Source organism: Arachis hypogaea, chromosome 15 (genome assembly GCF_003086295.3).
Source record: "Arachis hypogaea cultivar Tifrunner chromosome 15, arahy.Tifrunner.gnm2.J5K5, whole genome shotgun sequence".
In the NCBI taxonomy this organism is placed as follows: Eukaryota; Viridiplantae; Streptophyta; class Magnoliopsida; order Fabales; family Fabaceae; genus Arachis; species Arachis hypogaea.
In genome coordinates this window covers 19524140-19595443 of record NC_092050.1, presented here as the reverse complement: position 1 = coordinate 19595443, position 71304 = coordinate 19524140, and the positions used below count along the sequence as shown (strand labels likewise).

The following is a 71304-nucleotide window of genomic DNA, read 5'->3' as shown; positions in this document are numbered from 1 at the left end:
CATGAGTTCTTGATTTTATCATTCTCTGTATAAACTAATTGGTAGTTAAGTTTGTTACAATCAAAATATATTAGGTAGAAGAATTACTTTCTATTTCAAAATATTTTATATAACATCATCTTACATCTCTTTGATTGTTATCATTTTTAGTTTGATGATATTTTTTTATAAATTATCATTGAAACAAACAGATATGTTGTTCTATATCATTGCAAGACATTGACTAAGCATGATGTCAAGGCTGATCGAGTTGTAAGTTTGCATAATGATAGTTTTATATTTATTGGTTACTTTAATTTTTTTGTGAAATTAATTTTTTTACACAGTATATCCCGTATCAATTTGCTAAGTTACTACTTGAGTCAGGAGGATCAGAAAATTGGAAGTTTGTTGTTGAGGAATCAAAGATTACTACAAGCTTTGAAATGAATGTTTTGAAAAGTAAAGGCAAAGAACGAGAATACAAAATTGGTCCTAAATGGAAAGATTTTGTGAAAATACACAAACTTAAAACCAGAGATTCATGTGTGTTTGAGATGGTTTCGAAAGATTTGAGTTTCTGTAACTAGGAAGTAGTACTTTAGTTGGTTTGAAACTTTTTTATGTTACTTTGGATATGTATTACATTTTGAAACTTAGCCTTTTCATGCTCTAAAATTTAAAATATGCGTAGTGGGTAAATTTGTTACTTAATTTATGTAATCTTTTGTTATACGGTGTGAATAGTTGCTCTAAACAAATGTGAAGTATTTGACTTTGTTTTTTCTTCTCTTGTAATGACAATCAAATTATTATGTTTTTTTTTTAAACTATAATATTGAGGTCAGGTATGATTCTTTGTCTAAAATATTTTAGATATATTGAATAGTTTCATTTTTCAATATGTTCATAAAACTGTAATCCCGTGCAACTGCACGGGTCTTCACGCTAGTAGTCTGTATAATACTACTATTTCACTTACTTATTAATGAAGCACTATTGTAACGTTTGTTTTTGGAGGCAAGACACAGAGATATGGACAACACATGTTTAAAAAGTATTTGGAAGTAGAGATATGGACACTGAATACATTGTCTCCAAGACAATTTTTTATATTTTTGTGTCCATTCTTTTACGAAGGACAACAAGGTAGCGTTTGTTTTTGGGGGCAGGACACGGAGACATGGACAACACTTGTTTAAAAAGTGTTTGGAAGCAGAGACATGGACAGTGGACATATTGTCTCCGAGACAGTTTTTTATACTTTTGTGTCCACTCTTTCACGAAGGACAATTTTGGACACGGAATTTGGAAGAGTGGACACGGACAATTTTATAAATTTTGTTTTCCTTTTTTTTCACTATTACCCCTTCTTATTTTTTCCTATTGTGTTGTTCAGAGATACTTTTTTTTCTTCCTATTCTTCCTCTATCTCTTTCTTTTCCAAGTACTCTCTCCTTTCTGTAGAATTTTTTATTGGAGGTAGATAATTCTTTTCTTTTTATCGTTTTACTTCAATATCATTTTAACTTTATATTATATTATTTGATTTGTAATAAAAATAATAACAAAAATAATTAATCTTAAAACTTTTGAAAGATAAATATTAGCAAAAATAAAATTAATCTTTTAAAATGTTAAAAAATAATTTATAAATTGTAATTGATTTTATATAATTTAAAGAAAAATCAGTTTTTTATAAAGAAAAATCAGTTTTTAGATAAAAAAAAATTAGTTTTTTTTTAAATAAAAATAGATTTTTATATGCAAAAACTAATTGTTTTTTCATGTAAAAATGAATTTTTTTTAAAATTAGTTTTTTATTTAAAATTAATTTGGCTTATTAACTTAAACAAAATTTTTTATTAATCAAACTTAAATTTATTTTTTTTGTTAATCTTAACCATATGTATTCCTATATATTAATAATAAATTTTAAAATAAAATAATTATATTTATAAATTTTATTTTAATATAAATATTAATATATTTTTTTATTAAAATTTTTTGCCTCTTCAAATATTTTTTTCAAGTTCCGTCTGTACTCCTACGTATTCTTATTTTTTATTAAATTAATTTGTATTGATGTAGAAAATTTGGAATCACAGAGCTATTTTAGTCATTTCATATAATATTTTAGTCTTGTTTATGTGTATTCAAACATAATACTAGACATTATATTAGTGTCTTGTCCATCATATCCAAACACAATAAACAAAAGATAATTTTTAGTGTCTCTGTCTTATTGTCTCCGTTTTAGTGTCATGTTCTGTCCTGTCTTTAAAAACAAACGCAGCCCAATAGACACGTGATTTGGAAGAGTGGACACGGACTTTTTTATAAATTTTGTTTTCCTTTTTGTGCATAGATATTTTTTATTATTTCACTATTACCCCTTCTTATTATTTCTATTGCGTTGTTCTCAGAGAGGTACTTTCTTCTTCATGCTCTTTCTCTATCTCTTTCTTTTTTAGGTACTCTCTTTTTTTTTGTAGAATTTTTTATTGGGGTTGATAATTCTTTCCTTCTTATTGTTTTTACTTCAATACCATTTTAACCTTGTATTATATTATTTGATTTGTAATAAAAATAATAATAAAAATAATTAGTCTTGAAACTTTTGAAAGATAAATATTATCAAAAAGTAAAATTTATCTTTTAAAATACTAAAAAATAATTTATAAGTTATAATTGATTTTATATAATTTAAAAAAAAATCAGTTTTTAGATAAAAAAAAATTGGTTTTCTAAATAAAAATAGATTTTTATGTGCAAAAACTAATTTTTTTCATGTAAAAATGGATTCTTTTTTAAAATTGATTTTTATTTAAAATTAATTTGACTTATTAACCTAAACAAAAATTTTTATTAATCAAACTTAGATTTATTTTTTTTGTTAATCTTAACCATATGTATTCCTACATATTAATAATAAATTTAAAAATAAAATAATTAAATTTATAAATTTTATTTTAATTTAAATACTATTATATATTTCTTTATTAAAATTTTTTGCCTCTTCAAATATTTTTTCAAGTTTCGTTTGTACTCCTATGTACTCTCATTCTTTATTAAATTAGTTTGTATTTGATGTAGAAAATTTGGAATCACATGACTATTTTAGTCATTTCATATAATATTTTAGTTTTGTCTATGTGTATCCAAACATAATACTGAACAATACATTAGTGTCTTGTATATCGTATCCAAATACAATACACAAAGAATAATTTTTAGTGTTTCCGTCCTATTGTCTCTGGTCTCCGTATCATGTTCTCTCCTGTCTCTATAAACAAATGCAGCCTATGAGAAAATAGAAGGACATGACATTGTATAATCGAAAATCTTTGAAAGCTAATAAAAACTAGTTCAAATCGATCTAAAGTTTTTTTTATTTTATATTTATTAATTATTTTTGAAACAAATGTATTATATTAAATATAATAAGTATGTAATTTTGAATTTTATATACGTAAAATTATAAATGTCAAATTAAATAAGATAACTTTAGATTATTGTTTCTCTGTTATTATTCTATGATAGATTATTGTTTTCCTATTATTATTCTACAATAATATTATATGATCAAGTTATTATAGTAATTAAATTGATTCAATAACTTAAGAACCGATAACTAGAAAATTTAGTTAAAAAAATATCAAAAGAAAAAAGATTTAGTTAGATTTAATTACAAGAATAACTTGTTCGATCACTTAACATTTTTTATTATATATAATAATACCACGAATATAATTTAGACTTATTAAATGTAGTTATAGCATACAAGATAATGGAGAGATTGAACAACATGTAAATCATAGGATTTAAGCAAGTTGGTCAAAATGGTGGAATGCGTCTGATTTTATATGTGACAAAAATGTGCATTTAAAAGTTAAAGGTAAATTCTATCGTACTACTATCAGACCGGCTATGATTTATAGTATAGAGTGTTGGGTGACCAAAAGGGAGTACAAACATAAGCTAAGTGTGGCAGAGATGAAGATGTTGAGTGTAAACCCCAAGTAATTCGTGAATAATTAGTTAATAAATTAATTATTAATCAAATAAATTAGAAAATAAAATTTTATAATTTAGTGAGATAGAACTAATTAAAACAAGAATTTTGACACTAATTTTAAAGAATTTGACTCAAGATTGGATCGAACGAACCGAACCGATTGAACCGGATCCAAAATGGGCCTAAGGCCCAACCCATCAGCCCAACCTCATATAAGAAGAGCCAATTCTCTTCTTCCCTTCAGCCAAGAACACTGAAGCCATGCAAGGTAAGGGAAGGAGAAAAAAACCTAGGTTTCAATTTCAATTCAACTTCTAATCCATGTAATTTTTGATCCGGAGCTCCGATTGACGAGCCGTCAGCGGCCAGCGTTCGACTCGGAATTCTCTACAAAGCAAACTAATTTGGTAAGAAATTCAATCTAGTACACTCAGATCTTCCCCTTTCAGTTTTCAAAATTCAATATGAATGCATGTCAAGTTTTGTATGATTTCGGTGTTTAGGTTCGAGTTAGCTTGCGAATTTTTGTTGGGTTTGACTCACTTGAACTATGGACAAGGTAAGAACCCTCCAACCCTTTGTGAAATGTTGATTTAGTGAACTCTATATTGATTATAGTGATAATTGTGATGTTAGATTGAAATTGGTTATCGGTTGAAGTTAATTTGAGAAATTGGAAGCTTGAGGATTAGCTTTAAAGGCCGGATATCGTTGGTGAGGGGGGGCTGGAGTTGTGGAGCTTGTGGTTCGAAAACGCTTGAGGTATTCCAGGTTATCGGAAAATCAGCCAAAGTATGATTTTGGTTTTTCGTATTTAATATATAATGTCTTGTGAAAACTTAAGATAGACGACCTAGGATAAGTTGAACTACGAGTTTGGGACATGTTTAGTGATTTAGTTAACAATGTATGTAGAATTGATGATGCTTGATTAGATTTAACAAATCATGATGTGAATGTGCTTGTGGTTGGTGAACTAGGTTGATGAATGGTGATTTTGATGGTGATGAATGAGAAAAATGAACAAGACTATATGAATATTTATTAATTGAGAATTGTGTGTATAATTGAGATTAATTGGGATAAGTGTGATTAATGGAGGTATGCTTGGTTTTGATAGAATGTGGAATTATGATACTGAATTGAAAGGTTGTGGTGCTGTTTGTATGTTTAGAGTGTTAGTATTGAGTTGGGTTGGTGAAAATAGAGGTTTATGAGCTTTTGTGAAGAGTTTGATTTTTAGCTGAACTTCAGCGAGCCATAACTTGACTTCCGGATCCCTGAATGATTTCAAACTTATTTTATATGAAAATTGGATCCGTGAAGTTTATGTCGTTTAAAGAACGGATGAAAAATGTTTTAAAACGAAAGAGTTATGCCCGTTGAAAGTTTAGTGCAAAAAGTGAACGATGGTCTAGAGTAACTGAATTGAGATGTTAATGATAAGATTAGGGATGACTGTGTGTGGCCGGAATGGTCGAGATGTGTGTGTGGCCGGAATGGTCGAGAGGACAAGGTTTGGGTGGGATCCCGCTTGCTTGTTAACTTGAAAATGTATTCGAATGGCAAGTTGAGGACGGAAGTTCCCTCTCTTGTCGTGATGGAGATGTGGGAAAGGTGGAAAGGCACTCTCCTTCGTATTGTTCCCCCCACATTCTTCTTTGGTTGCGAGGTGAAAAGGCACGCTCCTTCGATGTGGAAAGACACTCTCCTTCGTATATCCTCCAGGAGAAGGTGGAAAGGCACACTCCTTCGATGTGGAAAGGCACTCTCCTTTGTTTATGATCTTCCTGGAGATGCGCAACCGAGAGACAAATGTCTGGCTTGGCTACCAGATGTGTCGGGTTCTGGTGATATAACCGACACGTGAGCTCACGGCCAGTAGGACATGCATGTATCATGTTGCATTTGCTTGCTTTGTTTGGGTGTGCATAATTATTTTGGTTTGCCTATCTAATAAATTCTATTTAACTGATAACTATGATACTTGCTGTAATTATTCTTTAAATGTGTTTGCCTTTTATTTGCTTGTGTTTGTGATTGTCTTTCTGTTTTGAGTACCTTGGTGGTGGACATGTGATAATGTTGATTTGATTTGAAATGGGCCAGAGGTCCGGTTGAATTTATTTGGACCAGAGGCTGAGCTGGTTTGATTTGGGCCATAGGCCGTGATTGGCTGGGTCAGTGGTAAGGGTTGTTTAACAATGATTTAGTAGTAAGCGGTAAAATATATAGAATATTATGTTATTTGAAAGTGAAACCAAGGGTTAGAGTTAAAGGAGACAGAAGTTAAACTACAAAGTTAGGGTTATACTTTGGCTTTACCTTAGGGAGTTATAACCAAATTTATGGTTCAGTTTGTTCCTTTAGGTCTTATAATCTGAGTATTGAAGTTCTAGGATTGCCTCTGGTTTTTTGGGACCTTATTTATTATATATGTGGGCACCTTAACCATTCTGAGAACCCCCGATTCTCATCCCATACATATTCTGTATTTTTCAGATGCAGGTTGAGAAGCACCACTCTGTATTCTGGAAACTCTGATGAAGCGAAGAACTCTTGGGACTCAGGGACGTATTTTGTTTATATTTATATATGTATATAGATTCTCCGCCCTGTATTTTATGATTGTCCCTCTTAGAGGTTGACTCGGAGAAATAGGCTGTCTTTTCTGCTTTGGGTCATTTTGGGATTCTCTTATATATATGTATATATATACTTATATGCTTTGGCCGGTTTATCTTTGCGAACCGAGTTGGAAACCTTATTAATTGTATCTTTAACACTCCCTTTTTATTATTCCTATATATGTATCTTACGCTTCTTTTCACGCAAGTTTCTGTTTACATAAGTGTTACGACTTTTGTTTTAAATTTTTCTTCAAAGGCTCATAGATATAAAACTTTTCAACTATTTTGTATGTATATTTTTATTTTTAGAGGTCGTAATATCTCACCACCTCAATTTTATGACTTAAGCATAAGACTCTGTGTGGTAGGGTGTTACATTGAAATGGATGAGTGGTTATACGCGATTGGATAGAATAAGGAATGAAGATATAAGAGAGAGAGTTGGAGTAGTATCTATTGTGAAAAAGATGGTAGAATCGCGTCTCAGGTGGTTCATAAATGTGAGAAAAAGACCGACAGAACACCCAATCAGGAGAGTGGATGAGATGGAAGATGGACAATGGGTGAAAGGTAGAGGAAGATCTAAGAAGACCATCCTGGAGGTGGTCAAACGAGATTTACATGTAAACGGTCTTTCTATTAACATGATACATGATAAAGTTCAATAATATCGTTTGATTCATGTAATTGGCTCTACTTAGTGAGACAAAACTTTGTTGTTGTTGTTGTATAGGCTTGTGTAACTTAATTCCTATGAAAATAGTTTGTTTTTAGGTTTTTTTACATGAGGAAGTATAGGGAGCCAATGGGGTATCTGTACAATGGAAGTTTAGAGATGTTCGATTCAGTAGGATATCAGATATTTATTATCCTTGATACTTGGATGATTATTCTAGATAGTATAGATGTATTGTGTTTGAGAAATTAGTAATATTTTACCCTAAATGTTCATTTTTTAACTCATATTAAACTAAATAAATAACTCATTATACATATTATACAAATATTTTATTGACTCTCTAGTAAGATTCTTTTTACATTAACCTTACCATGTATAGTATAGTATAGACAATACTGCCAATACAGGGTTGAGTTTCTTTCCAACATGTTCAGACTTATCTCTTAAGAGTCAAAAGTGTATTCCATTTCATAAGTATGTGGGTGTCTAATAGTAATTTATTTGCCGGAACAAGGAAAATGACAGAAACTATGTGCGATGGACATTTTTCAATGGTTGCTAGTGAAAAATTCCAAATCCAAAGGGCAACTCCATGTATATTTGTCCTTCTTTATTTGGTCCCATACAATTAAGTACCCTCAGCCACAAAAATAACGACTCTCTCTCTCATTTATTTAAATATAACAAAAAATTGTACAGAACTTATTTATTTTATTTTTTAAACTTACTACTCATGTTTAAAAAAAAAAAAGTTTTTGTTGATATTTAAAAATATAAATTTAATTTTAATATACACTAAACATACATATTCAATTATATAACGTCATATTAATAAAAATAATTATTTTTTATATTAACAACATAAATAGCCATAAAAAAAACACCACAAATATAAATAAAACAAATACTGAAAACGAAGGAATAATAGGAAAGAGGAAAACACCTATCCTGAGTCATCAGCTACGCAAAAATAACGAACACAAAAGATGCTTGATTTGTCATGAACCAAACAAACCGTTACACTTAACAATGGTACCAATGCAAAAGCAAAGATCTTAATCTTAGCGTACATGGAAATGAAATTCATTTAATAAAATTTGTTGGACTAAGAATATATATTGGTTTTAAAAGGAAACAGAAAAACAAGGCTTTTAATATAACATAACATAACAGCCTCTCTCTCTATCTCTGTCTCTCAGAGATTGTTTTGTTTTGTTCGTCCACCTCATTTTAGGGAACACCAGCGATTCCATCACCGCTGGTTTCAATTTGGGGTGGTCTGCATGCTGGCTTGGAATCGGTTTCACCCTTCAAAATCGCTCCTTTTTGCAACAATTCAGAACAAGGCAGAAACTGAACCCTCAATTTCAATGTAGCCTTCGTTCTCTTGGGCAACGTCTCTGAATTGGTGATGACAACAACTGCAAAACTTACTTTCTCTCTTGTTTCCAAACCCAAACAAACCCTTTGATTCCTCCAACACCTTAAAAGGTATCCATCTCACGCACCCACTTTTATTTTTTGTTCAAAGAAAAAAGAAGTAAGGAAGAAAATTTTGGGTGGCCTAAAAAAAAGTCAATTTTCTCGCCTGTGGCTTCTGTTGCTATCTCTTATTTAGCGTAATTCTTAATCTGTTGTTATTTTGCTTTCTGTGGGGGTCCTTGCAAGTTTTTAGTTTCCTTCATTGTTTGCTTGATTCTCTTAAAGGTTTGTACTTTCGAAGATACCTTTATTTATTTTCTTTTTTCTTGTATGCTTGAAATCTTTATTTTGTTTTTTAATTTTTTCTGGATGGTTGGTCTTGGTCAGGAATAGTGCGAATTGGGTCGTTTTCTAAGAAGTTTACTTTTTCTTATTCTGCTACTATTTCTTCATATTTAGAAGTCAATAGAATAAGTGGTTGGCCAGGAATGAGTTCTTGGTTTTAATCACGATGAGTCAGTTTTCTGGGCTTGAGTGTTCATACCAAAAGGGAAAAAAATTCTAGGCCTTAAGGGTATATAAGAAAGGAGGTTTTACAATTGCCGTTATCATTTTCTCTTTAGAAAATATATGTTGTACACAAATATTTCAAATTCTTTTTTCTTTTTTGAAAATAATTCTGCTGTCTAAATAACTTAGTTGGTTGCCATCCTAGTTGTCGAAATTCGATAATTTAGGGTGTTGAAGATGGATTCGGATGGTGAGAATGGGAGGAGGAAACCAGAATGTGAAGCGGTAGGAGCTCTGAATTCAAAGATGAAGGGTACTGGAAACCAGAGCAGCAAAGATATGATCTTCAGAGCTGATAAAATTGATCTCAAGAGTTTGGATGCCCAGCTAGAAAAGCACCTGAGCAAGGTTTGGTCGAGAACGATGAGCCTCGACGTTAAAAGGCCAAAGGAGGAGTGGGAGATTGATTTGGCCAAATTGGATTTAAGGTATGCAGTTGCTCATGGCGCTTATGGAACTGTTTACAGGGGCACTTATGATACAAAAGATGTTGCAGGTATTTGCATCTCATTAACCTTTTTTTTTTAATATGTTTTCCATTTGATGTCTTTCAACATTTTTATTATTTAAACATTTGGCTAATGATATTATCTGCAAGAGAATATGGTCTCAAATCCGCAATGGAGTTTTCAAAATAACTTGTGATCTAATATCTCTTCTGGCATGTTTTCCAAGAAAAAGAAAAATGAAATTTGACAGAAAAGCGAAATTTCTTCCTTTTATCATCTGTGTGTTGGAAGGCACATCTGTTTTTTAATAATAAAGTGAAATTGCTTCTAATGGCAAGTGCTGGCTGACTGAAACCTTGATGTTTATATTACTTGAATTTATGTTGATTTTTATCAAACGAAAAGTAACTAATTCTAATTATAATAATACATTAATGACAAAAGAAAAGTGGCATTTGTCTTGTTTTGCTGAGAAAAGGCAAAAGTGTTAGAATGGTATGCATATGTTGAATTTAAAAGCATCATTCTAATTATAATATCCTTTTGAGTCTGCAAGCATATTTCAGAATGAAAATATTGCTTTTATAACCACTATGCTGCCGTCTTGAATTTTTATAGTGAAAGTTTTGGACTGGGGTGAGGATGGTGTAGCTACTGCTGCTGAAACTGCCGCTTTACGTGCATCTTTTAGGCAGGAAGTCGCTGTTTGGCACAAACTTGACCATCCAAATGTCACCAAAGTAAAACCTCAAAGTCTTCTTCACTCTCACTTGTTTTATTAATGATCATTATTTGACACATGACAATGTTGATAAAAAAAATGTGGCTATTACAGATAGCATACTTCAGAGCAAAATTCGAACTTTGCTCTGATATTATCCACATGCTTAGTTTTCTTTTTTTGAGTATTTCTTTCCTTTCTCAGAGCGGTATGAATTAGTTTCAAGATTATCAACTAAATTTGCTTCTAGAAATAACTGCTCAGCTTAATAATGATGTCTGTATTAATTTCTGAAACAGTTTGTCGGAGCTTCAATGGGTACTTCAAATCTTAAGATTCCCCCTAAAAACCCTTCAAGTTTTGATAACAATCCTCCTCCCCCTTCAAGGGCATGTTGTGTCATTGTTGAGTTTCTCCCTGGCGGAACGCTAAAACAATACTTGATAAAGAATAGGAGGAGGAAACTTGCTTATAAGATTGTGGTACAGCTGGCTTTAGACCTTGCCAGGGGGTGAGTACTGTGTTCTGTAATAATTCTATACTTAGAAATTTTAAATCTAATATTAAAATAAAATGTATTTTTCCCCCTAAAATTTGCAGTCTTAGCTATCTACACTCAATGAGGATTGTTCATCGAGATGTTAAAACAGAGAACATGTTACTAGATACCAGCCGGAAACTGAAAATAGCTGATTTTGGAGTTGCTCGTGTTGAAGCTTTGAATCCAAGTGACATGACGGGTGAAACCGGAACACTTGGATATATGGCGCCCGAGGTATTGAAGTGCTGATGCTTTTTTGAAAAATAATAAGCATCATATGAATCATGTTTTTCAAGATTGGAAACAAGAGGTGGCTTTAATCTTGGCATTATCATGTGTAGGTCCTGGATGGTAAACCTTACAACAGGAGATGTGATGTGTATAGCTTCGGCATCTGCTTGTGGGAAATTTATTGCTGTGACATGCCTTATCCAAATCTAAGCTTCGCTGATATATCGTCTGCAGTTGTTCGTCAGGTTAGTCATAAGACGAACTGTCTAAAGAACAATTTACAACAGCATGTTTGTCTATGGCTATGATTCACGGATTTCCTGTTGTTTGTCAGAATTTACGACCAGATATTCCGAGATGTTGTCCAAGTGGCATGGCAAATATCATGAAAAGATGCTGGGATGCGAATCCAAACAAACGGCCGGAAATGAAGGACGTGGTGACAATGCTAGAAGCACTGGATACAAGCAGAGGTGGGGGAATGATACCTGAAGATGAGAGTCCAGGTTGCTTCTGTTTTGCACCAGCCAGAGGTCCCTAACTGAGTCCTTTTAATTATCCCATCTTTTCATGTCTTGTAAGAGATGGGGTGAGAAGCAGTGGAACTGGCAATTTGTGTTTTATGGTTGTTGCCAGTTTTCAACTCAACTTCCCTTCTTGATTGACTCAAAATAATGATGGTCAAGAGAGAAGGAAAAAAAGAGAGAGGGATTTTTCGTTTTTTTTTTTTTTGGAATTTTTGATTGAAGGGGTGAATTCATTGCTTCTTAGATATAGTCCTGAAAACTGGTTTCATCTGTGCATGGAAAAATGAAAGGGGGGTTTGATACATCTAATGAAAATTTCCCCTATTAATAATGGCGCGTTGCTACCAAGTACCAAGTACCTACACATTCATTCTTATTTATAGAGTGAGAGTAGGTCAATTAATCAGAATTACATTTTTTACAAAAAAATCAGAAATAACAAAGGTATTTGGATATAAAATATAGAAAAATTATCAGTCTCCTGACAAAAAATGGAACACCCGTGTTCATGGTACGATCAGGTTATTCAAATTTTTTTCGTCGTGTAGTAAGTCATGAAATGGCGAAAATATCCCTCATTAACTCTTGTATTGTCAAAAGCTCACGGAAGAGGGAATAACCAATTTGAATATAATCAAGATTGGGAAAATGTTACCATACTAATCTATTGTATATAATCAAGATTGGGAAAATGTTTTATGTATAATTTTATTTTTTAAAAATTATATTTTATTATATATAATTTATAAAAAAATATTTATAAAATTTGAATTTAAAAATTTCGATTAAAATATAAAATATTTATCATATTAATTAACTCGATGTTTATTATTATTATTATATATTTAATTAATTATAAAAAAGTATATTAACAAGACACATTATATTAATATATTTATTAAGTTAATTATAACATCGGTTATCTTATCAAAGTTTAAATTTTAAGTTTAAATAATAAACAACTTCAAAAATTGGTTAAGAAAAAAAAAAGAAAATTTCAAATTTTAAATTAAAAAAAAACTAATAATAAATAGAATCATATTAACCAAATAGCGCCTTAGTTTAAACTTGAAAATTTAAAATCATCTAACTTTAAAAAAACTAGAACTATTTGGTTATTAAAAAAAAATTAAAAAATAAATTTAAAGCACATAAGCAAGTAAATTATTAATTATTTTATTCATTTTTATATTTTTTAATTTTAAAATTTGTAATTAAATTCTTATATTAAATAAAAACGTATAATTAAATCTTTAGTAATTGTTATTTTTTAAAAAATATTAATTTTAAAATATTTATTTTTACAATTTTCTCCCATTCAACTTATACACACACAAACATGGCCGCGACGGCCCTTCCTCCCTCTTGTGTGGCCATTTCCCCAGCTACCCAGCCTCCGAAACCCATCACCAGCACGTCATTTCTAAAGGTTATTGGAAGTTGCGACACCCTCACGGAGCTCAAGCAGTTACACTGCCACTTCATCAAGAATGGCCTTTCTCACAGCGCTTCTTACCTCAACAACCTCATCGCCGCTTACGTCGACGTGGGAACCTACCACAGCCTCGACTACGCTCGAAAATCTTTCGATTATTTCTATGAAGAAACAGCCGCAGTTTCCTTGTTCGCCTGCAACTCTCTGCTCAGAGGTTACGCTTCAACTGGCCTTTGCGACCAAGCTATCTTGCTCTACATTCACATGGCGGAGATGGGCATTTTACCCGATAAGTTCACCTTCCCGTCCTTGCTGAGTGCGTGCTCCAAAGTTATGGCTTTTGCTGAGGGTCTTCAAGTTCATGGCGCTCTTCTTAAGATGGGTTTCCAGGGAAATATCTTCGTCAGAAACTCTCTCATACATTTCTACGCGGAATGTGGCAGAGTTGACTTGGGACGCAAGGTGTTTGATGGAATGCTTGAGAGAAATGTTGTGTCTTGGACTAGTTTGATCAATGGGTATGTTGGGAGGGACTTGCCCAAGGAAGCTGTTTCTCTGTTCTTTGAGATGGTTGACACTGGGATTCAACCCAATCCGGTTACTATGGTTTGTGTTATATCTGCTTGTGCCAAGTTGAAGGATCTTGATTTGGGGAAAAAAGTTTCTTCTTATATTGGTAAGTTGGGGGTCAAGCTTAATGCTGTCATGGGGAATGCACTCGTTGATATGTACATGAAATGTGGAGATATAGATAATGCAAGCAAAATTTTTTATGAATGTGTTGATAGGAATTTGGTTATGTACAATACTATCATGTCGAATTATGCCCAACATGGGCTGCCAGCTGAAGTGCTAGTAGTTTTGCGTGAAATGCTGCAACAGGGACCATGCCCAGATAAGGTAACAATGTTATCTACAATTGCGGCCTGCGCGCAGTTAGGTGATCTAATTGTTGGGAAGTCGTCCCATGCTTATGTCTTAAGAAATGGACTTGAAGGCTGGGAAAACATTTCCAATGCCATCATAGACATGTACATGAAATGTGGTGAGAGAGAATCTGGGTGCAAGGTATTTGAGCAGATGCCAAACAAGACAGTGGTGACGTGGAATTCGCTAATTGCTGGTTTGATCAGGGATGGTGATGTGGAATTAGCTTGGAAAATCTTTGATGAGATGCCAGAGTGTGATCTTGTCTCTTGGAATACTATGATTGGTGCTTTGGTTCAAGTAAGCATGTTTCAGGAAGCAATTGAGCTATTCAGGGAGATGCAAAACCAGGGAATTGAAGCAGACAGAGTGACCATGGTTGGTGTTGCTTCTGCTTGTGGATATCTAGGAGCTCTTGATCTTGCTAAGTGGGTCTATACCTACATTGAGAGAAATGACATTCAGATTGACAAGCAGCTTGGCACAGCTTTGGTTGATATGTTTTCTAGGTGTGGTGATCCCCAGAGTGCTTTGCGTATTTTCACGAAAATGGACAAACGGGATGTGTCAGCTTGGACTGCTGCCATCGGCGTTATGGCAATGGAAGGAAATACAAAGGGGGCAATTGAGCTTTTCAATGAGATGCTCAAACAAGGGGTTAGACCAGACGATGTTGTTTTTGTGGCATTATTGACTTCATGTAGCCATGGTGGCTCTGTGGACCAAGGTAGGCAACTTTTCAGGTCAATGAAGACAACTCATGGAATTAGTCCTCGGATTGTTCACTATGGATGTATGGTTGATTTGCTTGGTCGAGCTGGGTTGTTGGAAGAAGCTCTTGATGTTATACAAAGTATGCCTATGGAACCTAATGATGTTATATGGGGCTCTCTTGTAGCTGCTTGTCGGAAACATAATAATGTCGAAATGGCACAATATGCAGCTGAGAAGATAACTCAACTGGACCCTGGAAAGGTTGGCATTCATGTGTTGTTATCCAACATATATGCATCAGCTGGAAAATGGAATGAAGTTGCAAGAGTGAGGCTGCAGATGAAAGAAAAAGGGATCCAGAAAGTGCCTGGATCAAGCTCAATAGAGGTTCAGGGACAGATACAAGAGTTTACCTCGGGTGATGAATCGCACGCAGAGTATACTCAAATTGGATTAATGCTACAGGAGATAAACTGCAGGCTAAGCGAGGCTGGATACGTCCCTAATACAACCAATGTCTTACTTGATGTTGATGAGCAGGAGAAAGAGCATTTGCTCAGTAGGCACAGTGAAAAACTAGCCATGGCTTATGGACTCATCACTACTGATCAAGGTGCACCCATAAGGGTTGTCAAAAATCTTAGAATGTGTTCTGATTGTCACTCATTTGCTGAATTAGTGTCAAAATTATACAGTAGGGAAATCATTGTTAGAGATAATAATAGGTACCATTTTTTCAGGGATGGATTTTGTTCTTGTAGAGGTTATTGGTAATCGGTTAATATAAAGTGGGATTTCTCACATCTGATTGACAAATCAATTTACTCTTGACCATTGAACTAGAATATTCACATACAACAGAAAAAAGAAGCCCCAAAACAGATGACTAGTCAAACAAAAGAATTGGGACGAGATGATCAAGAGAGCTGTTCAAGTTTTCTTTGCCAAAACCTAGCAAGTAAACATTTTGCAGGATACTTAACAAAGCCTTTAAACTAACTGGTTTCACAATGCTTCTCTAAAGTTGGAAAAATGGCATCAACAGAACAATTGTACATTGGATCCAGCTTCCAAAGTTCGGCAATCTGAAAATGCGATGATGTCTGTCGATGGACTTCTTCCATGAGCCAGATGGTGGCTTCGGCTTTGGTCGGATGAATCAAGTTGTCTAAGGGTTTGTATTCATCCTTGCTGTTAAGTCTCAACTGATCCCATTGCTTCAGGATAACATTTGTGAGGTAATGGAGAGGCTGCCCATAGAGTTGCTTTATTGATTTGCCTAATCCCATCCATGAATTAAACGGGATGACAGAGCCTCGTTGACTTGGTATTGGTATCTGCTTCATGTACTCCTGATATATTTCTGCCCGTCTAATGAGTATATCTGCACTCAAGCATGAGCTTATGAATAATTATATTCATAAGAATGCAAAGCAGCATATGGTCTATAGATAATAAGAAACGCGTGCACAATTTATTTCCAAACCACTCATCGAAAGAGTTTTACGTGTTTTCTGAGCCGATATTGTTGTAGTTGAAGCAATCATCAAAACAAATAATTCGGAGAATGTGTAAAAAATACCAAAACATAACACATCACTTATTGATTATTTGGTTACACATGTTATGGGCATTGAAAGCTACATAATTGTATTACAACAAAAATTAACTTTGCATTAGTAATAAGAAACAAAAAATTTGAGAGTAAATAACATGACACATGAATCAAACGGAAAGGATAGAGTGGTGGCATAAATACTTTTGATTTACTATTCTTGGAATGGGTTGATTCAAGTTTGTATAAGTTAAATGCGAGGTGGTGAATTTCATTGATTGTTGAAATTTTAATTACTCCAGGAAAGCACAAAAATCTATGCATGTAACCCTAGAAGTCATAGGAGTAGTAGTAAATAAGAGTTGAATAAGAATAACAAGATGATCTATGAGTGGAGTGAAATTGAAACTTGAAAGGCATTAATAACAATAATGGAGGAAAAAATGGAGGAGAAGACGACCTTGGGAGGTGAGGTCAATGGAGGTAATTGGGAGAGGAATGTCGTTGGAAGAAGAATCAGGATTCTGAACAGGCTCATCCCATGGAGAGCTCCTCTTCATTGCTAAACCCTTTCTGGGTCTGGAATCAGTGAAAGAGAGACTGATTTTGCACGCACTTCCCACTTACACCCACAGCTGCTTCTATACCTTTAAATGCATCGTTGCACCAATACAGGCATACAGCTGTGGTACTACTAAAAAATAAAATTGGTGACTGACTAAATGTTAAGTCAGAATAATATGATTGCATTATATTTTTCAAAATAAAATAAGAGAATATAGAGTTTAATTCAATTAGTATACCCAAAATACTAGTTAACATAAACATTAAATATCACTTGATAAATACAAACCCAATAACCTTTACATTTCTTAAAAAGAAAACTACATGATTTGTAAGAAAAGAACTTAAAAGAATCACCTGCAATCAAAGTCGTCAGGTCACCAGTACATCAAACAGCATCCATGATTCAATTCAAGTTCTGCGGCCACAACCTATAAGCAAAGAGAACAAAAGATTAAACATAGTTTCTTTATCACCAATAGTTGTCAGAACCGAACTGGTAATCGAACTGATCAGACTACTGAGTCACTAGTTTAACCGGTAAGTAACCGGTCCTACTTAAATAAAAATATAAAATAGTCAATTAACAAGTATTAAACCTACATTAATAGAAAATATATCTTCACTAACACAGTAACAACAATCGACAATTATCAATTTTTAAAAGTAACTAATAGGAAAATTTCAATTAGCATTACACCTACATTAAAACAATTAAATAAGAGTAACAATCAAATATTAAACCTAAATTAAAACAGCATCAATTAAGTATTAAACTTACATTAAAACAACAGCAACAATCAAGTATCAAGTATTCTATGCAAATTCCAATTAGCATCAAATTTCTATTTTAAACTTACATTAAAACAGCAACAATTTATATACAAATTCCAATTGCTTTCAAATTTGCGATCAAGTGTCATTCTATACAAATTCCAATTAACATCAATTTATATATTCTACACTGCATTGAAAAAAAAAGCTCACCTCTGCAGAAGTTCAGAAGCAGAACCAAAGCCTCAGTGTTCCAATAAAATGTCACAGTATTCCGATCACAGAACCAAAGCCAGAGGAAGCACGAGGCAGAGAGGGTCAGAATCAGCAAAAAATAACCATTGCAGCTACATTAAAACCGGATCAACAGCTACAATCACCTGAATGGCCAAATCATTAAAAATTATAATTGAATAACTAAAAAAAATAGAAAAAAAAAACTCACTTTGGCCGCACACAGAGAAGAGGGAGACAGGAACCAAGCCACGGCGAAGCACAGCGGAAGATGCGAGCGGCGCGGTGATGCAGAAGAAGACGCGAGCGGCGAAGAGGGGATGAGGGCCGGCGAGAGGCTGCGACAGAGAAGTTGAGGCTTTGAGCTCTGCCTCTGCCGTGTTTTAGTGCCGGGAGTGTGAGACAGTAGGTTGGAGGGGGGCTTCTTTGAACATTAGGGATTTTTTTTTTTTAATTTTAATTTCGAACCGGTTTTCAATACAGGGCCGGTCAAACCGGTTTTCATTGGATTTTATTCTTCTCCGATTCTATGCTCAACTCGGACTGATCTTGAGATCGGTTCCCCGGTTTTTCAATCCGACTACCATCATCAATCCGGTTTTTATATCTATGCTCTCAACTGTCATAATTGATGTTGATATCAATTTAATCTTTAGTTTAGTAATTACATAACTTGATAACATAGGAATCTAATGAGAAAGCAAAGCTATGATTCAATTTGTCTTGATGCATTTGATGACCATTTGGATTGGATATTGAAAGATTCACCACCGTTTTTAACTCTTGAAGAGGTTGATACTCTACGAAATGATTTGGCAAATATGTCCTGAAGAGTGACGAGGGTGAGGTCGTGATTCATGAGGGTGAAAGTGAGGCCGTGAGGGACTGCCAATTGTATAGCTCGAACGACGGAGAGCTGACGGAGAGACGAGGTTGGCTGGTGGGGTATCGGCGGTTACACTAGCTCAAAGAGTCTCAGATGCCATTAGAGATTTGGAGGCAATGGGGGAAGGGGGATTAGCCTAGGGTCTTTCACAATTTCAACGAAAGGGGGGAGGGGTGGGATGAAATGGAACGACACTGTTTCAACATTTTAAAAAAATTTTACCACCCGGACCGGGTCAAATCACCCGGCCGGGTCACCATTTTTCATCAAAACTCGTCGGGTCGAACCGGGTTCCACCGGGTTCATTGCACGGCCGGTTCAACGAGTGGCTCGGCTCGGCCAGATGACCGGATTTCCGGTCGAATCGACCGGGTCAAGCCGGGTTTGATAACTATGGTTTTAGTCACTGATTCACTAGTCCAACCAATTCAACCGTGGTTCAATAGGAAAAATTGTTATAATAAAATAATAAATAAATTATAAATAAATATTTTAAAATATAATTTTAGTCTACTATAAATCTAAGATGTCTTCTAAATTTAAAATACTACATAAAATGTCATCAAGCAAAGGCTTATGAACTTGTTTAAGTACAAACTCAAAATTTAAACACAAAAAGTCAAAAACAAAACAGCAACAATTCAATCTCCAGCAGCACATCACTACGCAAAGAAATCACAAAACACTATATAACTAAAATCAATAAATCATGAAGACAGTCACCATCTAAGCATAATTAAGTTACAAAATAGTAAAACACAAACACAAATACAAAATAGCAGCAATTCAGTCTCCAATAGCATATCACTAAGCAAAAAAATCACAAAATCCTATATAACTGAAATCAATAAATCATGAAGACAGTCACCATCTAGGCATAATTAAGTCACAAAACAGTAAAACACAAACACAAAATAGCAACAATTCAATCTCCAGCAGCACATTACTATGCAAATTACAAAGAAATTACAAAATCCTACATAACTGAAATCAATAAATCATGAAGACATTCACCATCTAAGCATAATTAAATCACAAAATAGTAAAACACAACACAAACACACATACAGCAAAGAAATCACAAAACATCAGCACAACAACAGCACAACAAAACAGCCAAAACTAATCAACTAATCATTCAATAAAATCACAAAACATTCAATAATCAATTAATAAACCTGTAATTTGATTTCCGAATAGAGCATTAAAAAAATAAAAAAAAACGAACAAGTGAGTAGTGAGCATTGACCTTTGGTCTGAGATGGCGAGCACGACGGCGAGTAGAGTTAGCAGAAAAAGACGACCGCAAGCAGAGAGCAGACGACGACGACGGCGAGGAGAGAGCATATGAACACGACAGTGAGCAGAGATTAGACAAAGACGACAGTAAGCAGAGAGCAGACGAAGACGATAGCTAGCACGACAGCGAGCAGACAAAGATGACGGATGCTTGAGGAAGAAGTTGCGCGTCTGCGATTGGTGAGTCTGAGAGAAAACGGGGATTGGAGACTTAGAGAACTCCGATAGGATGAAGAGAGAAGCCCAGGTGCGACGGACGGCAGTAATGGCTCCCATGGGCAGCTCATATTTGTTGTTTTCTGAAATCTCAAATCTTAAGGAAGGGGTGGTGGCGGCCTGGCGGGGTCACAAGGTTGGCATCTTTCTTTCCTTTTTTTTTGTTTAAAGCTTATCGAAACAGCATCTTTCAATAAAACCCATCGATTCAACGGTTCACATCCAATTTCTAATTGAACAGTTTCAGGTGATGAACCAAAGCATTGATGCTATCGGTTCACGGTTAGATTGGTCCAACTGATCAGTCTGGTCTGATTTTCAGAACTATGATCTTCTATTATGCTAGGACATAATGTAATTCTATGTGTAATGGGCATCGTTGTCATTATGTATTGTCAGGGATGAAACAAAACATTCCTCACTTCAAAAAAATGTAGTTTTGAATGATGGGAACCAAATTGTCCCATTACCTTTTTAAAACAGACAATGTCAGCTCCATAATAGAGACATAAGTGATACATGAGTATCTGGCCTGCCACATCAACCAACTCTATTACGTTTGGCTAAGAAAATTATACGGGAGGACTCATATGTCATGCAATTCAAATGACGAGGGATAGTTTTGTATTTTTCAATTTTGAATAACGCATTTGTTCTTGAATTAAAAGGTCATATATCTATATTTCACTTTTTCAAAAATAAAAGACAAATAAAGGTTACCTATGTTTTAAACATAAACTAGTCAGCTATCAATAAAAGGTCAGCTTCGGCCACTGAGTAAAACTTGTGACCATAGTTATAAAAGTTGGACCGATTCAGACAATCGGATCGAAAAATTGGTGACCCGGCCTCAAAATTGATTTGGGTTGAACATAAGATCTAAAAAGGATAAGAACCAATAAAATCGATTTGATCTGACCGGTTTTATTAAAAACTGATAAATCGACGGATTTTATTAAAAATTAATAAATCGACAAGTTTTTGAATGAGAACCGGTTCAAAATTAAAATTCTTTGAAAAAAAAAACTACTCTTCAAAGAAGCCACCCTCCAAGGCTCCAACCTACTCTTCAAAGCCTCAATCTTTTCTGTCGTTGCCTCTCGCTGGCCCCGTCTCGGCGCCGCGCCGTACGCGTCTTCTTCTGCATCACCGCGCCCTTCTACTGTGCTTCACTGTGTCTTAGTCCTCTGTTTCCCTCTTCCTTGTGTGCAGTCAAGGTGAGTTTTTTTTAGTTATTTGATGATTAATTTTTAATGATTTAGCCATTTGAATGATTGCTGCTACAAATCCTGTTTTAATATAGTTACAATGGTTAATGTTTGTTAATTTTGACCCTCTTTGCCTCATGCTTCTTCTGGCTTTGGTTCTGTGATCGGAATACTATGAAATTCTATTAGAACATTGAGGATTTGATTTTGCTTTTGAATTTCTACAGAGGTGAGCTTTTATTTATTTACTTTTTCAATGTTGTGTAGCATAGATAAATTGACGTTAATTGGAATTTATATAGCATGATACTTTCGCAAATTTAAAAGCAATTAGAATTTGTATATAAATTGTTGCTATTTTAATATAAGTTTAAAATAGAAATTTGATGCTAATTGAAATTTGTATAGAATATTTTATTGTTGTTGTTTTAATATTGCAATTATTATTGTTTTAATGTATAATACTTAATTGATGTCCTTTTAATGTAGGTTTAATATTTGATTGTTATTCTTATTTAATTATTTTAATATAAACTTAACGTTAATTGAAATTTTTTTATTAGTTATTTTTAAAAATTGATAATTGATTGTTGTTAGTATGTTAGTGAAAATATATATTTTCTATCGGGCGCGCTACACATTCATGTAATCATGTAACCAAGTTGGCCCAAGTTCAAATAGAGTCACGCGCAGTAATGACGAGTTCAAACACACGCTCAAAAACCCTTCGTTACTTCGCGTTCATTATGAAAAAACGTTACTTCTTCCTCAACACGAAATCGCTCCCCTTCTTCGAATCTCTCTCAAAATCACTCAAATTTAAGTCATGTTCTCTGCGAAAACCACTACTGGAGAAGAATCGCGAGAAGATTTGGCAAAGAACAACCAGAAACGAACAAAAGCAGCAACATAGATTTGCCTTCCTCCTCTTCCTCATTCTCCTCCTTTTTTTTTGTGTTCCTTCTTCTTCACGTGTTTTCTCATTATCTTCATTCTTTTATTGTTATTGCTGCTGTATTTTTTTTTTGTCTTTTCCTCTTTCTCTCCCTGGTGAAGAAGCAGTAGAAGGTGAGGAGGAAGAGTTTTAAATTGTGCAGAACAGAAATGAACCGAAATGGCCAACTCTACTGAACCGAACATCATTCATGTGCTGAATAAAACGTCATAAAATATTTAATCATCAAGAAAAATATTTCTACATGCACAAAGACTCAATTGAACACACTAACAATCAAGTAAATCAAAATGAGCAACTCCACTGAACCGAGCAACATTCATGTGCTGAATAAAACGTTATAAACATTCAATCATAAAGAATAACATTTTTCCATGCAAAAGAAGTCAACTGAACACATAACAATCAGGTGAACCAAAATGACCAACACCACTGAACCAAATACCAATCATGTGCTGAATAAAATATGATAAACATTCAATCAGTAATAAAAATATTTCTGCATGCACAAGGACTCAACTGAATACATTAATAATCAAGTGAATCAAAATGAGCAACTCCACTTAACCGAGCAAAATGTTGGTGTTGTTGGAGATGATTATAACAAAAGAAGAAGGAGAAGAAGAAGAAGAAGAATCTGCGTGCGCGAAGAAGAAGAAGCAGAAGAAGAACCTACGTGCGCGAATTTGAAAGAAGAAGGATGGGGAGGAAGAGGAGGAGAAATACTATTCTTGTTGATTGAAAGTCGATCACCATTTATTCACCACATGAATATTGTTCGGTTCGGTGGCCTTTGTGATTTTGATTCACCAAATAAATGTTGTTCGGTTCGGTAGCCTCCTTTTACTTTGTTCAGTGTTTAAGATTATTGTGATATCATGCAACAATCATTTCGTAGCTGTCTCAATGTAATAACCTCATTCAACTGATTTGAAGTTGAATCATTCATTGTTTCCATTCAGAAGTGTAGATCTAAGAAGAAAACGAAGAAGAAGAACGACGGATCTTATTACGTTAAATCTAATGCAGATCAATAATGAAGAATGCGAGCAGAGAAGAAAAATGCGAACAGAGGAGAACGACAAATTTTATTAGGTTGAAAAAGAAGAAGAAGAAGAAGAACAAAAACACGAGAAGAGAACAAGGTTTACGTTATATGAGGCGCGTGTATAACAAACGCGTAAGGGGGTTGGAGAGGCACGTCTGATTGAAGTTACTTGGATAACTTGGATGAAAAAATTACATGGATGTAGAGCTTTTCTGATTTTCTATTAATATAAGTTTAATGCTTGTTAAGTGATTATTTTATATTTTTATTTAAACATGATCAGATTAATTAATTTAATTTATAATCCACCAATTAACTAGTAATTTGGTAATCCGATTAGTTCAATCACTGATTCGGTTCTCACCTCTATTCCTAGTGCTGTACATGAATTGGATAATATCTGCGGTAATTAACCACATCCGATCCAAATTTTACGGATATTATCTAATTTGCAGAGCCATCGGATCAGATTATGGATTTGGCAGTGATATCTGCGGATCCGATCTGCATATCCACACGTCTCATATAAATAGCATAGTTTAAGAAAATAAACCCTAATATGATATGAATTTTAGTGTGTTGTTTTATGAATTTTATGATATCTTATTTTTAATTTTTTATGTTGTACTTTAACTTAGAATAATTAAACTTAGATCTTGTATTATTATTTTTCTTTCGTTATTCAAGAGAATTTTTATTGATAATATTTTAGGAATAAATAGGCTTAAACATGTAAAAAAATTAATTTTCTAAAATTAAAAAGACTTTAAAACAATTTTTTTTTAAATTATACAGATATATCCAACTTAAAAAAATTACAAATATCGTATCAATCCAATGAATGCGGTACAGATTGAATAGAATTATAAGCTATATACAATTCTATTCGTGTGCTGACTTCAAGCAAAGCCAAAATGCTCTCCAAATTACGATTCCTGAACCACTTCGTCCGCACTCCGCAAGAATCTTTCTACACGAACCACTGCTTTCAGTGGCTTCTACTGCTTCTCCAACACCGTGGCTGATTCAACCACGCAGCCAACCCCCGAGTTGTACGAACTCCCTGTTTGGGTCAAATTCTCCGAAAACCCAACCTCTCCCAATGGCGACTACGACGAAGACTTCGTTATCCCTTCACTTGCTCCTTGGGTCGACGGCCACCTCATTCATCCCACTCCCAAATTTGTCATCACCCCAACTTCCTAGCCAAACAACCTTGGAGAGGTCGAAGCAATCACCACCCTTCTAAAGGAAAAGCACCCATCTCCTGAGTGTTGGGAATAATACACCATTCCCCCTTAAGAAAATACCTTTTGCAGAGAAATAAAATAGACACAATCACAATACAAGAATTTAACGTGGAAAACCCCAATTATTGGAGAAAAAAACCACGGTCGTTGTCAAATGACAACCAAAGAATATCACTATGTGAAAATTGTTACAACACATAGACTTCTTTCTCTCTAACACCGGCACTCCAGTACACCCACACTTTCAAAGCAAATATTTAACTACACCTCACAACACTCTCTAATCAAAGAGTATAGAGGAAAAGAAAAGTCAGATACAAGCTTTAAGTGTTTCCAACTGGTGCAAAAAATATGGAGAACTTAGCCTCATATTTATAGCCTAGGTCACCCACTCCATTTGCTATCCTAAGAAATGTGGGACTAATTCAACCAAATCCTAACAATCTCCACCTTGATTGAAATAGTCACACATCTTCAGTTTCCATAGTCAACACCGACAATTCTTTGCTGCCATTGTCTATACCAACAATCATAGTTCAGAGAACTATCATACTCCACCATGAAAGTATACTCACTTGGAATTAGACCACTCCAAACATTTCGCCTTGGTATAGATCGAAACCTTGCTGAAAATTCATAGTGTAACTTCCAAATTGGCTTTTCCTGAAAGTTCTTCAGCCATCGACATAACTCCACCACACACCTTGCATCTCAACGCCAACCAATGCCCGTGTGCAATTGTGGACCCGATTGCCACAACTTATCCTTATCCATGGCAGTGCGGCAATACCATGAGGATACTTCTCCTTCAACGCCTTGTGCAAACCTGATTGTATCAACACATCCTTGACTTGTATTTGCTACAAGTCAAAATTGATTCTTCCATCAAATTTCTCTATTTCAAACTTCACAGCACTTGAATATCCTGACATTGTTGCAACTGTATACTAGAATAGTATAACTCAACTGTAGACCGTGCACTAGGAAGGGTCCCCAGGAAAGAGAGGTGGGTTACAATGGACACACTTAAATACCAAGTCTTTCCTTAGCCAGAACCTTTCCAAACTGCACTCTCATAGTGTCATACTGCCTTCCAGCAACAACAACAGCAACCAAAGATCAACCTCAAGCCACAGGACAAAATTCTTTTCTGATGTGGAAGGTCAGACTAGGCTGCAACTACAGAGCATACTAAGAATAAATCCCACCGAACCGAAGCTCTGATACCACATGTTGGGAATAGTACACCATTCTCCCTTGAGAAAATACCTTTCACAGAGAAATAAAATAGACACAATTACAACACAAGAATTTAACGTGAAAAACCCCAATTACTGGAGAAAAAAACCACGGCCATTGTCAAATGACAACAAAAGAATATCACTATGTGAAAATTGTTTCAACACATAGACTTCTTTCTCTCTAACACCGGCACCCCATTACACCCACACTCTCAAAGCAAATATGAGGAAAAGAAAAGTCAGATACAAGCTTTAAATGTTTCCGACTGGTGCAAAAAATATGGAGAATTTAGCCTCATATTTATAGCCTAGGCCACCCATTTGCTATCCTAAACAATGTGGAACTAATTCAACCAAATCCTAACCCTAAGAAAGTCGCTCAAGCACTTGCTCAACTGAGCGGTTTTAAGGTTTCAAAAGGTTTGGTTGAACAGATTCTGAAGAGATTCAGTAATGATTGGGTCTCGGCTTTTGGGTTTTTCACATGGGCAAAACAAACAGGTTATGAGCATTCTCCTCAACTATACATTTTCATGGTCGATATCCTGGCAAAGTCGAAGAATTTCGATCTCATGTGGGAGTTACTGGAGGAAATGGCTCATCTTCAACAAGGGTACGTTACCTCGGACACATTGGTTAAGGTTATGAGGAGGCTTGCAAAGGCTGGCAAGCATGAATATGCCATTTAAGTGTTTCGCAGAATGGGGAAGTTTGGTGTCAAACAGGACACAGCAATGTTGAATGCTCTCATGGATGCATTGATGAAAGGGAATAGTGTTGAGCATGCCCATGATGCTCTTTTGGAGTTCAAGGGTTCGGTTCCTTTGAATTCCCATTCTTTCAATGTTTTGATACATGGGTGGTGCAAAGTTAGGAAATTTGAATGGGCCAAGAAAGCAATGGAGGACATGAAGGAACATGGGTTTCACCCTGATGCGTTCTCATACACTACTTTCGTTGAATCATATTGCCGCGAGAAGGATTTTCGCAAAGTGGACCGAGTTATGGAGGAGATGAGGGGAAATGGTTGCACCCCTAATGCTGTGACTTACACAATTGTGATGCTTGCTCAAAGAAGCTTTGGAGTTGTATGGAAAGATGAAGGTTGATGGGTGTGTGCCTGACACGGCATTTTATAGCTCATTGATATTCATTCTTGGCAAAGCTGGTAGGATTAAAGATGCTCGTGATGTGTTTGAGGATATGCCAAAACAAGGTGTTGTGAGGGATGTGATGACTTACAATACTATGATTAGTATTGCTTGTACTCACCAGAGGGAAGAGACTGCCCTGAGGTTGCTCAAGGAGATGGAAGATAGCTCATGTAAGCCTGAACTTGAGACATATCATCCATTGTTGAAGATGTGCTGCAGGAAGAAGAGGATGAAGGTGCTCAGGTTTCTGTTGGATCACATGTTGAGAAATGACTTAAGCCCTGAAGTGGGAACTTACACGCTTTTGGTGCATGGTATGTGTAGAAGCGGAAAGCTTGAGAGTGCTTCCTCATTCTGAGTAGATGGTGTTGCAGGGATTAACTCCAAAGGAAGTCACGCTGAAGCTACTGCTGGGAGAACTCGACTCCAAGAACATGATCAAAGAGAAGCAACACATCGAGGATTTGATGGCACAGATCCAACGCAACAATCTCGTTACTAGTTAGTGGTGTTTCCGGAAGTAGGATTCAGTTCCAAGAAAGCAAATTTTCCTAGTGATTAGATTCCCTCATTTCACCCCCTCACCCCCCCCCCCCTTTCCCATGAGAAAAAGGAACCTACATATTCTAAAAATGATACCAGTAACGGTGGTTCCTAACTTGTGCAAAGTTGGATTCATGAGTATGCTATATATACACCCATTTTGTAATTTTAAGGCAAGTGCGTTTTATAATACTCATGGTATAAAATTCCATGAAAGCTCTAAGCGAACAATGGAAGGAAATCACCCAAAGAGGGGAGGAGAAAAGAAAATCTCCAAGATTGACAAGCATTTTCAGTTGGATCTGTTATTCTATTGAAAGTGAAAAAAGAATCATATGAATTAATTTCTAATTTCCTTTTATGAAACAATGTAAACAGTATGAATACATGTAAAGGGAGGGAGGGAGAGAGGGGTTGTTAAAAAAGAATACATGTGTAGTCAAAGACTACGGGGGCAAGTAGCTATAAAGATCGCCTGGTGTGATGATGAGATGACAGAGAAGTCGACATTTTACGCGAAGGCAACCTTCTGGCCATTGGCATCTGCCACCCTAGTCTTTCCAGGAATTCTTCAATCAACCTTATAAATTCAAATTCATAAATATATCGTCAGGAGTAAAATGGGCAACACCGACATTAAGTCATTAACACAAGGCAAGAGACTCACATGCTACAAATGGCCTTTTGGGATGCAGCCAGCTCCCGATCTGGAAAAGATTCTTCCAATCGAAAACTCAACCAAACATAGAGATCAAGAACCTACCATTTAGGCACCATTTATAATATCAGTTGAAAAATGGACGTAAAAATATTTCACCAACCTAACGAAAGAAAATATTGCCCATTCCGTAAAGCACGAGATTATTAAAATGGTCATTGAAGTGATGGAAATTATGCATGACCATCACCTTTCAACCCAAAAAGAATTTTAAAGGTTATTTTTGAAAAAAAAAAAAAAAAAAAAGAAAAACTCTCACCTTGTGGATTGATTCAAGCTCCTTAAGAGCAGCCGGTGTCTTGGGCACAGTAAGTGTCCCTGGTGTAAATATTTCTCGAAGCCGAACAAGGCCTCTCTTTGCATAGTTCTCTGCAAACTGGTTCATCATAAGTTGTGTCATATTTATGACCATTCAAAGTAACGACAACATACTTTATGAAGAAATATTGTTACTACCTGTGTCAGGCCTTGAGCTGAGATCTCATCGTCCATGTCAGCTGGACTGAAAATTGGATTTGGTTAACAAGGAGACTTGTTAAGGAAGATTTCATTGAAAATTCAAGTTTTTAAAATTTTCAATACACTTTCAATGTATTGAATGCTTCAAAAACTTCCAAGTTACTATTCTTATCTACTTAAAGGCATTTGTTATCTAATTCCTTGAAATTTTTAAGGGATACAAAGTTCGGGCACCCTAATTTGTTCATTCCGTTGGGTTTTCAATTCATCTAACAATCCTATAAACTAGGCCTTACATTCTGAAAATTTATTATTTTCTGAAAACATAATGTACCTGATACAAAAAAGGTATTTATCATGCAATGATAGGGGGAATTCATCAATAACAGCAGCCACTTTCTAGTGCCACCATGTACCCACATAATAATTAAAAGAGAAGTCAATAAGCGATAATCAAATAATGGAAATATTTGGTAATTGATATTTCTGCTGAATAAAAAGGAAATACTTTTGGAAGAATTTCAAATGTACCAAGAACATCGATGTTCCAATGGTTTTAACCGTTGATCTCAATTATAAAAAATATATATAATTATTAATTGAAACCAACAGTTAAAATTACTAGAACACCTACATTTGAAAATTTTCCAATACTTCTATGCAATGGTGGCAATTAAATGGGTCTATAAAAAAGACATACCAATAATTGTTCACAATTAACAATGAAATAATTTGCGGATAATTTGGCATTGCCAAGGAAATGGTCCTGCAACATAAAAGAAATTTTAATCAACATTTAGTTTTGGGAATTACAAGATAAAAACATTTACAAGTTAACAGGTCTAGTGATCTTCAAGGTTGATAGTTTGATGGATAGAGCGGACAAATCATCTTGTTCTCTTAGCAAGTAATTACCAATCACCAAACTTGATACTTGCATTTGCATAGGGTAAACAATTTGACTGGTATACCAATAGATAAAAGATTGGAAGATAGGGCTGGCAGTAACAGGAAGATATACCATACCAGTATTTGACAGAAACCATATTCGGGATGCAGACGTGAATACATATACATTAGATCAAAAGTAGGAAGTAATCCAGCACACTGCATCAGATTAAGCGTTAAACATAAATCATCAAAATAGAAGTCTTGAAATAAAGAAATTTATTCATATCAAGTTATCAACAAAAGGCTTGACATAAAGTGATTCATACTTAAAGTGAGCCTTCTTGTTCATTTTTTCTTCTTCATCAACTTTTTTGGTCCAGGAACACATACATATACAGTGATCGAAGTCAAGTTACCTTTAAAGTGGGTGATGGGGAGTTTAAAGATGAATGAAGCAAGGGTAGATCCCCTGCATTTATGCATGTTACTTCTCCAACAGGAAAATTTGACCCATATCTACCAGCTCTCCCTGCAATAATATGCATTCAAAAACACCGGAATAAAATAAGATTCAAATATCCAAGTCTCCAAATTTGAATAGAATATAAAAATATAATTTGGTTAATTTCTAATAACATGACATAAAGAACAATTCTTGACTTTATTTTTTTTCTTTATTTCAAAAAGGTGTCTATCTACTTAGTTGAATCTTGTGTTACCTGCAATCTGTTTTATTTCAGGTACAGTCAGGTCCCGAAATTCAAAACCATCAAACTTCTTCAAGGTTGAAAATATGATCCTAGATATGTTTAAATTAAGACCCATTCCGATGGCATCACTGGCCACTAGAACATCAAACTCGCTTGTTGCATCATTGAACATGCTTGCCTGAAGTCCTAATTAAAATTTCAACTCAGAAAATCCTTAAGGGTTGCCATCCAAATACAATCCATTATAAATAACACTGGAGCACAACTGATTTTGCCTAGCATGATATTTATTGTCAATTGTTGGCACACGTGAAGTTTTCTAAATAAGGAAACAAATAGCATAAATTTTTGTATGGAAAGAGTAAAACTTGAAATTCAAATATCAGATTTCCGTGAAACAAGTGAAAGTCAACAGGGAAATTAAAACTTAGGTAAGAGTCCACACCTGCCTTGTTCGAGTTTCTGGTGGCAGCGAACCATATACTACTGAACAAAGATGCTTTCCTTGATTCTCAATTTTCTTCTGAACAATGTGAATGCCAACTTTTACTAGTTAGTCCATTGTGTATATAAGACAAGCGAATGAAATATGCAAGTAAATTCACAAAAAAAAATATTCTGATATAAAAATTGTAAGATCTCACCTTTAATTTGTAAATGTCTCGGCGTGAAAAGGTTACAATGCAATCACCATTTCTTATATTAGAATAGGATCCAAGAGGGACCTTCAATGGCACTAAGGGTGATAACCTCTCATAATAGTGAACCTGCAGCACACATGAGGGAGAGAATTTTATCGATCAGTAATTACCAAAATGGAAAATCCACAGGAATGAAAATAGCAATAACTATAATCAGTCTACTCTACTGGCTTGGCCCTCATTGCTTACTGCCACCACCACCAAAATAAAAGAAGAAAAGGAAATAATTGCTTGTTTGGTCTAGGCGATGTTTTTCTGATACCTCAACATCATCACCAGTAACTTTCAATATCTCTTGAATAAGGGGAACAGAAGCTGGATCACCACAGAGATGAAGTTCATCAGCAGCTATTCCTAATAAAGCACGTGTAAATGAATGACCTCTGCTAGTACATCCTAACATCTGGATGCAGAAAGATAGATGAAGATTAGTAGTGGAAATAAGTCACAACTAGTAGACCAATGAAAAACCTATAAGGTAGTATTTTCATTAAAAAAAAAAAAAAATCTCCCTGAGTTACCTATGCCTCCTCACATGTAGACACTTTACTGAAATAGATACTCTCTTAATTATAAATTTAATAACAGTTTTGAAACTGAAAAACTTACATGACACAATCAAGATGAGACTTGAACCTGAAACTTATAATCTAGCCTCATATGAAACCAAATGTTCCTACAAGCTACACAGGACACAATTTGAAAAAAGGATTCACAATGAAAAATTGACTTGCCTGAATTTCATCAACGACGGCACACTGATAATCAAATGATACATCGGCCATTTCTACTGTAACAGACTTATGTTTGGCACCATCAACCTCCTCTCTCTCCTGACCAGTAATAAGGTCACAAAGAACATTTGCCTTGTTCAGCCGTTTTGCTATCTCCCATGCCAACAATCTTAAAGGACCACAATATAAACCTGCATAGCGCAAAAATACTTAGCCCATTTACAAAGCTCTCATCCTCCCTCTTTCTTGGCTATCCTACACTGTAAAAATGGAGTTACCAGAATCACTTGACTCAAGTTGCTTCAAAGCCTGATGCGTTTTACCACTATTTGTGGGACCAACATGCAGGATAATCCTGCGATGTTTCCTTCTGGCCTGTGGATACCAAGTATGAGGGGAGCTAAAACAACCAAAAATCAATCATGAGGCTTCAGAACCATAAAATGATAAAATCAATATCAATGCCAGTGCAGCTTTTAACTTAATTATCAAATGATAAATAGCAATTAAGAATTTCAGTAACGAATACAAAAGAGCATTATCACAAACAGGTTTCGTGCAAAGTTCCGAAACTAATGTAAAGAGAGCAGATTGAAAAGCAATGCAATGTAAGCTTACGTCAAGTCAGTGAAATCGTTTCTGATGGAACCATGAGTAGAGGTGGTGTATGGATGCACCTTGGTGGAAGAAGCACTACTTAAGCAATCAAATTTGAATTGGAAGTAGGCACGAAGAGGATCCTTACTACCTGGAAACAAATTTGCACGGGGAATGAATAATTGGACGGAAATGATAGCCGGTAGAAGAGAGTAACGAGAGCGAACCTAGTAGAGAGCGAGAGAATATTTTGCGGCGAAGGAAGAAGGAAGCCATTAATATTGGAAGAGAAGAAAGTGAGTTGAAGAGAGAAGAAGAAGAAGAAGAAGAAGAAGAAGAAGAAGAAAGTCAAAAGAGGAAGAAATGGAAGAAGGGGATAAACATTAACATTAACACCACGCAATTGGCGTTAGGATGGATGATCGAAACACAACAGAAGCAGCGAACCTCGCTCTCTGCCTCCCTCCCCTCTCTCTCTCTCTCTCTCTCTCTCTCTCTCTCTCTCTCACCGCCAAAAAACTATTTTAGTAAGGAGCAGCTCCCGCAGCAAAGGAGAAAAGTGATTCAATTCAATTCAAGCTGCGAATATGCTTTTCCTTATTTTTTTAGATACCTAGCTCGATATAAGTAAAATTTCATAAGTATCACTTTATTGCGTGTAGGATAATGCGTACATGATCAGTTATCCAGTTATGCAATAATGCAATTTATATCCACCGATGCTATTAGAGTATTAGTTTTAGGCAGCATTTTAAAATCGTGACTATGTTTGTTAGTTTTTATATACATCATGAATTTAGACACAAATATGTATGTTGATGTCTTAAACTTATTTATTAGTTACCATTTGTTTCTCATGTTTTTAATTCTTTGTCTTATAATATATTTCTTTAGCTTTTTTTTATAAGACACATTTAGTTATTAATTACCATTTAGTTGTCATATATTTTTTTTTTTTTGGTCTAGTAATATATGTCTTTGGCTTTTCTTGTTGATAAGATAATTGTTACTAGTTCTATATAATAGTTGCAATATAATCTCTTTGCTTGCTTAACTGCAATATAATAGTTGCAATATATGTATGATTTTGGACTAGTTTAAATTTTATCTTATATCTCTATTTTTAATTATTTTAAAAACTGATTAAAGATAGACGCAATTTTATTTTTTATATTAATCTACTTTTTTACATGAAAAAAAAAGTTAAGCAATTAGATTTTTTTATCAATATTGGCCAACACTTTATTTTTACACTATGAGAATTTAAAATTTAAATTTAATATTTATGATTTAAGTTTAGAATTTAGTTAATAGTCTATCTTTTGAATATTACATATAAAAATAATTTAAAAAATCTTTATTTCTCATGCATGTAAACAGAAAATAAAAGCAATTAGTTTTTTTTTTAATTTAAACGGGACTAAAGTCCAAAGTGATTAGTTTAAGAATATCAATAGAAGATAATTTTATCGTCGGACTTGAGAGACTTTTTTGCAACAAAGTCTCTAACCTAATTACCAATGAAGATATAGCTTCTAGAGACCTTCTTATGTAGTCTGTTTGGTGCGTCTGACAGCTCGATCTGGAATTGGAGTACCCTTGTGAACTCGAATTCAAGCATGAGACTTGTAAAAATGACTCCGACGCTCAAGTCAACGAAGAATCACTTAAGAAAATGAGTATATAATCAGTATGGTGGTGTTGAATGCTCTGCCCCATATCATCGACCCTCACCCTGATTTATAGTTTGATCGAGGCTGAATTATTCGTTAGTTGGTGCCGAGATCCTTGTGGCCGACATCAGGACGAGATTTTGGGGAAGAGGTTTGTTAGGATACAGTTTGGTTACATTGAGGGGTTTGATTTGATCTTAATTTTATTTAATTTGACCGAAGTATAATTCGGTTTTTTTGACGTATAAGGGATATGGTACATAGCCCCCAAGCATGACTTGCCAAACTTACGCTTTAGCAATTTGAGCTTTAGAATGTGGTTATACCTCAGTTATGGATAACTATGCTAGCCCCCAAGCTCAACGCGTGTTGACATTCCTCAAGCTTGGGCTGTATGTTAAAACATAATGACAAAATGAAAATTAATAATAAATTTAGCTTGTGAGTCGTGTTTGTAATAAATTCATGATTTAACTTCTCTGATTGGATTTGGGCCTTGGAAGCTTCCTGGGTATTTGAACAATTACATTTTCAAATTACCCATTAAGTTAGTGGGTTATAATGCACTTTTATTACTATTTTTCTTTTGAAAAAGGACACGAAAGTTGACCCAAAGTTCTTCTACTTAAGTGAAAAAGACATGATTATCAGAGGTTAGTTTCTTTGTCCTTCCCTTTGTCATTTTACCTTCATGATGGTTAGGGAAAGAGAAAAAGAGAGAGAGAAAGAAAAAGAAAAGGAAAAGGTGGTTGAAGTGAAAAGTGAAAACCCTTATCATTGGGTACACGTGGATGTGAAGACTCGTTCTTCTTCCTGCTGTGACGAGGAATCACTTCGTGAGCTTAAGGCTTTGAAGTTGGTTAAGGATAGTTCGAATGTGGGTATTGAGTTGCTTCCTTGTGACAGTGATCAGAGAGTGTGTGAAAAGAGGGGAGATTGGGGTTATTTCTATATGTATACCCCGTGTTTTACTGAGCTTTACTTGAAGTTTCCTTTCACCAATTTTCAGTGTAAGGTTTTGACCCAGCTTTACCGCGCTCCATCGCAATCGCATCCCAATTCTTGGGCATTCCTTTGAGTGTTTAAGTGTTTAATGGAATTTTTAAATTTTTCTACTTCTTTAAATATCTTCTTTTCGTTGTTTCAGTCTAAAGGGGCTCGAAAAGATCTGTGGGTTTTCTTTAGTAGCTTTTCCAGTTGCTTTCTCTTCGTACTATATAAATCTTCTTTCAAAATTTTCAAACCGATATTTGTGAGGGTTTGGTCCTTGGAGATTGAATATCCGTTTTATTTAGATGGCGAGTTGATAGAGAAGTTTTCGCTGTATTGGTGTCCGGAACCAATGTAGATTATGGAAGCCGTAGAAAGGAGTGAGGAGGAAAATAGATTTTTGGATTTTTTGATAGAGTGTTTTGCTGAGGGTGAGTGTTTATCAATTTCTGAGTTGTTGAATTTTGATAAAGAAAATGACAGACAAAGACTGGAGTCTTATATAGGTAATACATGTTATTTTTTGTTTTGTTGTGTAGTGACTTGATTATTGACATGAGGCTTTTGTTGTTTCATAGGTGGAAGAGTACCGAATTTAAGCACTTCTCATCTTCACTCTTTTTTTAATAGGAAAGGCGAGAAAGGGTGGTAGTGGGTCAGGCATTGTGAAGAAGGCGGGTAGGGATGCTACTTACTTTACTGCCCAGGCTCCTCCTTCTTCTAAAAGAAGAAAAATGGATTCAGAAAAGTCTCTTGAGGTTTTGTCTCAAGGAGATTATGATGCCGGGGGTAAGTCGGCTTTTGAGAGGAAGAGGAGGCTCCATGGATTCATAGATGGAGTGAATCCTCAATCTATCTGGAGTGATAAGTTCCCCATTTCTGAGCTTGCTAATCGGGTTTCTCAATACCACGGAGATATGAGTTTGACCCTCACATAACACACAACACACACATAACACCACAAACATACACAGAGATGACGAAGAGAGTAAGAGAGAGAGCCACCGTCACGTCGTCACCGTTCAGCCTATCACCACCGTGGTGTTGCCACTGAGCCACCGGTCACGAAGGGAAGAGAGAGAGAGAGGTGCGCAGTGTTCAAGAGGGGAGAGAGACAGGCCGAACGCGAGAAGGGAGGGAACCCTCGTCGTCCCCGTTCATGGAGTGCACGCCAGCACCGTCGTCGCTGTTCATGGAGTCCGCACCAGCACCGTCATCGCCGTCGCGGAGGAGCGTCCCAGTCTCTGCGAGCTGCCGCCATCGAAGCTTTTGCTTCTGCTTTGCTGCTTCTGCTGTCACGCTGTCGTCCCTCTGGATGTCGCTACTTCTGAATCTTGCCCTGTCACTGGTTCTCTGCCTCCTCATTATGGCTCAACCTCTGTTTAGGTAACTCAAGTGTCTCTTGTTCTATGAGTTTAATTGATTTGGTTTTTATTTTGATTTGAATATTGATTTGGTATAATGATGCCTGCTTTGGTCACTGGTTTCTGTTCTAATAGCTGTTGCTATTTTTTGCGTTTAATTTGTTATTGATTCAGTAATTTATTGTTGTTCTATTTTTTCTTTTGATTCACTTCCGTGCTATTATTTAGCATTTATTGTTTAGTGTTTGCATTCTAATTTTTGTTATAATTTATAATTTGTTCTTGATTTTTGGTTGGGCTACTTTCTGCAATTTTCCATACATAAATTATGGCTAGGTAGATATCAGAGTAGCACCTGGATCTCACGATACTGAAGCTCCGAGAAGAATCTTCGATTCCTTGTTTTATGTGTGTGAGAGTTGTATTGGTGTGGCAGAATTTGAAAACGATATCACTGCTGCTCTACGAGCTTCTCCTCCATCAATGATTCTTCCCCTCCATTGATTTCATGTCTATCAATGCTTCTCCTTTGATGGTACATTTGCTTCCATTGATGCGATTTGCGAGGTATTCTATTAGTTTCTGTTCTTTGAGCTTCTCTTCTCCTCATCAACCTTATTTTGTTTAATTCTAGGTTTCGATTGTTCTGTGCTAACTGCTACTTATTTTATTTAATTCCATATTTTGATTTTCTTCCTTATTCAATTTATTTTTAGGTCAGAAATTGGGGATTGTTAGAAGAAATTGAGTAAGGTCTTCAGTGAATTTCTTCATAATTATAGGATTGATTATAATAATATGAATACTTGTTTTCTCCTGGTATTACGTGCACTGTGAACTGCATAGATATTCGTCTTCATGTTTTCTGTTTGTAGAAAAAGCTTTTAAGGAATTTACTTAAGTTGTTATACTTTTAAGTGCCTCCACTTGCTCTATCAACTTGTTATAACTGTTCCTTGATCATTGATACTATGCTTTGATTTTTAAGCCAGTATTAAATCATATATATATGGAAAACATATTTTTGGCGTCTGAATTCTGGTATCTAGTATCATTTTAGTGGCCCTATTAACAACAACTCTTCATGTTGGTTTCATAAGTAGAAAACTTAATTTGGCTTCCTTGATATGATTGACAAACTCATTTCAGCATAAGATGGGAGCAGAATTTCAATTTGTAGTTTATTTAGGGATACCAGATACTTATTTTCATTGCTACTTCATTATTTCTCTTCTACAGGTGTAATTCTTGACTGTTTTTTTATTTTCTTCTTACTTCAGACTTGTTTTCAAAGTAGACAACCTTGGTTGAGAAATATTGTCAATTGCAGTGCCTTTTGCTATGGCTTTGACAGTTGATCCTATTGCTTTATTGGTTGACACAACATTCATTGGCCGAATAGGTATATGTTCCACCATTAACTCCAAATTTTCTAAGTGTCTCATAGTAGAAAATATAAAAAAGGTGATAGAAATAAGACAAAATAGTCATATCTCTATTTATATCCATGTATCTGTCTCTTTGTTCAAACAAGTTTGTGTCTGTCAATATTTTTTGTTTCTGTCCTAAGATAGCATAATTTATAACAACTTTAGCATAATTTTTATCTTTATTGACTTGTCTTTTTGATGCCGGGATGTTGTTTGGGTCACCAATCTTGGCGAGGTTAACAACCTCACTATAGTGAAAATAGCCATAAACCCACCTTGGTTGGCCAAGCTAAGGATACACCTCTTACTCTCAAAGAGCCTAGAAGAAAATAAGCACACAGCTTATTTCATATTCAAATCAACTTCAACTCTATTTCATAAATAAAAGATATATGAGTTATTTATACTAGTGGGAGAAGGAAAAACCTTCATAACTTGGACAATGTGGAACTAATACATAACACAAAGTTCACTATTCTAAACAATATGGGACTTGTATTCCCTTATTACAATTAACTAATATAATTAACCTACTAACTCTACTTGCTCCCACATCATTCTTCCTGGATTGAAAAGAACTCTTGCATGAAAAGACTTGTGACAGCAGATGATCTCATTAGCAAATTCACGCCAAAAACCTGCACCACAAATCAAATAAAATTCTACTAAAGTAAGGTGAAGGCCGTGTGGACCGACCTTGCTCTAATACCAAACTGACGCCGGGATATCGTTTGGGTCACCAATCTTGACGAGGTTAACAACTCCACTATGGTGAAAATAGCCATAAACCCACCTTGGTTGGCCAAGTCAAAGATACATCTCTTACTCTCAAAGAGTCTAAAGGAAAATAAGCACACAGCTTATTTCATATTCAAATCAACTTCAACTCTATTTTATAAATAAAAGGTACATGAGTTATTTATACTAGTGGGAGAAGGAAAAACCTTCATAACTTGGACGATGTGGAACTAACACATAACACAAAGTTCACTATTCTAAACAATATGGGACTTGCATTCCCTTATTATAATTAACTAATATAATTAACCTACTAACTCTACTTCTCCCGCGTCACTTTCAATTACTATTTTGTTGATATTATTTATATGTATTATTTTTTTTGTCCCTATGATTGTGATCTTAAACCCATCGTATTTGTCACTTTGTTGGTGTGCATTAATCTCTACTCTTTTTTATGTTGTAGATATTTAAAGCACTTGCTTATCTTCACAACAGCATTGGAGTTTGTCACAGGGACATAAAATCTCAAAATTACTGGTATATTCTTATGATTAGTGGCGGAACCAGAAATTTCATAAGAGGGGGCCAATTAAATATAAATATAACAAAAAATTAACAAAATATGATTTGTAGCATATATATCAAAAAAGTAATTATATTATATAAAAGTCAATGTTCAACTACATACTTTAAGATTTTGATATTTTTAAACTTGCTCGACGATGCTTCATAGAACTAAAATCATCAATTATCATCTCTGAAGTGAATTTTGAAGCTATTTCCTTTTCAATATATACAATCATACAATCTGCTTAAAATTCATCTTCCATCTTGTTTCGAAGCCTTGTTTTAATAATCTTCATAGCTGAAAATGTCCGTTCAGTTGTTGCTGTTGTCACAGGAAGAGTCAAAACAAGACGAATTAATCTATCAATTAAAGGATATATATTTGATTTTTGTCTCTGTCAATTTTTGACACAATTCAGCAAGAGTAGACAAATTCTGAAAATCTGGAGCTTTAACCACATCAACTTCATAATGTTGTAACTCATAATCCAATTGAATCTTTTCTTGCTCAGAAAAATCTAAAGAATAGAAATTCTTTACAAGATTGCATATGTTGCAAACACTGAATAACTTGAAAGCATCTTTAGGATCTAAAGATGTACTCAATATGAGGAGCTCGGCTGCTTGCTCACTAAATCTACTATTTAGCTCTTTCAATTGAAAATCTATCACGCTAGTAAAAATGTCAACACGATAGTGGTGTTCAACAGTAACAACATCCTTTTTACGGACGCTTTCCGGGATCACGCATCAATGTATCAATATTAACTTGATCTATTTCAGTCCTTGTTATTTTGGAAGCAGGGGGTTGAATATCTTGCTCAACAAGTTGTGTCACAGGTTGTTCAATAATATTTTGAACATTACTCAAAGAATCTGAAGCTGAATTTTATTCATCATATATTCTCTTTTTTCTCTTGAAAAATGAGTAAATTGTTTTCATCTTTGACATTTTTAACTTAACTTGAACTATCTAACAAAAAAAATAAAAATAATTGCATATATATTATTTTCTTAAAAAAAAATATTAAACCTATTGAGCAATAACAAATAATTTTAGAAACACAAATATATAATAACCAAAAATAAAATTATTGATTTACCTGATTATTTTTTTGTTCCAAGTCTCACAAAAAAATAATTCTATTGAGTTTTGTCCTCACTTCAATCTTTGAACACTGTCCATTATAAAAAAAATAAATTAATTATTTTAAATAAATAATATAAATAATACTTGACATTGTTATTAACTTAAAAAAATTGAAATATACCTCTTTGAATCTTTGTTGTGCATTCAATGGTTAATATTTTGCTATTCACTTCTCTTCAATAGTTTTTCTTCATATGTCTTGTTTTAGTATGGAAGGAAAATTAGAATGAGAAGAGTAGAAGACCAAAAGTTTGGGAACCACTAAAAGAGAGAGAAAAGTGGCGCTGATGCCTCTGATGGTTTGAAACAAATATTTCAAAAATGTACTAAGATTACTTTAATTAGCTAGTATAATAGAACTATTTTTATTAATTATTAGAATCGGCTATTTGTTAACAAGAGCAACAATAATTCAAATATCCAATACATAGTGCAGTTTTTTTAGTTATTTTAATTTATAAAATTTTGTAACTTATATTTTTTTTAATATTATATATAAAAAAATTTAATATTATTAATTATTACTATTTACTATTTCTTTTAAAAAATTTTGGGGGGACCATGGCCACCTTAGGTCCCCCGTGGATCCGCCACTGCTTATGAAAACTTATTTATTTGATTTCTCATCATACAATCTGTCTTATACCTGCTGAATTAATTTATTCATGTGTTGTTTGTCTCATAATAGGTCAATCCTCACATCCACCAGCTGAAGATATGTGGCTTTAGAAATGCTAAAATTTTGGTTAGTTTATTCTTTAACCCGAAATTCTTCATATTTGTTTTGAATGATAATATTCTGTTGTAACTAAATTATGCATACCTTTTATAAGTACAAGGTGAACCAAACATATCCTTGACCTATATGGATCAGGAAAAATTTACACTATGGTAGAATTCAATTGAAGTTTTCTTTGGAAAAACTGAGATTTAATTTAATTCCTTGAGCTTATTGACGTTCTTGTGTAATATGCCCTTTAAAAAGATATATTGGGAATGGTTTAAATATGCATGGTCATTATTAATCTTTTTTAACGTAATATATGCTCCACTCTTCATAAATATTAAGTATTAACCTAATAGCTCATGTTTTTTGAAAAAAAAAAGCAAAAATTTAAATAACTTCGGTATCACTTTTAATAAACGTTCTTTTTCACAGTCCTACATCCCCCAGCAGCTGCAGTCTGCATCCATTTAAGTTCGTCCCAAAAACCAAATAATTTAACAGTCCAATAAGATTTCGATACTTGGCTAACTTATTTATGCTGTCATTTCCAAACTCTCAAAAAAGAGCTGGATTCACTAAAAGGAAACATTTAACCGTTACGAATCGATGCAAGGATCAATCGGTCGCATGTTCCATTCAATCATCATTGTTAATATTTTTTATGTTAAATCTAGATGATTAAAACAATAGCAACAAAAAAAATTCCAGATTCGTGCGATGAAATACCTGACAAGTCACCTTATAGAATTATAAAAAATCTGAATAGCAACAAGTTTGAGAGTTACCTATTAATCCTAAGTATCTAACAAGATCAATATAATTTTTGCGTCCCTCATAACTGGCTTGTATCATTGGGAACAAATGATAAAAGTAAAGAAGAGTTTTAAGTGTACTGAAAATATCAGTATTTTAATTATTTTAACCATTGATCTGAATTATAAAAAATATATATAATATATATTAATTGAAATCAACAGTTAAAATAACTGGAATACCGATATTTAAAATTTTCTTAAAAGTAAAACCCTGTAGTAGTTTGTTAAGCTTTCCACTTTTGTGGTGGCGTGAGGAGTTTGACTTGGGGAATTGTCCCATGATAGAGTACGAACCTGGAAGAGAAAATGGTATAGGACTAATATAGACGTTTTAGCATCCAGGTACATTTGTAATTGTGTGTTGTAAATTGGTTGCTAGCCCCATTATGCGATGACGGTAGTGTCGTCATGCGGATCTATTGTCAAAGCTGATGGTTAATGGTTAGTCTCAGAGAATCAGCATATATGTTGTGATTTATAATCATTAATTAATTATTATTAATATTTTTAATAATATAAAATTATATTTAATAATATAAAAATATATATATTTTTTTAGTTAAATACTGATTAAATTTTAATAAAAATATTAATCTCTTAAATTTTTTTATTAAATAACACGTTGAGATAATTAAATATCTACTTTTAAGGCGGGTTTAGTTGTATTTAGTGATACAAAATTTGGATTCCTAGAAACTGAAATTTTAATAGTTTAATAACATTCTTTTATTAAATTTTTAAATTTTAAATTTATTTTTTAATTTTTATATTTATTTTAAACTAAACATAATATCAAAAGATAATTTAATTTAATATATTTTATATTAAATACAATACAAAAATTTAATTTAATTTTTATTTTTTAAATAATATTTATTTTTAGAAATTGAAACTGAAACTAAAAAATTAATACTTAGTATTGTATTTATTAGTAATCAAAGATTAAACTTAAAATTTTAGTTTTTTTTTAATATCTTCAGAAAGTAAAAATAGAAAAGACTGAAATTTCTATAAAAAACTAAATTTTAATAATATTTTTTTAAAAATATTCTTATTTTTTATTTTTTAAATTTTAAATTAATTCTTCAATTTTTATACTTATATTAAATCAAATATAATACTTAAACATAATTCAATCCAATATATTTTATATGAAAAAATATAGAAGAATAATACATATAATTTATATCAAATATAATACAAAAACTTAATTTGATATAAAATTAATTTAATCTTTATCTCAATTTATACAGCGACTCAGCATCAATCTGCCCTCGAGTATTTTTGTTTACCTCCCTGTCTCCAAAACGCGGCCTTAGTAATATTAGCAGCCCCTGTAGCCGTCCATAACATAGATGAAGGAAATTGGAGAAGTTGGTAGCAAAGTTGACCTGCTGTCGGTCCTGCAAACGCCATTGCACACGTCACCTCCCTCTTTATGCCCCCTGTCTTCCTTCAACCTTGTATAAATACCCAAGAGCTAATCTTTTGTATCCATACAATTTTGCCTTTACTTATTTGTTCATATTCCACTATTCTTTGGCTTCGACAATGGCAGCTCTGGATTCTTCAGCCATTAATCCTCTCCTTACTCCATACAAGATGGGGAAGTTCAATTTATCACACAGGGTTGTGTTGGCGCCACTTACCAGACAGAGGTCCTACAACAATGTTCCACAGCCCCACGCTGTTTTGTACTACTCCCAAAGAACCACCAAGGGCGGCCTTCTCATTTCGGAGGCCACCGGCGTCTCCGACACTGCTCAGGGGTACGCGTCTTCTAACAAACCTTCTTTTTTCCTTGTTTTCTTTACATGGATCTGATCTCATACTAATTATTTGCAGCTATCCCCACACACCCGGAATATGGACTAAGGAGCAAGTGGAAGCATGGAAACCCATCGTCGATGCTGTTCATGCCAAGGGCGGCATCTTCTTCTGCCAGATTTGGCATGTTGGAAGAGTTTCTGATTCAAGTACTCTACTCGCTCTCTTCCAATTCATCTTATTGTTTTTTCACTGTTTTATCAATTAAATATGAAAATGCAAGAACTTTTAGGTTAAAATTTATGGTTAACTGTAGCGCGATGTGCATTGAATAGGTTATCAGCCGAATGGGCAAGCTCCAATATCTTCCACTGACAAGCCACTCACACCACAAATCAGAAGCAATGGCATTGATGTAGCACAGTTCACACCACCTAGGAGGCTAAAAACGGAAGAAATTCCTCTTATTGTCAATGACTACAGACTTGCTGCAAGAAATGCTATAGAAGCTGGTGAGTGACCTCATTCATAATCCGATTCACTTTCATAAACTACCTGCTTCCTGTGTTCGAATAATTCACATACTTTTTGGGGATGCAAATTGTAGGTTTTGATGGGGTTGAGATCCATGGAGCTCATGGCTACTTACTCGAACAATTTATGAAAGACAAAGTGAATGATCGAACAGATAAATATGGTGGATCCCTTGAGAACCGTTGTCGATTTCCGTTGGAAGTTGTTGAAGCAGTTGTGAATGAGGTAGGAGCAGAAAGAGTTGGAATTAGACTATCACCTTATGCAGAGTATGCAGAGTCTGGAGACTCCAACCCTGAAGCATTGGGGCTTTACATGGTTAATGCACTCAACAAATATCGTATTCTCTACTGTCACATGGTTGAACCGAGGATGAAAACTGTTGGAGAAAAGGTGGAATCCCCTCACAGTTTGGTGCCAATGAGAAAGGCCTTCAATGGCACTTTCATTGTTGCTGGAGGGTATGACAGAGAGGATGGGATCAAAGCCATAGCTGAAGACAGGGCAGATCTTGTTGCTTATGGTCGTTGGTTCTTGGCTAATCCTGATTTACCAAAGAGATTTGCACTTGATGCCCCTCTTAACAAGTACAATCGCCAAACATTCTATATTCCTGATCCGGTTATTGGTTACACTGATTATCCATTTCTAGAATAAAAGAAAGTAAGAAACCAGTAATTTAAAGACAATAGGCTTGGCTTTCCCTTAGCTTGCACATTAAGAATGATGATGCTTAATATATTTTTTATCACAGCTTAGAATCTAGTTCATTTTGTGCAAGGTTCATGATTGTTTAAATGTGATATGTACTCTATTATTTGGCTTGTAATAATATCAGTATACAGCAATGAAAAGAAAATGTTGGCAAATGAATATCATGTGATGATTGCCATGGGTTGTTTGACCACACGTTTGACCTCTGTTTCTGGTTTCTGCTTCCTCTTTCAATCCACAATTAACAAATATTAGTTCTTTTTATCATGAAGCAACAGTTAAATGTTAGATGGATTACATTTGTAAATTTGGACTCTCATATTCAAAGAGGAACACTCAACAATGCTGCATGTGATGTAGTGGAAAATGTGAAAGTTTAGGTCAATGAAAAAAAAAAACATTGCCAGAGTAAGCTCCGGTTGGACTCAGGTTGAACAAACAACTTCAATGATGTCTCCTCCCCTCACAAAGACATAGGATCCCCCTCCCCAAAATCCTTTTCGATCTTAATACTTTTGAAATGATATTAGGAATAATTGTTTGTGTGAGAATTCATTATCATAATTCAAAAATAAATTGGATACTCAAATATCATTGTTTTATGAAGCACAATAAAGATTTAAGGATATAATCTAACTATAAATGATAAGATTAATATAATATTAAGTTAAATAAACATAAAATTAATACAAAATATATCTATATACTCTATTAATATATGTATGTTAAATATATTTTAACAATAAGTGAAGAATAAATTTGATATTCAGATGCTGTTGTTATATGAGAGTACAATAAGAATGCTTATTATAAGTGAAGAATATAATATAATTATGTTGACAAAATCAACTAAATAAACATAAAATTAATACGAGATATACCTATATGATATATTAATTTATAGTATCCTAAAAGTATTCTAATAATTTGTATTATGTTAAATATTATTTATTTATTTTATTAATATAGAATCACATCTGTTATCTCGTTCTTATTGTGATGATTTTCAGTGGCTAAGAGAAGGGGGTTGAATCTTAGCCCCCTTTTTGCTCAATAACACTTGCTGATCTTTTAAATAACTTTAGGAGACTTTTTTATTTTTGTCTCGTCCTTAGCCACGAGACTTTTATTTTTGTCTTGTCACTTGGCACGAGATATTTTTCAGTTTTAGCTCCTGTGCAGTAGAAACAGAAATGGAGTAGAGAAGAGAGAAAATTACACCCAGATATATCCTGGTTCAGCTGCTAAGTGCAGTGCAGCCTACATCCAGTCTCCATCACAACAATGATGGAATTTCACTATAATCTTCTTGATTACAGACTGTAAAGTGCTAACCCAACTTACAAGAGAATTCCCACAGAATCATGAAACACAACATAGATGAACAAAGGAACTCTAAGGACATCTATGGCTTTTTCTTTTAATTTTGCACTCTCTGCCTTTTTCCGCTTTATGGCTTTTTCCATGAGACTCAAGACATGACAAAATTAAACAGAAAATTACAAAACAGAATACATTGAAGGAGAAGAGAAATCTGTTAGCTCAGGTAGCTCTGAGAACTCTGTGCCTTGCACTCTCCCACTTTCTCCTTGTCTCAAGCTGTGGCTGTTCTCCCTTTTTATAGAAGAGGAAAGCCTCCACAGTTGAAACCAAAAACCAAGCCAACTTTTTCTTCTCCAAGAAACAGAACCGGTTCGACCAGAGAGAGAGAAGAGATAACCCATGCAAAACCCAACATGCAATTACCTCTAGTCCTTCTTTGGTCACCAATCTTCATCCATCCGAGCCCTTCATCCTTGCCTTGCTCTCCAAGATGAATCCCTGGCCCTTGATGCTTCATGATGATGATAGCTTCATCTGCTCCACTTTTGCTTCCTCCCTCACGTAGCCACCCTAACTACCTTCTGTGATGAGTGAACCCAAAAGCAGAGACAAGCCATTCCAAAGATCTTCTCCTTGCTGGCCGAAATCTTCATCATCTATTTTTGGTATTGAGAAGCTGAGATCTCATCACCATATCTTTTCTTTCATGGTTGAAGATCTTAGCCACTACATTTTTTATGTTTTCTTGCCATTAGCTTGATGGTCTTGATGCATGTAGCTCCTTCTTTCTTTTGGTAGCTTAACATAGCTTCCATAGTTTCCTGTGATATGACCGAAGGGAAGAAAGAAGTGAGAGAGAGAGAGAGAAGTTGTGAACAATAATTAATGAAGCAAAGAAAGAGAATAAAGTTAAATTGATTTTCCACTCCCTTTGCTGAGCAACGTGTAGCTTAATGATGTCCATCAAATCAAAGACCAACTCTCTCTCATGTTTCCAAGGTCTGCAATAACTCCAATTAATAAAATTTGGATTCCATCAAAGGATAAAAGTGATATCCGTTGGAGCATGCAGCAACATAATCAAAGGAATGTGTTTCATTTGTTAAATGGATAAAACAATATTGTGCCCCATTTCCTTTTAATTTCGGACCAAGCATATTTGGTCTCATACCAAGACTTTTAATTGGGCTTGTATCACAATTGCTGGCCCATTTAATAAAACACTTGTTTCAGCCACCATTATTACAATAATTTTAATATCAAGGTTGAATGATTTTAAGCATATTGGGCTTGTAATAATTCTTCTTTTCTGTTCGGCCCAATAAGAAAACCTGCATTGCAAAATTATTTTGATCATCATTTAATTCAAGATTAATTTAATAATTTACAATTAATTATATTAATAATGTTTAGTCATCACTGATATTAATTTAGAGTTTTCCAAACTCATCAATCTCCCCCTTGATGACAAACATTATTAAAATTGAAATGAAAAGAAATTTAAAGATTTGAGTATTGAGTACTCCCTTTGAAGATTTGAATTTCTCCTCCTTTCTGAATGTCACATGGCTCCCCCTTAATATATGCTATTTTTACCAAGAGAAGCTCTAACCTGTAATATTTTTAATCAAGCCTAAAATAACAATGTTATTCAGCATATCCAATTCATACTACTGAATGCTTGATATATGAGCAGAGTTGAATGATAATCAAAACTCATTTGTTATCAGTAATTTGATTTTCTGCTCAAACTCACAACATATTAACCAAAAAATTATCTTTGAAAGTAAATTGCTATTTTTGAAAGATTTTTCAATAAATTCAGAGCAACATACTTATGGTAAGAAAATATTTTTAATTATGGCATGATCACAGCAATTTTTAACATTTATTTTTCATGCCTAATGCTTAAAGGAACTGCCAAAAATAAAGTATTCAGCAAGCAGGTTTACCAAGATGATTCAGATTATTCCTATTCCTATTGTAGCAAGCATATTCATCAAGATAGATCTATTACAAGAATGCATATTAACAACCAGGCAACCACATTATTAAAACAAATGTATCACAAGCACAATATTTATAACAAGGATAATTATAAATCCATATGGATTTTATTTTCTGTTTTCATGATTTCAATTTCAGCACTTTCCTCCTCCTTTTGGCATCAAGGGGCACCTGCAAAAGATGACATATAGAACAGAATATGCAAAATATATCCAAAATGTCAAGAATGTCTCACAGTATCATGTATCTAGAGTACCAAAATAAACTAACACAGTATTAGATTGAGCCTAACATGCCAAATATCAAATATAAAAAGAAAGAACAGTCATCAATCATCTAAGAGGTTGTACTCCGAGCCAGAATCTTCTTCTTTGTTCTCTGTCCCTATCTCATCTTCAAAGCTTTGAATTATCAAGCCCACCCGTTCTTGACATTTTTCCCAAACTTTTTCATTTTCATATGCTAACTTTTGGGCAGCCTTGTGGGATTGAAACATTAACGTAGACACATTGAGGAATTCGTTAAGGACTTCACTGATGAATTCAGTCACTTTAGATGGTTTGGCTGAGCGACTCTCAAGGTCGCTGAGTGACGGCTCAGAAGGCATTGAGCGCTTGCTTTTCTTACCAGAAGCTCCTCCTTCTTTGATCTGTGAAACCTTGTTCTCAACAGCCTCATTAGTTAAATCAACTTTAAAATACTCAAAGATACTAGTGAGGAACATTCCATAAGGGAGATTAGCCTTTTTAGTACTTCTAACTGATTCCCACATGTGATGAATCATAAGATAAGCAAAGGAAATTGGAGAAGAGGTGACGAGAGCAAAGAGAATAATGGAGTCAGAAAAAGTTACTCTGTGGTGAGAACCAATTGATGGGACAACAAAAAGGATTGTGATTTTCAAAAATGAGGAACTAACAAAACCGTCATGGTGGGGTTAAAGAGATTTGGTATGGCCCATGAAAATTAAATTCTGTGCAGCCTCCCCCTTGTTCAAACCCCATTTAACACACTCTGATTTTTATCTCCTCTATTCCTACGAGATAAAACTGGGCAGAATCAATATTTCACAAGTTATCAATGGAACTTAAATCAAACATTCCAAAACTTTTTCTCAAGGTGCAGAATCTGTCTTCACAGAGGAGTTTTGTAAAAATATCAGCAAGTTGGTCTTCAGATTTTACAAATTGAATATCAATAGTACCCTTTTGCACATGTTCTCTAATAAAATGATATTTTATCTCAATATGCTTGGTTCTTGAGTGCAGAACAGGATTTTTTGAAATATTTATAGCACTCATATTATCACAAAATAAGGGTATACTATTGATCTTTAATTTGTAATCTTCCAACTGTATTTTTAACCAAATTAATTGAGAGCAACATGCAGATGCGGAAATGTATTCAGCTTCAGCTGTGGATAAAGTCACTGTGGCTTGCTTTTTGCTTGACCACATGTTGAGTGAGCTTCCAAGGAAGCAACACATGCCGGATGTGCTCCGTCTATCCACTCTATCTCCCGCATAATTTGCATCACAAAACCCTACTGCACAAAAGTCATCAGATTTAGGATACCATAATCCATAATTACAAGTCCCCTCAATGTATCTAATGATGCGCTTAACAGCCGAAAGATGGGATTCTTTTGGGTGAGATTGAAACCTTGAGCATGCACCCACACTTTGGACAATATCCGGTCTAGAGGAGGTAAGGTACATAAGTGAACCTATCATTCCTCTATACCTTGTTTCATCCACATCTTGGCCATCATCATCATTTTCAAGTTTTGTGTTAGGATGCATTGGTGTACCCATTGGTTTGGAATTTTCTAGGCCAAACTTTTTGATAAGTTCTTTTGCATACTTTCCTTGGTGAATAAAGGTACCACTAGGAGTTTGTTTAATTTGGAGGCCAAGAAAGAAAGTTAGCTCTCCCATTAAACTTATCTCAAACTTACTAGTCATGAGTTTTTCAAACTCTTCACATAAAGATACATTGGCCGATCCAAATACAATGTTATCAACATAAACTTGAACAAGGAGTATATCATCATTAGATGCTTTAATAAATAAAGTAGTGTCGGTGGTACCCCTTTGAAATTGATTTTCCAACAAGAAGGCACTAAGCCTTTCATACCAAGCTTTTGGAGCTTGTCTAAGACCATAAAGAGCCTTAGATAGTTTGAAAACATGATTTGGAAACTCTTTATCTTCAAAACTGGGGGGTTGTACCACATACACTTCTCTATCAATAAAGTCATTAAGGAAAGCATATTTAACATCCATTTGAAACATTTTGAAACCTTTATAGGCAGCATAGGCAAGAAGCAATCTAATTGCTTCAATTCTAGCTACCGGAGCAAAAGACTCATCAAAATCTATACCATCTTCTTGATCGTAACCTCGGGCCACTAATCTAGCCTTGTTACGAACAACTTGTCCATCCTCACCAAGTTTATTTTTAAATACCCACTTAGTACCCGTAACTTTCTTACCATCCGGATGGGGTACTAGTGTCCAAACCTCATTCTTGTCGAATTGAGCAAGCTCTTCTTGCATAGCTTTGACCCATGATGGATCTTCAAGAGCTTGTTTGACATTGTTGGGCTCTATTTGTGACAAGAGGGCAAAATTGCTTGGTTCGGATTGCCTTTTGGTGGAGGATCTTGTTGTTACTCTTTGAGAGGGATCACCAATTATAAAGTCATGAGGATAAACCCTCATAGACTTCCATTCTCTAGGCTTCCGGAGTGGTGTTGAGCTTTGATGAGTTTCTGGTAGTTTCACTATTTCAGTTTCTAGTGTCTGCTCAGGAGACAAAATGAAAATGTCTCCTTCAATCTGACGAGACAAAACTGGACTGACAGATTCTTTATTTTGAGCAAATTTGGGATTTTCTTTACTTGTTCCAGCTTCTTCACAATCTGAATCATTATCTATCACAGTACTGGAAAATAAATTAGAATCACAAAAAGTAACATGTATGGATTCCTCTATGGTTCTATGTTCTTTGAGATAAACTCTATAGGCCTTGCTTGTGGTGGAATATCCAACAAACATTCCTTCATAGGATTTTGGATCAAACTTTCCAAGGTTTTCTTTATTGTTAAGTACAAAGCATTTGCATCCAAAAACATGAAAGTACTTAAGATTTGGAGGGGTTCCTTTCCATAGCTCATAAGGGGTTTTCTTCAACCCTTTTCTAATGATTGTCCTATTCAAAATGTAACAAGCCGTATTCACAGCTTCAGCCCATAAAAATTTTGGAATCTCATTCTCACAAAGCATGGCCCTAGTCATCTCTTGAAGGCTTCTATTCCTTCTCTCAACTACCCCATTTTGTTGAGGTGTTTTAGGGCATGAAAAGTTATGAGAAATTCCTAAGTCATCACAGAATTTTTCAAAATCTTGGTTTTTAAATTCTCTTCCGTGATCACTTCTCAAATGGGCAATTTTTGAATCTTTTTCATTTTGAATTTTCTTGCAAAGAGTGGAGAAGGCATGAAAAGCATCATTTTTATGAGCAAGGAAAAGTACCTAACCAAATCTAGAGTAATCATCTACCACCACAAGACCATAGTGTTTACCTCCTAAACTTTGAGTTCTTGTTGGATCAAAAAGATCAATGTGTAACATTTCTAATGGTCTTTTGGTTGAGATTCCATCTTTAGGTTTAAAAGAAGATTTCACTTGTTTGCCCAATTGGCAAGCATTACAAGTGAGATCCTTATCAAATTTGATATTTGGAATTCCTCTAACCAAATTTTTTTTGACTAGTTTAGAAATTTGGTACATGCTTGCATGACCCAACTTTCTATGCCATAGCCATTTTTCAGATTCAAGAGATGTAAAACATGTCACATTTTGTTCTTTTAAGTCCTCAAGAGTTAATCCATACACATTATTGCATCTTTTAGCTTCAAATAAAATATCCCCCAGTTTTCTCACAAACAACCAAACATACAAACTTCCTAAAAATAACTTTAAAACCTAAATCACACAATTGACTAACACTAAGTAAATTATGTTTCAAACCATTTACAAGAAGGACATCATTTATACAAGATAAAAAGTTTTTACCAACTTTTCCAACAACCACTATTTTTCCTTTTGCATCATCACCGAAAGTGACAAGTCCTCCATCATATTTATCAAGCTTTATGAAGAAGGTTGTCTTTCCAGTCATATGCCTAGAGCATCCGCTATCCATATACCACATATTCTCCTCCGTTTGGATGCTAGGCACACCTACAAAACAAGCTCAAGTGACCTTAGGTATCCAAATTTTCTTGGATCCTTTCACGTTAAACCATCTCTTATGTCCTAAGCCATTATAGTCAAAAACAACTTTGCAAACTTTATCACCAATCATTCTTTCACCAAAAAAATATTGTATAGGAAAGTATCCATTTCAGTTATATAGTCTACAAAACCTTGGAGTTGCTGTTTTGTTAAAGTAGGTGGGGTCTTGAAATCTTGTATCATTAGAGGATGAAGCAAAGTTTTCAAAATGAGATTTTTCAGCAGATTTATAAAACCCCAACCCAGCCTTATCATAAAGAGGTTTTTGACTAGCCAATATTTGATTCAGATTTTCAGAACTTTGAGTGAACTTGGCTAAGTCCTCCTTAAGCCTTTTGACCTCTTTAAGAAACTCTTCATTTCTTTTAAAACAGTCCACATATGCAACAACAGAATGATCACTTTCACAGCTCCTAATTTGGGCTTTTAACTGCTTATTTTCTTCAACAAGATCACAAGCAGTTTCGGCCTCCCTTACTTTCTCTTTAAGAAAACTATTTTCAGCTTTAAGAATGGTGATTTGTTGTTCAAGTTCTTGATTTTCCAGCAAGAAGCATCTTATTTTTTTAGAAAGGTGGTCTATCATAAGATGAAGATCTTCAGTATTAGGGTTATGAAAGACTACCTGATCTATGTGATCTGCCATGAGACATGGTTGTGACTTGGTCTCAGATTCCTCATCATCATCATCTGAGTCATTTTCCAAATCTTTCCATGAAGCCATCAGTCCCTTCTTCTTTCCTCTTTTTGGCTTCTCCTCCTTCTTTAACTTGGGACAATCAGATTTGAAATGCCCCATTTTCTTGCAGTTGTAACAAGTTACTTTGCTAAGGTCTTTCTTCATTTTCCTTGAGCTGCTGCCTTTGCCTTTGAGTTTTACCATCTTCCTGAATTTTTTGGCAAACAACACAAACTCATTTTTAGAAGAGTTATCACTGGATTCATCATCCAGAGGGTTAGTTACCGAAGAAAAAACAATTCCTTTCTTTTTTGAATCTTTTTTCAAATAAGTGTTTTCAAAAGCAAGAAGGTTTCCTCTCAAATCATCACATGTCATGGAATCTAAGCTACTGCTTTCAGAAATAATTAAAGCTTTTGTTTCCCACTTTTTTGTGAGACATCTCAACACTCTCTTCACAAGCACAGAATCAGGATACGTAATTTCCAGAGCATCTAAGCTAACAATGATAATGTTGAATCGTTCAAACAGTTCATCAATGGACTCTCCTTCCTTCATTGCAAACATTTCATATTCTCTGTTCAACATATATTTCCGAGTCTTCTTTACAATGGTGGTTCCTTCATGAGTGATTTGCAGTTTGTCCCAGATTTCCTTTGCCGTTGTGCATCGTGATACCCGTCGGTATTCCTCGAAGCTGATAGCACAGTTGAGCAAGTTGACAGCCTTGGCATTTAGCTCCACCTTCTTTCTATCTTTCTCGGTCCAACTTGCTTCTGGTTTAAGAGTGACTATTCCTTCAGCACATGTGTTAGTTTGAAATTGAGGACCTTCCAGGATGATCTTTCAAAGTCTGTAGTCTACTGCTTGCACAAAGATCTTCATTCTCTCTTTCCAATAGGTATAGTTTTTCCCATTGAAAAGAGGCGGCCTGTTGCTTGACTGTCCTTCTGTAAGGTTGTAGGACACCAGATTAGAGCCACTGCTTTCTGCCATCTGGATCTTTTCTCCAAGCTGCAAAGCTTGATCTCTTTGAGACCAAGCTCTGATACCAATTGATGGTTTTCAGTGGCTAAGAGAAGGGGGTTGAATCTTAGCCCCCTTTTTGCTCAGTAACACTTGCTGATCTTTTAAATAACTTCAGGAGACTTTTTGATTTTTGTCTCGTCCCTAGCCATGAGACTTTTATTTTTGTCTCGTCACTTGGCACGAGATATTTTTCAGTTTTAGCTCCTGTGCAGTAGAAATAGAAATGGAGTAGAGAAGAGAGAAAATTACACCCAGATATATCCTGGTTCAGCTGCTAAGTGCAGTGCAGCCTACATCCAGTCTCCATTACAATAATGATGGAATTTTACTATAATCTTCTTGATTACAGACTGTAAAGTGCTAACCCAACTTACAAGGAGATTTTCACAGAATCATGAAACACAACATAGATGAACAAAGGAACTCTAAGGACATCTATGGCTTTTTCTTTTAATTTTGCACTCTCTGCCTTTTTCCGCTCTATGACTTTTTCATACAAACATCACTGTTTGTCTTTTTCCATGAGACTCAAGACATGACAAAATTAAACAAAAAATTACAAAACAGAATACATTGAAGGAGAAGAGAAAGCTGTTAGCTCAGGTAGCTCTGAGAACTCTGTGCCTTGTACTCTCCCACTTTCTCCTTGTCTCAAGCCGTGGCTATTCTCCCTTTTTATAGAAGAGGGAAGCCTCCACAGTTAAAACCAAAAACCAAGCCAACTTCTTCTTCTCCAAGAAATAGAACCGGTTCGGCCAGAGAGAGAGAAGAGATAACCCATGCAAAACCCAACATGCAATTACCTCTAGTCCTTCTTTGGTCACCAATCTTCATCAATCCGAGCCCTTCATCCTTGCCTTGCTCTCCAAGATGAATCCTTGGCCCTTGATGCTTCATGATGATGATAGCTTCATCTGCTCCACTTTTGCTTCCTCCCTCACGTAGCCACCCTAGCTACCTTCTATGATGAGTGAACCCAAAAGCAGAGACAAGCCATCCCAAAGATCTTCTCCTTGCTGGCCGAAATCTTCATCATCTATTTTTGGTATTGAGAAGCTGAGATCTCATCACCATATCTTTCCTTTCATGGTTAAAGATCTTAGCCACTACATTTTTTATGTTTTCTTGCCATCAGCTTGATGGTCTTGATGCATGTAGCTCCTTCTTTCTTTTGGTAGCTTAACTTAGCTTCCATAGTTTCCTGTGATATGACCGAAGGAAAGAAAAAAGTGAGAGAGAGAGAAGTTGTGAACAATAATTAATGAAGCAAAGTATAATGTTAAATTGATTTTCCACTCCCTTTGCTGAGCAACGTGTAGCTTAATGATGTCCATCAAATCAAAGACCAACTCTCTCTCATGTTTCCAAGGTCTGCAATAACTCCAATTAATAAAATTTGGATTCCATCAAAGGATAAAAGTGATATCCGTTGGAGCATGCAGCAACATAATCAAAGCACTACAAGAAAATGAAACATTTGTAACAAAAAATTTGTATCAAATTTAAAATTGTTACAAATTATGATTTTTTGTAACAATAATTAGTTATTGTTACAAAATAAGAATATTTTGTGACAACAAAAAAAATTGTTACAAAACATTTCAATATTTTGTAACAACGTGATTCTTTTTGTTACAAATTATGTTGACTTTCGTATCGAATCGTTGTTTTGTTGCAAATTGTTATAATGTTTTGTAACAAAAGATTATATTGTTGCAATAATTTAAAATATTTTGTAACAAAATATCTATTTGTCTCAAAAGCTCTAAATATTTTGGAACAAGAAATTAATTTGTCACAAAATACAATATTTTTGTAACAAGTTATTTATTTGTCACAAAATTCAAAGATTTTATAATTAATAAAATTTTTGTTTCAACATATTAAAAGTAAGATTTCGAATTTTTAAAAATTAACATAATGAGTTATTTATGATTTATTATATTTATTTAAGATTTTATATTTAAAAATTTATTTTACTAAAAATATTTAAGTCAAATTAATGATACTTTGAGTTTAAAAATATTTTAAAAATTAAATAATAAATTATTTATGATTTATTATATTTATTCAAAATGAATTTTTAGATATTTTTATATTAAACGGGATATTTTTTATTTATAATTTAAAATGTTAATATTTTAAAAAATATAAAAATTTTATATAATTTAATTTTAATATTTAAAATTTTTGAATTCAATACTTTAATTTTTATAAATAAAAAAATTTAATTTGATTATCTCTAATTTTATCTTAATTAATATTTATTTAAAAAATTTATAAATTAATAACAAAATAATAGTTTAAAAATAATTAATTTAATTTTCTCTAATTCTTAAAATTAGTGTATTTATTTAAAAATACTTTGAGATTTTATAGTTAAATAATATTTTTATATAATTATTATTAAATTAAAATTAATTTTTAATTACTATACTACTCCCATTTTTATTAAAAATACTTAAATTATCTAAACATTAACCCTAATACAACTCTCTCTCACTCCACCCCCTAAACCTAGCCGCCAACCCCCCTTCCCAAAACACATTTGCCTAGCGAAAAGGAAAGTAAGATAAAGGAAAACAGAAATAGGGAAACTGGGAAAGAGAAAGAAGAGAAGGAGAGGGGGAAGGAGGGGAGGACGACGCCGGCGGACATCACTGTCGCCGCGCCGTCGTGTCACACCCAGAGGAGAGAAGGCGCCGTCGGGCAAGTGCCAAGGAGAGAGAGAGAGAGAGAGCGCGTCGTGCCTGTCGCGAGCCTGCTGTTAGAGGAGTCGTCGTCGCGCCCAGCCACCATCGTCGCTGTTCAAGTCGCCAGACTGCCGCATGTAAGGAGTTTTCCGTTTCGCCGCTGTCTTGCCGAGCCAGGGGAGAGAGCGCCGTTGAGAGAGGAGACACCGTGATAGAGAAACCGTACCACGAAGGATGAGACCGTTGTCGCCGAGGCTCCGCCACCGCCCAACCGCCGTCGCCGAAGCTGTGATGCCATCTCTGCGCCAGCAGGGAGAAGCAACCTTTGAGTGTGTAAACCCCAATAACCCTTCCTTTTCCATTTTAATATCAAGTTTTTTATTATTTTTAATTTTTGGGGATGAAATTTCTTTTGTGATTTAAAGACCATAACTTTGATTTCTTCTGAACTTTTTGGCTGCAAGCTCTAATTCATGCCATTCTGAAGAATGAGTTTATTACTGATGATGAATAGTGAACATTATTGAATATTATTGAACTGTTATTATTATGAGTAATGATTTTTTTTAGGTTTTTCTGTTATGAGTAATTTAGATTATTTTGTTGTACAGTAATTATGGAACTGTTCTTGTTGTTCACATGTTGTATTTTTTATTTAATTATGAAATTGTTCTTGTTGTGTTTATTCAGTATTGTGTTTATTTAATTATTCAGTGTTGTGTTTAGCTTGATCAAATTTGGCCTAGTGCATCTGTTCGTGTAGGAAGTGAGCTATTATCTTGTTGTCAAAGTTTTTCTTTTTCTTTTGTCCTAACTCTAAAGATGATCTTAAATTTCAAATTTATTATTAAGTTACTGGATAAGTAATCAGCATATATTATATATTGTTATAATTGTGAGATGATCGATTTTGTTGTCATCACATGTCAAATCTGTCTTATGAAACTTTATAGTATGATTCTGTAAAAATATGAGAAGAATCAAATTTTGTGGTTCATCTTATTCTTATTTTCATTCTCATTTATGTTTCTGTCAACCATCCCACTTTGGCTGCTTTGCACCAAGTGATAAAGAGCTTTTGTTTGAGGGAGGGGGATGATTTACATTATTTGTTTACCTGAAAGGACTTTGATATTGCAAACATGTTGACTTGTGTGTTTCTTAGCTTTCTTTTCCTTTATTAAGTGTGCACTATGAAGCTTTGCATCGTGTCCCTATATTATGCTGCTTTATGATAAATAATTGTTACTGAGAATAACATGTTATTTTTCTTTTGATAGTTTGTAATATTATCTTTCACATCTTGTCCCTAATTTATCTACATATTTTTAATTTTGAATAAAGTCTAGTATATATATTTTGTTTTGCATGAAAAACTCAGTACAAGGGAAAAGTTGGCTAGACTTGATATTATTTTGGAAGAGTTCTCAAATTGTGTTTTGTGTGGAGAGGTCATAAAAACTGTCCACTGTCTCTTTTTTCAGATGCAAGATTTCATAGAGTATTGTGGGAGCAGCGTTGAAGGAGAAAAAGTCTGGTGTGGCTATGGTTAGGGAATGCTTTGTCATGTTTTGAAACATGGCTAGAACTAAAAATGCCAAATAAAGTAAAAGAGATATGGTGCTTTATCTTTTATGCTATAATTTGGTGTTTTGACATGAATCTCACTTTCTTTGTATGGAACTTTGTGAGTGTAAAAGCATGAAAAGCATTATTAGAGTTTACATTATGTTATTTTGCATGTTTGATCTTGTGTTCATGGTGTCATGGAGCAGAGTTTTTGTAATGTTATGATTGGGTTTATCTATTTTTTTGGGGGAAAAATGTTGGACTAGGTTTCTTGAGGGATAAATTACTGCAATATGCGGTATATGGGAGTTTATAGGGAGGGGAGTTAAAGGATAGAATATAAGCTTGATACTATATTGAATTTTATGTTGGTGCAGCATAGATTGAGATTGGAGAAGTACAAGAGAGATTTGCATTCTTTGCAAAAGGAAAGGAAAAATTTGCAGGCTGTGTGGAGCCCTGAAGGCAAATTAATCACCATTCATGTAAGTTAGTGGAAAAAATTAGTGGAAAAATTATAATTAGTGTTATATCTTGTTTCTAACTTTTTTGTTTCGGTTTTTCTTATTTACAGGAGTGCTGAAATGGTGACCATATGCTACCTTGAGGGCTCAAGAATGTTTTGATGCATAGAGACACTAATCTATGTTAGAACTTTTATGTTTTGGTTGAACTTTTATGTTTTGGTTGAACTTTTATGTTAGAACTTTTATGTTTTGGTTGAACTAATTAATGTACTCACTAGCTAATGTTATTTTGTTTCAAGACAATTTTAGCTAAAAGGATCTTATTTGACTTATGTATGTTTTTGCATATTATATACATGTAAACTTATTTATTAAAAGCGTTAATATATTAGTTAATTTAAAAAATAATTTAGTAAATTATGCATGTAATTTGTAATAAAAAAAGTTACAAAATAATTAATTTGCTTTCGTAACTAAAGAAAAAAATGTTACAAAATCATGTTACATTTTGTAACAAAATTTTTTGATAGGAAAAAAATTGACTGTCACGAAAAATACCTTCAAAATCAAATTTGTTATCACTTTTGTAACGGTTTCTGGTTTTTTGTATCAGAAAAAATTGTTACAAAATATGGTACTGAATTGTAATAGTTCCATTTTTCGTTACAAAAACTTTTTGTAACGGGACTTACTGCAATGGACCCTTTTTTTGTTACAAAAAATTTTTGTTTCAAAATTTTGACGTTTTGTAACAATATTTTTTGTTACAAATACGCCTTTTTCTTGTAGTGAAGGAATGGGTTTCATTTGTTAAATGGATAAAACAATATTGTGCCCCATTTCCTTTTAATTTCGGACCAAGCATATTTGGTCTCATACCAAGACTTTTAATTGGGTTTGTATCACAATTGCTGGCCCATTTAATAAAATACTTGTTTCAGCCACCATTATTACAATAATTTTAACATCAAGGCTGAATGGTTTTAAGCGTATTGAGCTTGTAATAATTCTTCTTTTCTGTTCAGCCCAATAAGAAAACCTGCATTGCAAAATTATTTTGTTCATCATTTAATTCAAGATTAATTTAATAATTTGTAATTAATTATATTAATAATGTTTAGTCATCACTGATATTAATTTAGAGTTTTCCAAACTCATCATATTGAAATTAAAATGAGAGTCAAATATAAAACTAGGGCAAATTACTATATTAAGCTAAGGGGAGGAAAAAATTACATAAATCCGCCAAACCAAAAACTGGTTTATGAATCAACCAAGAGTCATTTATATATAGTTCGAATCAGTCTAATTCGAACTCTAATTACATGTAATTCGAATCACACTGATTCGAACTACTCACACACGCACACACCCACTAATTCGAATCAACCTGATTTGTGATTCGAATTACATCACACACGCTACACATAGTAATTCGAATTGGCCAGATTCGAATTACTCATGATTTAATTCTGTCCATTCTTTTATTAAAAAATTAATAATTGATTAAAAAAATTAATAATTAAAATATATATATTTTATTCCATGCATTAAAAAAAGCTAACAAAATATTTAATTACGAGACTTCTTTAAAATATTAATGAGTTGTGAATTCGAATTTCATACAATACTCTTTTGCCCATTTTTAATAGTTCATGGATATTTTTTAATAAAATTTTTAAATAAATTTATTTAAATTATACCACAAAAAAAATATTTTATTCTATACAAAATAATTTTAAAAAATGGCTTAAAAGATGTTAGGAGTACTATAAAAATTTGTAATGTCCTAATGACTTAGGACATTAAAGAAATACTCTACATAGTCAATAATAATTTAAAAATAAAAAAAAATAGTTATAACTAGTATTTACCTAAATTATTAGAATATTACAAACTTTTATAGTATTCCTAATATTTTTTAAGCCATTTTTTAAAATTGTTTTGCATAGAATAAAGGGTATTTTAAGTCATTTTAAGCCATTTGATAGCTGAGAGCTGTTAGATAAAAATTTAGTCAAATTAGTCAGATCATCTAATGGCTTTCAGCTATCAACTTCACGTGAAGTCAACTGCACCTGAGTTTCCACCATAGGAAAACAATGATAATTGTAAATAATATGAACAATGGAGTAAAAAAGAAAAATAAAATTATAATTATAAATCAAATTATTAATTAATTATTTTTAATTTCAAATTTTAAAATTTGAAAAATAAGGATTAGCAATGAAACCAAATCACAATTAGTACATTTATTACCAATATCACGCTAACCTCCCATTCTCCATTTGTGATCTCCAGTCCACGACAACTTTCTCGCCGCCGCAGACTCATCCCTGCGCCGCTGCATCTCCCCGCCGTTTGTTCCGACGCCGCCCAGCCTCCCGCCGACGCCGTCGAAGCATATCCTCGTCCCGCTTGAATTCCGTAGCAACGTCAGATCGCAGCGCAGCAGCCCCGCGCATCCTCCTTCCTGCTGCCCCGTCGCCGGCCATGCAGACCCCACTACACCCCTTTGTCTTCACCGTCGCAGCTCACCACCACCGTCTATAGCAACAACCACCTCGACACCAACGCATCGTTTAAAGTCATGCAGAATCTTGATATTAGTGTTAACTTACTTAAAAGTGTTAACTTACAATCTTACATATATTTAAAATAGGTTTAATTACTCTGTTGGTTCCTATAGTTTCGCGAAATTTTCAATTAGGTCGCTATACTTTTTTTCCTTTTAATTGAGTCATTGCACCAATTTTTTTTAGAGAAATTCTCCACATACAAGCATTTTTTTATACAAGTCTTTACAAGTGCCCCTTCTTCTTCTTCTTGCGCACGTTTTTCTTCATCTTCCTCTTCTTCTTCTTCTTCTTCTTCTTTTCTTTCGTTTCTTGCCTTCTCTTTCTCTTTCTTCAACCATTACTGCACGTTTTCACTGCACCTTCTTCTTCTTCTTCTTGCTGCACGTTCTTCTTCCTCTTCCTCTTCTTCTTCTTCTTCTTCTTTTCTTTCGTTTCTTGCCTTCTCTTTCTCCTTCTTCAACCGTTACTGCATGTTTTCACTGCACCTTCTTCTTCTTGCTGCACGTTCTTCTTCCTCTTATTCTTCTTTTTCTTCTTTTCTTTCGTTTCTTGCCTTCTCTTTCTCCTTCTTCATTTACGTGCTTTTCTCTCTGTTTTCTTTCTTCGTTATTCTCGATTTCCATTGTTTTTTGACATCAAGCTCTGAAATCATTTTTGAAGAAGAAGAAGCATCAGAAGATGAGGAGGAGAAAGAGAAAGAGTTCTGAATTATGCATAAGGTGTACTTCAACGAATTTTGGGTGTATTTCTTAAATCATTTGGGTGTAGTTTTTGTAATCCTTTGGGTGTATTTCTGTAATCCTTTGGGTGTATTTCTATAATCGTTTGGGTGAAATCCTGTAACTGTTTGGGTGTATTTCTGTAATTCTTTGGGTGTATTTCTGTAATCGTTTGAGTGTATTTCTGTAATCGTTTGGGTGTATTTCTGAAGTTCCATTATCTTCAAATTTGGCAAGAAACTCATTTTTATGGAGGAAGAAGAAGAAGAGTCATTTATAATCCATGGTGAGTAGCGCGCTTTGGAAACAGGAAGTGGTTGAATAACGTGCGTTTATTTACTCTTGAATGTGGGAGTGTAATGCGTGCTTTTTGTTGGGCTTGTACCAACTTGTAAGACTTGTAAGCCAAAAAGACTTGTATGTGTAGCAGGCCTCTTTTTTTTTTAATTGGTCCCTATACTTTTTTTTCTTTTATTTAGGTCCCTATACCAATTTCTTTTTTAGTTGGGTCCCTATAAAATTAAGCCAATTACTACTAAGATGGACTTAATTGAAAAAAAATTTAGTATAGGGACCCAATTAAAAAGAAAAAAAATATAGGGACTTAATTGAAAATTTTACGAAATTATAAGGACCAACAGAGTAATTAAACTTTTAAAATATTAGTGTTATAATTATTGACAGAATGACATTATAATAAATTAATTATAATTATTATATTCAATAAAGTAAGTTAACTAATATTTTTAAATATATTATGTAAAAAATTATAACACTTTTAAAATTCATTAATCAAAATACATAAAACATAAAAAATTAATATAAATTAAAACAAAATCAATTCATTTATTTTAATCAAATCAAATAATAAATATAATTAATGCTTTATAGTTAATGTAATCAAATAATATATAATAAATATAATGGATAATAGATTTAGTCTGAATTTATACCTAATGAGTTTAATAACAATCATTACCGACTTAATAACTAAACGGTCATAACATCCATGTCAATATCATTTATTAATTTTTTACTTATAAAAACACTTTTTATATAACCAAATTAAATTAATCGAGTGATTAGTTCACTTCTTTACTTAAATAAGTGTTTGAAGTTCGAATAATATATTAAAGAAAAGTCCAAAATAGAATTATAATAAATGAATAACATATGAGCTTTTATGTTTCATATAAACTTGTCATGTCATCTATAACAACATAAAAAAATATCATAAAGAATATAACATCTATATAATTACTCTAGCATTAATCTCCAAAATTCACATATTAAATTTGTAACAGTTCAAACCACTCACTAGTACGATATTGTCTGTTTTGGCACACAAGTCCTCACAGTTTTGTCTTTGGTGATAGGGATGATAGCCGAAACCATCCACACTCACTCGTCAAAACGCGTTATGCTAGAAAGAGGTATTCACACCCTTATAAGGCATGTTTCGTTCCTCTCCCCAACCGATGTGAGACCTTACAAAATTATGTAACTCTAAAAAAAAAAGTTAATTCATATCAATGGTTTAAATTCTAATATTGCATATCTTATTTAAAAAATAAATTTCATTTTATGAAAATTTACTATCTATCTATTTATCAATCTGTCAATTTATTTATAATGTATAAAAAAAAACTAAATAATAACACAATAAACACTTGATATATTAGATAACTTCTAATATTGTCACATAAATATTTTAGTGAAATTGTTATTTTATAATTTTTCTATCATCATATTATTTTTTTATTTTTTTACTTTTTATTTTTATATAGGTTACTTTATACTTAATAGTAATGTTATTTTTTTAATAGATATGAATTAGTTAATAAAATCAAATTCATTTTCTATTTCTATTCTCACATATATTCATATTTATTATATAAATTAACATTCAATTCAAACTTTTTTTTATTTTTATCTTCTATCACATGTTCTTATGCCTTTTACTCTTTTTTTTCTATCATTACTATTATTTTGCACAATTATTTAAAAAATTTTATTGATGATCACAATTCTTTATTTTAGTTTGCTACACATTTATTCACTATATGCTAGGCGATAAACTTCTAAAACATTATAACGTATAAAATTCTTATAATGTTTTTAAGTTCTCTTTTGCTATTTAAGATTTAATTGTGTTTATCATTTATATATTGTTTTTGTCATTTATATATTACTTTTATTTTTAATAATTTGTATTTTTTTAATATTATTTAGTTATAATAATAATGTTAAAAAAGCAAGATGTCATGATTTATGGATGTTATTTTCAATATATAAAACATTATACTCATATTTGCATTGCATCTTAAAATTTCATTCTTACACTATAATATTTGAGTTTGTTAAATATATATATTACGTGATAAATTTTTTTAAACACTAAAATGTATAATGTCTTTATAATTTAATTTAGATTTAATATTAAAATTTAAAAAATTTTATTAAATAATTTTTTATGTATAAAATTAATTAATTTTAGTTATGCACATGGCGCGAGTTTAACCCTAGTTAGCTGAAGGCGAGGTAAACTAAAAAGATGAAAGGAAAGAAAAGAAAATCCAAAACTGAGAATGAAAAAGGAGGAACCTAGACGATCTATTGCTAATTGTTATCATACAGTTGACAGTTGTGGTGGATGCATCCTGTATGATGGCCTCGTCCTAGCTTATGATTATTTGACCAAATCAAGTAATTAAATAAGAGGAATGCTAGCGCTAGTAATTTTGGTATTTTGTAACCATCAATTGATTATTAATAGTGTTTTTAATGGTGTGAAATTACATTTAATGATGGGAGATCACTCACTTTTCCATTAAATAATAGTAGTTTCTTTTTATTTTTGTTTCTTACTCATATTATTTAATAATTTATTTTGTTCCCTTAAATCTTGTATGATTTGACTTTATAAGATAAATGAATGGAGACTACTATAACAAGCTATAATGAAGGCAATATTTATTTATAAGGAGTGTTAGGACGCGAGCAACTTCTGTGAGTAGTCATTAATAATATTTTTTATAGTGTGAGATTTTATCTAATGATATAAAATTACTCACTTTTAATTTGTTACTGGCCAAAATTTAATAAAGTTATTAAACTCCTTTATTTATTGTGGGTGCTGGGGCTTCAAACGCAATGGTAGACGTCATCATCCGCACACCACACTTGAAAGTAGTTCAAACTTTGATATCTGATTCTCTTTTATTCTTCGTTGCATCCTCCTTCTATAAATAGTAATACCCCTTTATTAATTTTCATTTGACTCACTCAATAATACTTAACAGTTAACACAATCTGATCTGATTCCCACAAATGGTTGCCATGGAGAATCCTCTTGTTAGCCCTTATAAGATGGGCAAGTTCAATTTATCCCACAGGGTGGTGTTGGCACCACTCACCAGACAAAGATCCTACAACCATGTTCCTCAGTCCCATGCTGCCTTGTACTACTCTCAGAGAGCTTCCAAGGGAGGCCTTCTCATATCTGAAGCTACTGTCATCTCTCTCTCTTCTCAATGGTACACACCCTTCCACAACTTGTTCCTATAAATAAACTTTTCTTTTCATATCATATCTTACAAGCTAGTTGCTATGCAGGTATCCCAACATACCGGCAATATGGACTAAGGAGCAGGTCCAAGCATGGAAGCCTATTGTAGATGCTGTCCATGCCAAAGGTGGCATCTTCTTTTGTCAGATTGGCCACGTTGGAAGGGTTTATGATCCAGGTATATATTCTTATTCTCCACCTTACCAATTAAACTTTATTACCATATGCATGTGCCTATTTTTCATGTATGTTGTTTTCAACAGAGTATCATCCAGACGGGCAAGAGTTAATATCCTCCACGGACAAGCCACTCACACAGTTCACACCACCTAGGAGGCTAAGAACAGAAGAAATTTCACATGTTATCAATGACTTTCGACTTGCTGCTAGGAATGCTATAGAAGCTGGTAATTAAGCTTATTCAAAATATTACAAATTTGCAATCCACTAAGAATTTATAAAGCATGAACTTATCTATCGAATGTAGGTTTTGATGGGGTTGAGATCCATGGCGCTCACGGCTTTTTACTGGAGCAATTTATGAAAGACAAGGTGAATGATCGAACGGATGAGTACGGTGGATCGCTTGAGAATCGTTGTCGTTTCACTTTGGAAGTTGTTGAAGCTATTGTGAATGAGATAGGAGCAGAAAGAGTTGGAATTAGACTATCACCTTATGCAGATTATGCAGAATCTGGAGACTCCAATCCAGAAGCATTGGGGCTTTATTTGGTTAATGCCCTCAACAAATATGGTATTCTCTACTGTCACATGGTTGAACCAAGAATGAAAACTGTAGGAGAAAAAGTTGAAAGCCCTCACAGCCTTGTGCAGATGAGAAAAGCCTTCAATGGCACTTTTATTGTTGCTGGAGGATATGACAGAGAAGATGGGATCAAAGCTATAAGAGAAAACAGGACAGATCTTGTTGCATATGGTCGTTTGTTCTTGGCTAATCCAGATTTGCCAAAGAGATTTGCACTTGATCATGCTCCTCTCAACAAATACAATCGCCAAACATTCTACACTTCTGATCCTGTTATTGGTTATACTGATTATCCATTTCTTGAATGAACTCATGTTTCATAATTTTTGTTTAGTAGTTCGATAAGGACGATGATGCTACATAATTTTTTGGGTCATTGCTTAGAATCAAGTTTATATATAGTGCACAAGGTTCAAGATTTAGCACATAGCATGTAACTACTATGTATTTGTAATTTGTTTGCAATAATCTTAATATGGCCCAACAATTACGCAAGAATATCGTGCAATTCAACAATAAAACAAGGCTTGCATTATGCACTACTAATACAATTGTGGGGAAAGAAAATCAAAGCTTTTAAACTAAGTGAGAGACTTTTCAAATTACATTGACTAAATAAAGAAAAAGATGGTTCCAGTATAAAGAGGTGGACTTTTTTATTTAGACAAAAAGACAAAAACCAAGGCCGCTAAGCATCCAGGAAATTCCTCAAGTTATCAACGACTTCAGACTTGCTGCTAGAAATGCTATTCGAGCTGGTAACTTAATTAATTGCATGGAAACATCTTCATGTGTGAAATTTTAATTTTGTGAATATATATCCAAATAAATCTTTAAAAAATTTTGCATAATGTTTTTGTCTCTAAATTTTTTTATTATATTGAGGTTATTGAACTTTAAAAAATAAGATATAAATTAACTGTTATTTTTATTTAGACAAATAAATCCTATTCGGATATACTCTTTTTAGGTTTTGATGGAGTGGAGATCCATGGGGATCACGGCTACCTACTTGAGCGCAGTTTATGAAAGACAAAGTGAATGACCGAACAGATGAATACGGTGGATCCCTTGACAACCGTTGTCGATTTCCATTAGAAGTTGTTGAGGCAGTTGTGAATGAGATAGGAGCTGAAAGAGTTGGAATCAGACTATCACCTTATGCAGAGTATCTAGATTGTGGAGACTCCAACCCTGAAGCATTGGGGCTTTACATGGTTAATGCACTCAACAAATATGGTATTCTCTACTGTCACATGGTTGAACCGAGAATGATAACCGTTGGAGAAAAAGGTGAATGCCCTCACAGTTTGGTTCCAATGAGAAAGGCCTTCAATGGCACTTTTATAGTTGCTGGAGGGTACGATAGAGAAGATGGGAACAAAGCCATAGGTGAGGACAGGGCAGATCTTGTTGCTTATGGTCGTTGGTTCTTGTCTAATCCGGATTTGCCAAAGAGATTCGCACTTAATGCACCTCTCAACGAGTATAATCGCCAAACGTTCTATACATCTGATCCTGTTATTGGTTATACTGACTATCCATTTCTTGATGATGCTGCTGCTTCCCCTATGTAATGCAAAGTCGATTATTCTCACTAGATTCAAAATATTGTGTAACAAACTTGGTTTTCTAATGCCATATGAGCATTGTGTTAAGTGTTAACATTAATAGATTATATTATACTTCCTGTGTAAAAATAGTGTAATTATATTTCACCTGCTTTAAGCCCCAACGCAAAAAAATTCGGTTGAAGTAAATCTGCTTTGCTGATTTTTCGATATAGCTTGCTAGACTAGAAAGAACTAATAATAATTCCTTTCCAAAAAAAAAAAATTAATAATTCATCTCTGATTTTGTTTGTCTTCTTATAAAAGTTTGGAAAACTACAATGTCTGGCCAACAAATCACTGAAAGTGGGTGGGTAAGTCCCGTAAGGGACTGGTCAACTCAAACCTCTCTCGAATCTCATTGCAATTATAGAATTAATATTACACTATTCAATAAAATAAAAAATGAAGATATAAGCGAGAGAAAGAGTTAAAGTAATATTTATTGTGAAAAAGATAGTAAAATCATGATTTGGATACGTGAGAAGAAGACTCACAGAATATTCAATCAGAAAAGTGGATGAAATGAAAAATAGACATGAAGTGAAAGGCACAGGAAGACTTAAGAAAATCATTTATAAGATGGTTAAATAAAATCTATATGTAAACAGTTTCTTTGTAGATATAATATATAATAGAATTTATTGGATTGTTTGATTCATGTAGTTGATCATATCTAGTGGCCTGAGACGAGACTTTGTTATTATTATTGTTGACCTAAAATAATAAGTATTATCCACGTATTGGCGAACCCATTTGAGAATTAGGAGAGACATGATCTTTGGTGGTATATCTAGGGGTGACAATGGGTAGAGCGGGTTTTGAATCCATCTCTAACTCTATTCGCGGGATAAAATTTTTATATAAACTCAACATTATTTTACCTGCAAGTTGAGAATATCTCAATCCTAATTCTACATGTTTTTAACCCGTGGATACCCAACTCTACCCATAGGTTATAAAAAATATGCAACATTATTATATAACTTGATGATAATTTAAATAGAAAATTTTACTCCCCTCTCCTCTATTTATAAAATGTACACTCCCCTCCCACCTCCCTTATAACTTTTAAAAAATCTTCTCTTTAATCCATTTAAAATTTTGTGTTAACTAACATTAATTTTGCCCTTTTTTAAGAAAAAATAAATTATGTTTTACAAAAATACTCTTTAACAAAAATTTTATTTTTTGTGATTAAATTTTTTTTACCAAAATACCGTTTAACAAATTATTTTTTATTGATTAATTTTTTTAATATTTTTTTTAAAATTTTTAATGATTAATTTTTTTTAAGATATCCTTCAATAATATTTTAATTATTAAGGAACTTATTTTGTAAAAATGTAAAGAAATGAGATGTAAAATTTTTTAAATTTAAAATTTATCCATCTCAACTTATTTTTAAGTTTTGATAAAGCTGTTAATAACTTTTAATAATTCTATAAAACAAATTATTTATTAATATTAATTGTCATACATATTAACAATGGTAAGATTTTTTAATTTAATGTTAAAATAATATACATTGACATCAAAAAATTAATAATAAAGTATAAAAATAATTGTTAACAAAAATTTTAGTAAAATCACAATTTAATAATTAAAAATTTATTGAAAGATATCTTAGGAAAAAAAATGTAATCATTAAAAAAATTTTAGGGTAAAAAATCCAAATGAGCCAAGGGTGTCTCATATTTACCGAAATCCGCCAAATGAAAATCTGAGACATCAATCCACCAGAAGACAATATTATATAATTCGAATCAAAAGAGTTCGAATTAGGGTTACACATAGTTCGAATTGATTCAATTCGAATTACTCCCAAGCACAAATCGCATGTAATTCGAATCAAGTTTTCTCGAATTAACAAAGGCAAGTTCGAATTAAATCAACTCGAATTACATGGAGAAGGGAACACGAATGGAGTTCGAATCATATTGATTCGAATTAGGTTATTTTGGTAACAATAAGTAATTCGAATCAAGTTGATTCGAATTATAAGGGTTTCGGCTATATAAGGAGTTCGAACCAAGTTCATTCGAATCACTTTCTCATTCTCATACCCCACCAAATCCCAGAGAAAACGACCAACATTCAGGCCGAGTAAGACCGGAGCGGCATATTCAGGCGATGGGGGACGATCCGGGGAGGCTTTATCGGTTGGATGGAGTTGCTCATATCGCCAGGGTGATCAACGACGAGGTTAGTGGTTTCTGATTTTGCGCTGTTTATAGTGTTTGTTGTTAATGGTAGTGGTTGATGAAAGCGGTTTATGATAGTGATATTTGTTCGTAGTTTATGATAGTGGTTTTATGATAGTGGTATTTGTTAATGGTTTTTGATAGTGGTTTATGTTATTGTTAGTGGTTTAGGATAGTGGTGTAGGCCGGTGGTTTTTGTTAATGGTTTTTGATAGTGGTTTATGTTAGTGTTAGCGGTTTAGGATAGTGGTAAAGGCTAGTAGTTTTTGTTAGTGGTTTTTTATAGTGGTTTTAGTGACTGTTAGTGGTTTGTAGAACCGGTGTTTGTCTGCCGTTTATGTATGCAATATTGGTCGCTGGTTTAATATATGTTGTATCCCACGATTACTTTTTTGGTTCTCTATGAAATGAATTGTATATGTTAGTGGTTTGTGAATCTGTTCTAATTATGCGGTTCATCTACTGCCCAGCCTCGGCGTTGCATATCCAGCGTTAGGCGGCAGCAGGGGATGCGTCTTGATGAGAGGTACGTTCCGTACTTGCAGATGGCCGGTTTGTACCATCTTGCGAGACTGAACGATAGATGGTTCCGACTAGACGAGCCCATTGTCAGTGCATTCGTCGAGAGGTGGCGGCTTGAGACGCACACCTTCCACATGTCGTTCGGAGAGTGCACCATCACGCTTCAGGACGTCGCATACCAGCTGGGGTTGCTGGTGGATGGACATTACGTCAGTG

At 33.9% G+C, this 71304-nt stretch overlaps 7 protein-coding genes and 1 long non-coding RNA gene across 12 annotated transcripts in view; 6 read left to right on the top strand and 2 right to left on the bottom strand.

Moving 5' to 3' along the window:
• The first annotated feature begins 8197 nt into the window (after positions 1–8197).
• Positions 8198–12098, top strand: LOC112749851 (serine/threonine-protein kinase 54). Of its 2 annotated transcripts, none has more exons than XM_025798266.2 (7): positions 8198–8797; positions 9444–9794; positions 10366–10487; positions 10768–10979; positions 11069–11243; positions 11351–11485; positions 11575–12098. In XM_025798266.2, exons 2-7 carry the CDS (start codon positions 9476–9478, stop codon positions 11779–11781), a joined length of 1170 nt encoding a protein of 389 aa, XP_025654051.1. In that variant the 5' UTR covers positions 8198–8797; positions 9444–9475; the 3' UTR covers positions 11782–12098. The 2 variants fall into 2 exon arrangements, with proteins under 2 accessions (XP_025654051.1, XP_025654053.1); XM_025798268.3 differs by lacking the exon at positions 8198–8797 and adding an exon at positions 8819–9013.
• A 988-nt stretch (positions 12099–13086) lies between these two features.
• LOC112749848 (pentatricopeptide repeat-containing protein At3g22690) lies at positions 13087–15663 on the top strand. The gene has a single exon (XM_025798265.2). The coding sequence runs from the start codon at positions 13107–13109 to the stop codon at positions 15615–15617; it is 2511 nt and encodes an 836-aa protein (XP_025654050.1). The 5' UTR covers positions 13087–13106; the 3' UTR covers positions 15618–15663.
• A 510-nt stretch (positions 15664–16173) lies between these two features.
• LOC112749849 (uncharacterized) lies at positions 16174–18398 on the bottom strand. 4 transcript variants are annotated; one of them, XR_003814014.2, is made up of 4 exons: positions 18182–18398; positions 17950–18116; positions 17320–17393; positions 16174–16227 (listed from the first exon to the last, which is right to left on the bottom strand). It is a non-coding gene; the product is annotated as an uncharacterized lncRNA (long non-coding RNA). The 4 variants fall into 4 exon arrangements; XR_003175233.3 differs by lacking the exon at positions 16174–16227 and adding an exon at positions 16949–17092; XR_003814013.2 differs by lacking the exon at positions 16174–16227 and adding an exon at positions 16977–17112.
• Positions 18399–28106: 9708 nt separating this feature from the next.
• LOC112749847 (DExH-box ATP-dependent RNA helicase DExH16, mitochondrial) lies at positions 28107–33307 on the bottom strand. Its single transcript, XM_025798264.3, has 16 exons — positions 32808–33307; positions 32602–32731; positions 32262–32383; positions 31984–32174; positions 31512–31652; positions 31193–31315; positions 30994–31071; positions 30558–30726; positions 30255–30367; positions 29974–30054; positions 29648–29713; positions 29282–29346; positions 28945–28990; positions 28748–28864; positions 28438–28529; positions 28107–28350 (listed from the first exon to the last, which is right to left on the bottom strand). The coding sequence occupies exons 1-16, from the start codon at positions 32854–32856 to the stop codon at positions 28233–28235; spliced, it is 1701 nt and encodes a 566-aa protein (XP_025654049.1). The 5' UTR covers positions 32857–33307; the 3' UTR covers positions 28107–28232.
• A 9976-nt stretch (positions 33308–43283) lies between these two features.
• LOC112749846 (putative 12-oxophytodienoate reductase 11) lies at positions 43284–45245 on the top strand. Its single transcript, XM_025798263.2, has 4 exons — positions 43284–43806; positions 43883–44013; positions 44140–44316; positions 44412–45245. Exons 1-4 carry the CDS (start codon positions 43589–43591, stop codon positions 44993–44995), a joined length of 1110 nt encoding a protein of 369 aa, XP_025654048.1. The 5' UTR covers positions 43284–43588; the 3' UTR covers positions 44996–45245.
• A 20440-nt stretch (positions 45246–65685) lies between these two features.
• LOC112749844 (12-oxophytodienoate reductase 2-like) lies at positions 65686–67250 on the top strand. The gene is made up of 4 exons (XM_025798261.3): positions 65686–65954; positions 66034–66164; positions 66250–66393; positions 66474–67250. The coding sequence occupies exons 1-4, from the start codon at positions 65749–65751 to the stop codon at positions 67058–67060; spliced, it is 1068 nt and encodes a 355-aa protein (XP_025654046.1). The 5' UTR covers positions 65686–65748; the 3' UTR covers positions 67061–67250.
• A 119-nt stretch (positions 67251–67369) lies between these two features.
• LOC112749845 (12-oxophytodienoate reductase 2-like) lies at positions 67370–68452 on the top strand. Its single transcript, XM_025798262.3, has 2 exons — positions 67370–67510; positions 67723–68452. The coding sequence occupies exon 2, from the start codon at positions 67778–67780 to the stop codon at positions 68327–68329; it is 552 nt and encodes a 183-aa protein (XP_025654047.1). The 5' UTR covers positions 67370–67510; positions 67723–67777; the 3' UTR covers positions 68330–68452.
• A 2043-nt stretch (positions 68453–70495) lies between these two features.
• LOC112748050 (protein MAIN-LIKE 1-like) overlaps positions 70496–71304 on the top strand; it is a 1789-nt gene continuing 980 nt past the window's right edge. The window contains exons 1-3 of the mRNA XM_029292907.1: positions 70496–70567; positions 71037–71092; positions 71138–71304. The exon at positions 71138–71304 is cut by the window's right edge and continues 173 nt beyond it. Coding sequence (XP_029148740.1) covers positions 70496–70567; positions 71037–71092; positions 71138–71304 — 295 coding nt within the window. The remainder of the gene's footprint in view (positions 70568–71036; positions 71093–71137) is intronic.

Coding starts and splice junctions, on each gene's coding strand:
- LOC112749851 (XM_025798266.2), top strand. CDS start 9,476: ATGGATTCGGATGGTGAGAATGGGAGGAGGAAACCAGAATGTGAAGCG. Junction 10,488..10,767: donor ACCATCCAAATGTCACCAAA/GTAAAACCTCAA, acceptor TTTCTGAAACAG/TTTGTCGGAGCTTCAATGGG. Junction 10,980..11,068: donor GCTTTAGACCTTGCCAGGGG/GTGAGTACTGTG, acceptor TAAAATTTGCAG/TCTTAGCTATCTACACTCAA.
- LOC112749848 (XM_025798265.2), top strand. CDS start 13,107: ATGGCCGCGACGGCCCTTCCTCCCTCTTGTGTGGCCATTTCCCCAGCT.
- LOC112749847 (XM_025798264.3), bottom strand. CDS start 32,856: ATGGCTTCCTTCTTCCTTCGCCGCAAAATATTCTCTCGCTCTCTACTA. Junction 30,055..30,254: donor CCCCATCACCCACTTTAAAG/GTAACTTGACTT, acceptor AATCTGATGCAG/TGTGCTGGATTACTTCCTAC. Junction 28,865..28,944: donor CAGCTCAAGGCCTGACACAG/GTAGTAACAATA, acceptor ATGATGAACCAG/TTTGCAGAGAACTATGCAAA.
- LOC112749846 (XM_025798263.2), top strand. CDS start 43,589: ATGGCAGCTCTGGATTCTTCAGCCATTAATCCTCTCCTTACTCCATAC. Junction 43,807..43,882: donor GTCTCCGACACTGCTCAGGG/GTACGCGTCTTC, acceptor AATTATTTGCAG/CTATCCCCACACACCCGGAA. Junction 44,317..44,411: donor AAGAAATGCTATAGAAGCTG/GTGAGTGACCTC, acceptor TGCAAATTGTAG/GTTTTGATGGGGTTGAGATC.
- LOC112749844 (XM_025798261.3), top strand. CDS start 65,749: ATGGTTGCCATGGAGAATCCTCTTGTTAGCCCTTATAAGATGGGCAAG. Junction 65,955..66,033: donor ATCTCTCTCTCTTCTCAATG/GTACACACCCTT, acceptor GTTGCTATGCAG/GTATCCCAACATACCGGCAA. Junction 66,165..66,249: donor TGGAAGGGTTTATGATCCAG/GTATATATTCTT, acceptor TGTTTTCAACAG/AGTATCATCCAGACGGGCAA.
- LOC112749845 (XM_025798262.3), top strand. CDS start 67,778: ATGAAAGACAAAGTGAATGACCGAACAGATGAATACGGTGGATCCCTT.